Raw genomic sequence first — 72,089 nt, 5'->3', positions numbered from 1 at the left:
ATAGAGAGGTTTTTCCAGGGAAGAACTATAAAATCTTAGGTCAGAACAGACATGCTTTCAACTACAAGTAACAGAAAACTCAGCTTTCAATGAGTCAAACATACAGAAGAGGATATTTTTGTCATTTAATAAGGAATCTGATATTAAGGGATCAGAGACGTACTTAACATTGCAACACAGTATATGTGGATAATGTGTGTATATCTGTGTATACGCACATGAATGCGGTTATGTGTATTAATACGGAATTAAAAGTTTAATGGAACAAAACAGACTACACGTAATGTACTTTGATATTTCCTATTCTGTTTTATTTTGTTTCATTTTTAAAAGCTATCAGTGACAAATAACCTAATTCGAAAATGGGTAAAGTTTTTGAACAGACATTTCCCAACAGAAGACATACAAATGACCAATAAATACCTGAAAAGAGACTCATAAAAAGATTCTCATCAGAGTAAATAAAGATACTTATCAGGGAGATGCAAATAAAATCCATGACAAGATACTGCTAACACACACTAACATGGCTAAAATTTAAGACTGTCAGTGCTAAATGTTGCAGAGAAGGTGGAAAAATTGGGACTCATCATCATGTTACTTATGAAGACATAAGGCGGTACAGATACTTTGGAAAACAGTTTTGCATGTTTTTATTGGATTAAATATACACTTACCATAAGATCAGGTAATTCATAGCATACACTCAGGAGAAATAAAAACACATTTTCTCAAAGCCTTGTGTATGAATATTCATAGCAACTCTAGTCATTATTCCCCCAAAATGGAAACAACCATCACCAGTCCCCAACAAATGAATGGATAAACAAATTGTGATGTATCCCAACAGAGGAATATCACTCCAACAAAAAGGAACAGAGACACATAGTATCAATGAATCTCACAGATTACACTGAGCAAAAGAAGCCAGATGCAAAGAATACTTTTTGTATAGTTGCACTTGTATAAAATCCTGCATAAATTTGTTCTTAATATACATGTATATATATACATATATATATATATATATATATATGGAGGGGACAAATATATATATACATACTAGTGTATATATAGTGTGTGTATATATGTGTGTGTGTGTATATGTAATGACATATATATATCCACATATATGGAGGGGAAAATAAATATAATAACAAAAATATAATGACAAATATATATAAAAATGACAGATGACATATATATATATATATATATATAAAACGGAGGAGGGCACTTACTAAAAATAGGTACAAGAGAATTTTGGGGGGTAATGGAAATATTCTATATTATGATTACAACAGTGGTTACATGGCTGTCTACATTTGTCAAAATTCATGAAATTGTAAATTTAAAATGAGTGAATTAATTTTGGCTCTACTAACAGGTAATGACTTACCATTTGAAAAACACAACTTTATCACTCAAATTATTTACACTCAAATAATATCAAAAGGCTTCCTGGAATCAAAACGATTGGTATAAGAATCTAGTAGTCTGTCATGTTGCTCGTGATGAGATTAAACATGCTGGGACTATTAAACTTGATAGCCAATAACTCCAATCAGCATAGGCCTCCGCAAGTCTGTGTTCACCCTTATTTAGACTAGGACTAGTAAAATGCTTTAGTAAAAATCACTTTACTGTTTGCAGAGAACTGCCAGTTGCATTTTATCTGCCCTGAGCAACAGTCCAGTAAGGCACACATTTTTATTTTTCTTTTACAGCTGAGGAGCTGAGGTTTAGAGTCACAGAGCTGGTAAACACAAGAGGGACTGAAATCCACTCGCATCAGTCTACCGTTTTCCCATTACATCACAGATGGCTTGAAGAGCACTGAGTCATGGGTTCTTGACTTTCGGTTTTAATTTCCTTGTTATTAGGACACCCAAGCACCAGAAGACATATTTGGTACCTCTTATTTGCTTTCAAAAAATAGAGTTTAGTTCTATTGCTATCATTCCAACCCACAGATCTATACTTCACGGGTTCTAGAAGATCAAATGGAAGTCACCTAAAAGTGCAGCTTTAAAAAAAGATGTCCTTTACCTAAACATTTTCATTTTTCTTCTTCCAAAGAGTAGAATGCTCTTTCCTCAACGGATTTGGCTAGTTAATCAAAAAGAAGAACCAATCCAAAAAGGGGAATCTATGACCTCTTTGTCAAGGGAAGTAAAATAATTCAATGCCAAGAAGGGCTATTTTTACTTTCATCTGATGATCTGCAGGAATTTTTAAAGGTCAACCCCCATGGAAGGGAAAGGAGAAACTGTTTAAGAAGTGTTTCCGCAAATCCCTCTCCTCTTAATCACCTCAAGCCAGACCATGTGTTATCTGCTACCTGGGGTAGTTAGAGCACGATTATATAATGGGGACAAAGGACTAGTTCTATCCCTGGGAAGGTCACTGAAGTAACTTTGATGTACTCTGGAGCTACCTAAACCACCACTGAATCTGGCAGTTACAATAGAGTTCAGAAAGCGTGGGTTGGTCTTCCTTAACTCATGCTGCTACTAGAAACACTGGTCAGAAGCATCCTTTGGGCAGTTAATGGGAGGCAGGGTATTTAATTACTCACTTATCCTTAGAGCATGACGATGAGGACCCAGTCCCTGGAGATAAGAAGGATGGGTCACGTCTAGTCTACATAATACAATTGTCCGAAGTTGCAGCAAAGGAAATCTTGCAAAAGTCACTCATTAACTCTGTGATTCTAGGCACACTGTTTTGTTTCTCTGAGCCTTGGCTTCTTCTTCCACAAATGAGAACAGTCATTTCCTACCTCACCAAGTTGTTGTGAAGTTTAAATGAGCCAAATGTGGAAACGCTGAGGGAACTGTGAAAAGCAGTATAAGCATTCACAGTCACCCTATTCTTTATCAGAATCTACTTTTTCTTAGAGGATATTAATTTTTGCTCAAGGTCTTTGTTGACTCATTTAATAAAGGTTTGTTGAGTGCCTGTTACGTGTCAGACAATGGACTGTGTGTTGGAAACACAAAAGAAATATAATGAAATCCTGACCCTCAAACACTATCTAGTCTGTGGGATGAGGTATGAAGTATGGGGTTGGGAAGGGTGATAAGAAAGGGAAGTTAAGGGTAGTATATGCTATGATGTGGCACTGCGATATCCCCCTTTCGTGTCAAAAGACTTATTCCCCTTACTGCAGGAAATAGCATTAGCCCCTTAGAAGGAATACCTGGATGAGAAGAATCACCTTGCCCAAGGTCATGCCCACTTCCTGAGGAAGTCATATCCAATAACCAGTAAACTTAGTATACAAAGGCACAGTCCCCTTGCTCCAAACCAGGGCACCTGCGAAGGGTTATTCCTCTTGGGAACACCTCATAGGGCTGACTGACATTGACAATGCATTGCTGCTTACCTTCTTCCTCTGACAGATCCTGCTTCCTTTCCTTCCTTTCCACAAGTATTGATCCCAGAAAGCTCCTTAATAAAACTCCTGCACACTGATTCCTTCTCAGAGTCTACTTCTGTGGTAATCCATTGTATGTATCAATTTGTCTAGGCTACGATACCCAGTTTTTGGTCAAACACCAGCCTAGATGTTGCCATGAAGGTATGTCTTTACCATTTACCATATGGATGTCTTTACCATTTAAATCAGTACCCTTTGAGTAAGAAGATTATCTCCATAATGAGGGAGGGCCTCATCCAATCAGTTGAAGGCTTTAAGATAAAGGAAGGAATTCTGCCTCCAGACTAACTTTAAACTCACATTACAATACCAGCTTTTCCTTGAGTCCCCAGCAGATGATAGATAGATAGATAGATAGATAGATAAACAGACAGACAGACAGACACTGGTTCTGTTTCTCTGGAGAATCCTAATACAACTTCCCAGAACTGAACTACAGTCTCAGACATTTATGATATAGTGACTAATAACCTATGTTAGCACAAGGGCTGGCTTCCTGGGCATGCAACCCGTGCAGTCATATAGGGCCCCAAACTCAGTAGGACTGGGTTGGATGTTCCACTGTGTTGGTAATTTTAGCTTCAAGCTTGTATTTTGTAAGTGAAGTCTTATGGAACAATGGAGCATTTGTGAGCGGAAGAAGCTTCATGTAATATGCATGTTCCCTGCTCCTCACCACCCCATTCCTGGACAGCATTTGTGATGCTCTGTGACATACAAATTCCAGCAGACTGACAATGCATGGGAGTTCAGTGAGACTCGGAGTGAGTACAAAGTGAGACAAGATGGTTAGTGGTACAACTGAGTGAGTAGAGGAAGCGGGCCAGCTGACAACTCCAAGAAACCACACTTACGTACATTCTAAACAAAATTTGCATCAAACACAGAAAGAAGACAACGGCATTCTAATAAACATGTATGGCCATGAAACAGTTACATATTATTTTCTTCATGTTAACTCCCTGTATTAGCCAACCACTTATGCTAAAAATGATGATAGAGAAGGAAGGAAAATATCCAGCAACCTGCAGATCTTTTGGCTTTCAGTCCTTCCTTATTCATCACTAAGCTGAAGGTAGGAGTGTTGGTAGAATGTATGCTTATCAGGAAGGAAAGCTTGAAGCGTTGAGTTTTGTGAATATTTCTTCTGTCTGGTAAGAACAAACTACATCTGCCATGTACAATCTCTGAATTGTGAATTCTGTGATTTTGGTGACACTACATATGAAGTAGATGTTCTTATATAAAACTGGCCTTACACAATATAGAACCAAATGGCAAAATTCATGACAATTAATAATTCAAAATTTGAATTTTCTTTACTTAGAATGACATTAAATAGCACATAAATAACCAATAGCAAACAAATAGACAAGAAAGAGACTACGGAAGAAAAGAAAAACCTTTATATTATAGTACCTTTAATGGCAGTTTTTCTCCTAGTTTTTGAACAAAAGGCCCCACGTTTTTATTTTCCACAAGACTCTGAAAATTCTGTAAACCCTCCCCCTCCAACTCCCATCCCCCTACGCCTCCTCCACTCCCCCCACCACCACCAATTAGCAACTTGCTTTGCAGACATATAGAGTTGGGTTTGAGGAAAGTTCAAAAGCTGAGTCCCAAGAGGCTGTCAGAAATAGCTGGGAAAGGGGAATTGAGGGGAAATGGAGGAGGGGGTTCCGGGCAGAGGAAACAGGATGTACTAAGCCTTACAGTCTAGAGATAGCCTCCCACAGAAAATTAGAAAGCATTTGGTTTAGCTGGATCTTGAGTTGGAACAGTAGGATTGGGGGATTTGGCAAAGAGGATTCTGAACAATACAAGACAGGTCAGATCACGAAGGTGCTGGTAGGCACTTTGCAGGAAATGGGAAGACAGTGGAAGGTTTTAGAGTGTGATTAAGAGAAGACACACTGTAGAAAGATCTTCAGTACCAGATTTGATTTTAAGGGTCTCACATACAGACCTCTGTGCTGCTCTAGGGCCCTGGGAGCCCTACACGTCTAACCTCCTGAGCATTGACTTTCCTTTCACCCAGATATCATAGTCCTAGTTGCCACGCAGAGGATGCTGTGCCAGCTCAGCCCCAAGGGAGCAGAATGGCCGGGCACCGGTGGCCATTCTCAGGAGAGGACTCCAAACACCTCTGCCTACTGCACCTTGATATCCTAATTGCCAGAGAAAATACAATATAGTCAGCCCTGGACAGAAGAGCGCTGTACATACACAAAGAGACAGAGCAAGATCAGACTCAATAGCAGACATCCGTCCCCACGGCCAGTGGGTTTCTCCCAGCAGCCCATGCAGGGCAATTTGCCTATGTGTACCCCTCCTGTGCTCCAGGGGAAGGAAACCTACCTCTCTTTACAGAGGACAGACATAACCAAGGAGTTGGCCAAGTGCCATGGGAAGCACAGACTTTGAGCAGAGAGAATACTCATTGCGCTTGAAACAGGACAAATCTTCCCACCCAGGGTGATAAGCCCAGCACAGATGTGTGAGCTCTTTGTCTCTTGGTGAGGTCTGAGAGCCAATCTTCTGCAGGTGAGTGGGAGCTAGAAGACTGCTAGCACGAGGCTGCCTTTTCCAAAACCACTTATCCTTCAAAATCCAGGTCAGAGGCCATCACCTCCTTGACTCTCCCAGAATCATTCTAAGAAACCTAAAGGCAACTCACTGAAGAATGATCCATGAAAGAAATAATGGATAAATTAGATTTTACTAAAATTAAAAATGTTCATTCTTCAAAAGCCACTGTTAAAAGAATGAAAAGACAAGCCACAGACTGGGAGAAATATTTTCAAAGTACATATATGATAAAGAACTTGAATTCAAATATATTTTTTAAACTATAAAAAACAAAGATCAAGGGGAAAAAACCCAACTTGTAAAAAATGACAGAAGATCTGAATATACAATTCATCAAGGAAGACATAGGGTTGTCAAGTACACTCAAAGATGCTCAATGTAATTATACTTTCAATTATAAAATTGAAAATAAAACCTCAACTAGGTATCACTACTCCTCCAGTAGAATGGCTAAAACTTTAAAAACTGAACATATCAAATGCTGACAAGGATATGGAGGAAACAGAACACTCATAACCTACTGGTGGGAATGTCAAATGATACAGCTACCTTGGGAGACAGTTGGGCAGTTTCTTAACAAGTTAAACATACAACTAACATATGATCCAGTCATTCCACTCCAGACTTACCCAAGAAGAAGAAAAGTATACATCCCTACAAAAGCATGTACATAACTGTCCTTAGCAGCTTTATTTGTAATAGCCCAAAGCTGGAACCAAAGCTAGTGTTTGCCAGCAGGTGACTTGATAAACAAATTTTGTTACATCCATACAATGGGATACTACTCATCAATAAAAAGAGGGATGAATCATTGATACATACAACTACACAGATGACTCTCAAAATAATGAAGCTGAGTGAAAGAAATCAGACATCTGAGTAGTTATATCAGACATACAACTACACAGACGACTCTCAAAATAATGAAGCTGAGTGAAAGAAATCAGACATTAAAAGGACTCTGTTTATATAAACCTCTGGAAAATGTAAGCTACTTTATAGTGACAGAGTGCAGAGGGTGGTTGCCTGCAGACAGGGGCCAGGGAGGTGGAGGGGAGATCATGGGGAGTTGCCACAGGCGAGATTACAAAGAAGCAGGAGGAACCTGGGAAGATGTAAAAAATATGTTCATTATTGTGCTTATGTTGATAGATTCACAACTGATGTTGTGTTGTGCATGTGAAAACTTTGCAAATTGTATCTTCTAACTATATGCAAGTTATTGTACATCAATTATATCTCAGTAAAGTTTAAAAATATATATGTTGCCTTGGGATCCCTTTCTCTCTTCTGTCCCCTTTTATGTATTTAAAATAGTCCAGAATAAAAGGTTGAAAAGAAACACCTCTGTCTTTCTGGTACAACATAATTAGAGTCATGGAACTAGAGGTGGCCTTGAGGTGACATCATATCGATTCCCATCCTCCCCTGAGAAGGTCAACAAGTGCTCCCCATGCTTATGTACGTTATAACCTAAGTGTAGTTGCCAGACTTTGCAGGAGTATGCTGGGCTTACACAAATTTAATTTGACCCCCAAAGTGACCCTCATTTATTTTCCTCTACACCTACTGCTCCCCACGTTGGGACAATAACCAAATGTCTGTCACTGCCAGCACTAAAGATTTCTCTATAGCGTCTGATGCCCATGAGAGCAAACAGAGGGGGAGAGAAAAGCAATGCAGAATATATATGTGATTGCTCAATCAGCTGCTGTCTTTCTCCCAGATGGCTCCAGCTGATTTAAAGTCAAGCAGGGCTAAAATGACAATCAAACCTGATTCTTCATCCCACCTCCACTGTTAACTAATCTACAACCTTGGGCAAGTCACTTCCCCTCTCTGTTCTCAGTTCCCATCTCTATAATATGAGGTGCTGCTGTCTAGACTGCCTCCAAGGTCTCCTCAAGGACTGATATTCACCCCTTTTCTATGTCCTTGCAGAATAAAAACAAAACAAAAGAAAAACACTGCAGGGTGAGATGCATCAGGATGTTACAGTATAAGCACTAGTCGGTGACTGCTGAGAGCCAAGAGGAGGAGTATTCTGAGATGGATGGGTATCATCGGAGCTATCATGTCAACTTCATTACTCTGAAGCTGGAATATGCATCTTGGTCAGGCGTGGTAGTTATCGTGTCAAGTTCATTACTCTGAAGTTGGAATATGCATCCTGGTCAGGCGTAGTTTATTGAGAAGAATAGAATACAGTTTGTACTTCTCAAGCAAATGGGAAATTTTCTAGAAATGGCAGGGCTTTCTTAGAACAGAAATGGATGAAACACAGCTAGCTCTTATAAGAGGCTGAAATCAGGGACCATAAATCATGAACAGTGTTACTCACCCCCATTCCCTTGTTCTTGTGCTCTCACTCATCAATGTCCCTCCTCCCCCCACCTCTGGCTCTGTCTCCTCAAAAGCCTTACTCTGTGCTTCGGTGGCATATGGTGGGAAAGAGCTCAAACACTCAACATGACCTCCCACTCCAACACCCGGCACCACCTAGTTAGTCTTCCATTTGGAACTCCAGAGTCCCAAGAGAGGAACTCTAGTATTAGCAGCTTAGGTCAGGTGTTTCCCTAGTAGGAATAGCCATCCTGGAACCAAGTGGGGTTGTAGGTCATCTAATACATGGGGCTGCTCTCTCTCTGGGGCCAGCACAAAGGAGGTTCTTTTAGAAGGAGGCATGAGTGATTAGTACAGAGGCCACCTCTGATGATGTTTGGAAATCCAACTTAGTGCCCACAGAGAAAATCTCTTTCCCTAATAACTTAAGAACTAAGTTCTTAGCTTCTTAGACCTCTCAGACTTTATAGATGAGGGTCTGAGGACAAGCTAGTTGTTCCAGAGCTGGATCTGGAGTTCTGGCCACTTGATTTCTAGCCCAGGGTGCTCTTTTAGGATGAGTTCTGCCAGAGACTCTCCTTATGTCCAGGATGGAAGTGCAGAAAGAGTCTTGTGCCAGGAAGGTTGTCGGTTATGATGAATACCATTAAATCATAAAACAGGCATCAGCATTTGCAACAGATTGCATTTTTAAGATGGCAGCAACATCATTCCTATCCCACATGCTCTTCTTACACTGTACCTTGCTGTTCCTCCAGTGAGTGGGGAGCTCAAGGCCCCTCCACTTGAAACCCGACAGATCTTTGTGGGTTCCTCAACCAAAAGAATAGGAGTCATGCTACACAGTTTCTGAGGCTGAAACATTAAAATGCCATGTTCTCCTGGGACATTTGCTCTTGAAATCCAGCCACCATAGCAGAAGGAAACCCAAATTAGACCATACAGAGAGGCCACATGCAGGTGATCAAGCTGAGAGCCCAGCTGAGGTCCCAGCCAACAGCCAAATCAACTGATGTGCGAGTAAAGAAGCCTCCAGATGATTCCAGTCCCCCAAGCCATGGAGAAACTCCCTGAGTTTGAATCTGAGTCCCCAGATACCAAGAAGCCATCTTGCTGGGCCCTGCCTGGAATCCTGTGAGTATGCTAAGGTATATTATGCCACTATGAGTATGGTATCTGTGAGTGTGATAAGAATCTGTGAGTACAATAAGATAGTCACTTTACATCACTGATTTGGGGGTGGTTTGTTACAAACAATAAATGGACCTGCACTGGTAAATCAACCACTTGCAAACTTTGGGATCTTAGAGACAAATTTTTATCCTAACCCAACCGTCATTTCAAGACAGCCTTCAATTGCACTACTACTAGGTGGTTGACTTAAAAAAAAAAAAAAAAGACTTTTGCATTAAACCCAAACTCCTGTCACTGTGGGCTTATTTCATCACCTATTACAGTAACTGCTTAGTGCCCCATGTCTGTCATTTTGTGATAAGGCAGGATGCCTTCGTGACCCACAGAAGTCACCTGAAGACTGTCTCAATTCCCTGTACTTCATTCCATTCTTTTCCATTATTACTAACTACTCCCCCAAGTTGTGCCAAAGCTAGAAGACACCAGGTGTTTCCCTCTCTCAGTCCACGAGAAATGCTTTAGTATTTGATTCTAGCAACTCAGAGAACATCAGTATCCAATGCCACTGAGTGAAGAAAGCTGGTCTCCATTAGTTTTCCTCCTCACCCCATGCCTAGTAGCCATGGAACTTCTGGCTTTGGCCACCATTTGTATTTTCCCACGGCCCCCACCGTACCTCACTCCACATCACTTCAGTCATTAATTACATACTAATTACATGTTAACAGAGCCCTCATGTCATTCCTTGTGGGAAAATACATGATTATATCTCCAACGTGAATGTTCATCGTGTGTCAGGCACTGTGCTAAGCAGGGGGATACAAAGGTGAAAGACGCACAGTGGGTGTTCAAGAAGCTCACAACCATCATCACTGATCTTGGAGCACCTGCTCCATCGGCTCTATCAAGACCGCTGCTGATCCCACTCTGTTCCTCACCTTCCAGTCGCTGACCCTCAAGGATAAACACACAACAGCCAAGCTACGGCTAACTGTGAGATTTGGGCGCATTTCTTAGTATTGCTGAGCCTCCGTTTCCCCAGACGCACAGTGGGGCTGGAACTGCCTGGCGCACAGGTCAGGGGAGATGTGAGACACGGCAAAAGGTGTAGATGCAAAGCTTAGTGTCTCGGGGAAACTCAATAAATATAACTCTTTTCTGCCTGCTCTCCCTAACTCCATGCTGCTGTCCCCAACCTACTCTGTTTTATCATTTGCGTGCCTTTTCGACCCTATTCCTCTGGCTTCCCCCTTCTCGGATGGGAGAGGAATTTCTGTGAAAAGGGGAAATGGCAGAGTGAATCAAAAAGACACTAAATTTGAAGTTCAACATACACCATCCTGATGGTATCTGAAAGGCCACCCAGTCCCACCCCCTTAATCTCCTTCCTAACTTTTATTTATTTGTCCAACGGTCCTCCTTAGACACACAGTAAATTCAGCCCCTATGTCTCTTTTTTTGTCAAGTCAGAGAATCTGTCTTCTCCGAATCCTCTCCATGTTCTAAGCCTTCTTCGGCATGTGGATGGTTATTTTGCATTATTTATCTGTTTCTGACTATTTATCTGTTCCCAACTGGTAGAGGTGCACGGCGTGTGAAGGGAGGGAGGGGACAGGAGAAAGAGCAGTTCTAAATAGAGGGAGGAAGCAGATTTTTAATTTTATAACAAAAGACCATATTTTGAAAACAAATTTTTGAGGTATTTCTATTTTTTTTAAACCTTTGGTAAGGTTTTTTGCAAAAATAGCCACAGTTCTTCCTGTTTTCCTATATCTGCACCGATTGAAATGTGACTTTGCAGGGCCTTCCATCAAGGGGTGGGTTTTATTTTCTCACACCCTGGATCTGACTTGTTTGCAGGGTTCTCCACCCCAAGCCTAGATCTCAAATGGCTTGCACCCATCTGCTCATTCTCTTAGAACCCTGTCACCACCACATGAACAAGCCTGGACCAGTCTGCTGGAGCACAGGGGCCCACACAGAGCAGAGCTCAACTATCCTAGATAAGGTCAGCCTAGACCAGCCTACAACAGGTGACACTCAAATATGTGAGCAAAACCACCTGCCGTCACCCAGCCCACAGCTGAGACCAGAATACACCCCCATGGACTGGGGAGCAAGCCTATATGCTGAGTCAGGGGTTATTCATCTGTTTCCAACTGACACCAAAACTATAGAAAAATAAAACTGAACAGAATCTTCTTAATTGATGGAGGGTCTCAAAGCAGTGGATGAAGTAAGCGTCAGCATCACTGCAAGTTGGAAAAAGGTTTTGATATTCTTTATTTTCCCCCAAAGTAAACATCAATTGCTCTTACTGATAAAGCCTCAAGTGGCCCAAAAACTGTTTAAAGAGCCTGATTAAAACTGCTGTTGGAAACAATTAGAAAACAAAGCTGAGACCAGAGAAAAGGCAGGGAGATGGGGCAGTCCTTGCTTGAGATTAAAAAAAAAAAAAAAAAACTAGACTCAAGAGGAAATGTGTCCCTCTTGGCAGAAGCAGAATGGTGAGTGCAAGGCAGACACATTTTCCAGCACTCTCAAAAAAAACCCAACATACCAAGAGTAGAAATAAGGAGCAGTGACCATCTTCAGAGCATTTGAGTTTCTGGTGTCAGTCATTTCTGGCCTTCCCACAGTAGGAGCCCTAAAATCCCCTTTTCTCCTAAGCAGGTTCAAGCCACTTTTAAACACTTACAACCAAGGGTCTACTGACAGTATCAACAGGAGAGAACACCTTGCTCTTGCAAGGCAGCTTTGAAGAAAATTTGGAGGAGAAAAAACTGGACAAAGATAAGTTACATGCGGCAAACACAGAAAAGCACAACTCAGATCCTCCTTCAGGAAAGAACTCTGAAGAAAGACCAGCTGAAAGGAATGTGGTTGACTGAGCCGTCTCTACTTCCAGGCCAAGGGCATGCTCTTCCAGCAACCTGAAAGTCAAAGGCTGACTAAAGCAGTGTAGCTGAGGTCCTGCTCTCCTGGTGGCAGCCTCTAGCTAATAATTAAGCATAACCTGTGGTACAAGATTTACCCATTTCCACCCAGGGCAGGACTCCTCTAGTGGACCACCAGCCTCCCACCTCCAAATCCCCCACTGGACTAGTAGAGGCTTTGCTGGTTCAGCATCACAGTCCAGACTCCCTGCCCAATTCTGCTCCTTCCTTTTTCCTTTCAAAGGTGTTACTCCTCCATAAGCTTTCGAATTTCTAACTTCACATCCAACATTTTAGGAAGGCCTAAATTTAACGCTTAATGGCTTTCTTCCAGCAAATTTATGATCATACAAGATCATGAGTATTTTCTGTAGACCTCTTATCTAGGATAGGCAGAAGGGGGAAAAAAGGCCCTTTCTCAGAGCCATGAGTAGGTAGAAATGACCAATACCTTCTTCTGCCCCTTTTATCCCAAACTCTGGTTTCCCCTGGCTTTGGTTCTTACCTCTTCCGACCATTCCAGGGGCCACACAGCAATGTGTCGTGAAACCAAGGCCACGAATGAGAAAAATTGTCCTGATCCATCTGTTATACTTGTGGTATCAATGAACTTACCTCCGAGCCCCTGCCCTCCCCTTCCAACACAACCCCTTCACCTGCCTCACCTCCTACCCCATCTCCGGAGCAGGAGATTAATTGATGAACTATCACTTTGAATGATGCAGACCTTGTACACGTCTAAGACATTCATTTTTAATATTTCCCAAGATATCTACCCTTGAAGCACCCACATACATGATGGATAGCTAGAAATGAGCCTGAACTTGATTCTTCATCTGATTTTCTACTGGTATATTTAGGAAGTGTTAGAATGGGAAGAAATTACAGCTTGTTCACACCTTGACTTATATAGTCACTGGTAGGATGACTGACCTTCAAGCTCAGAGAATTCCTAGCAGAACTTCATGTTTCTCCAACTTGATGAGCACAGAGCACATTCCACTTCATAATCAAGAATCAAACACTCTTAGCAACACTTGCTTATTGGAAGTTACGCAAATACCATTTCTTCAACTTTGTTTAAACCCAAAGACACAAATGTTGTTCTGATAATACACAGTAACTGTGTAAATAGTCTCTAAAAATTGCTGCCAACAATTTTTAGGTCATTTGCCCTTGTACCTGGGCTGGCCTGTAAGTGCTTTGGCCAATATCAGGGAGAATGATGTTCTAGGACTTCAGAGCCCAGGCCTTAAAACAACTCAAGGGAGTTCCCCAGGAACCCAGCTGCTTTTCTTTTCTTTTCTTTTTTTTTTAAGATTTTATTTATTTAGGCAGAGATCATAAGTAGGCAGAGAGCAGATGGGGGTGGGGGGTGGCAAACAGGCTCCCTGCTGAGCAGAGAGCCTGATATGGGGCTTGATCCCAGGACCCTGGGATCATGATCTGAGCCGAAGGCAGAGGCTTTAACCCACTGAGCCACCCAGGTGTCCCCCAGCTGCTTTTCTATAGGAAGTCTACACCACACAGAGCGAACGCAGGGGCAGACACAAATATGAGCCATCTCAGACATTCCCATGCAGTTGAATCCCCCATATAATGGTCGACTTTGCCTCTATCACAAGCAGCAGAATTGCCTAACTAAGCCCAGTGAAGTTATAGAATCATGAGAAATGATAAAATGGTGGTTGTTTCAGGCCACTGCGTTTTCGGGTGGTTTGTTACACAGCAATAGGTAAATTAAACATTGGTTTTTAGATATTCTTACTTAAGTAATATGAAGATAATGAAGGTAATAGAGAAGGGGCACTCTCATATACTGCTAGTAGGAGTATAAATTCAATGTATACTGAATACAAAACATATGTGTGTGTGTATATATATATATATATAAAACATTTATTTGGATGGCAATTTGGCAATGTCTATTCACATTGATATTCATATGCCCTATAACTTAGCAATTCCATTGCTCAGTATCTGTTCTAAAAAATCACCCACCTGTATAGCAAGGAGCATGTAAAAATATGCTTATTTTATTATTGTTTGAAAGAGAAAAGGAAAGAGCAAGAAATGGAATATCTATCAGGAAAGAATGGCTGCATGCCTAACATGAATCCTTTACATCTGCAGAAAAAATAAGATAGATTTCTATGAACCAACATAAAACATGTCTCTGATATATTGAGTGAAAATAATAAACTACAGTACAATATATCCAGTAACAGGTCATTTATGGAAGACTGCACAAGGCAATACTATATATTTATAATTGTCTATGTATCTAAATGCACAGAAAGTCTAAAGGAGTTAACTGTATTCTTAGAATTGGAAAGGTATTCCTTGATAATAACTCCAAGCCTGCAAGAGCTTAACACAATAAAAATTCATTCTATCCTCACCAAAAGTGTGGCGTGGGACAGGGGGCCCTCCTCTATGGAGCAAATGACGACTTAGAGATCTGGGTTCTTCCACCATGTAGTCAGACAAGCTGGTGTGTGTGGCCTTCGTGGTCTCTGCATCAGGGGAGGGGAAGGTGGGAAGGCGCTTGTTGGCTTTAAGCTGTCACAGCCTGTCGTTGCAGCTACCAGGTCATTGGCTGGAACTAGTCCTATGGTCCCAACATTATGGCAGTCGTATCTTTGAAACACTTGGATTTATTTCAAGTATTTTTCACCATTATAGATAACACTCTATTGCATGTACACGTGATAATCTGACATCTCTTTGCATTAATCTATCCCTTTAGTTTCGAATACTTTTTATATCCATTATCTCATATAAAAACCTCATGTGGTAAGCAACCGATTTTAATTCTCTTCTTTTTTACAATAGGAAAATTGAGGCCTCAAAAATCTCCACCAAGGCCTTGTGGCTACATAAGGGCTGGGACTCAAAATGAACTCTGCGTTGCTCTGAATCCAGTTCTCTTCATTAGACGCATGCCAATCAGCTTCCTGCCCTACATCCTATCTGCCTTTTTTTTTTTTTTTTAAGATTTTATTTATTTATTTAACAGAGAGAGAGAGAGAGAGAGAGAGAGATCACAAATAGGCAGAGAGGCAGGCAGAGAGAGAGAGGGAAGCAGGCTCCCCGCTGAGCAAAGATCCCGATGTAGGCCTCGATCCCAGGACCCTGAGATCATGACCTGAGCTGAAGGCAGAGGCTTAACCCATTGAGCCACCCAGGCGCCCCTGCATCCTATCTTCTAATAGGGCCTCAGTATGTGAGAATAAAAGGAACTGAGGCAGAGAATAGATAAGGATTTTAAGGAAATGAAAGAAATCACTGTTTTAGGAATCTGGGTCGGAGTGATTTTGAAAAATGTTTGTTTCCATGTCTGTCTCCTTGATCAGAGCCTGACTTTCTAAGGGGGATTTGTCCATATTCACCTCTACAATCCCAGGCTTGACCCATGATGAGCCCTCAGTATTTATTGAATGAATAAATAAATGGATGGTGACAGAGATATACCTTCTATGTCCCCTACCATAACATCATAGCACTTTCAACCTTCGAGAAATCTAGAGCCTTGCTACTCAAATGTAGTCCCTCAAGCAGCAACATCGAGATCACTGGGAAGTTGTTAGAAATGAAGACTCTCAGACCTCATACCATCCATAACTGAATCAGAATCTTCATTTTCAAGATGAATCATAAGCACTTTATAGTCTGGTAAATTCGAAAAATAAATAGAAGTCGAGTGACTCCAATGCGCTGGCCTTGAGTAAACTGTTCTATTGTGTAGATAGAGAGCTCTACAGATAGATACAGCTCTACAGATACCTCAACCTCGTATATTCGCCAAGCTGAAAGCATGGTCCCTCCTCTGGGAATTTACTGATCCAATACTTCTTTTTTTTTCCCAGTATTTTATGTATTTATTTGAGAGAGAGTGACACCGAGAAAGTTCACAGAGGGAGAGGGAGAAGCCAACTTGCTGCTAAGCAGGGAGCCCAACATGGAACTGGATCCCAGGACCCTGAGATCATGCCCTGAGTCGAAGGCAGATGCTTAACTGACTGAGACACCGAGCTGTCCTGATCAGTTATTTGTTCACACTATACCTCCTTCTTAATATAAAAGAAATGCACAATAAGTGGACTTTGTTTAAATTCAATACATTTAGTGTCTGTGCCGGGTTGGAAGAGGTAAGGTGGGTTTTAATAATGTGTTATTGACACCTTCTGATATGTGGGTTTTTTTTATATCACACCACGCAATTCTCTGACACCAACTGGCTGTCTTAAAATTCAAGTCCATTTTGACACTATCTACCCAGAGATAGCCTCAGACACTACAGGCTAAAGTCTCAGTCCCACAAAACTGCCCCCACTTCCGATGCCAATCCCAAGCCCAGATTGCCCTGTGGTTCTGACCAACTGAGATTCCCACGACCTCCTGCTTGGGTTCAGTTAACTTGCTGGAGTGGCTCACAGAACTCAGAAATTAGTTTACTCATTAGATTACCAGTTTATGACAGAGGATATTAAAGGGTATGAATCAATATCCAGATGAAGAGATACAGTGCACACGAGGTCCCAAATAAAGTAGCTGCTCTCCTCCGAGGAGTTTGGGACCTGGTGCAGCAGCATGTGGGTGGGTATGGGATTCCAGGACCCGGAAGTTCTCTGAATCTCATTCTTTGGGGTTTCTGGGGAGGCTTCATTACATAGTTGTAATTGATTAAATCACTGGCTATTGATGACTGAACTCCACCTGTAGCTCCTCTCTCCTGGAGGTCAGGATTAGTGGAGGAAGACAGGACTAAAAGTTTAAACCCTCTGATCATACAACTGGCTCCCACGGCAACCAGCCCCCATCCTTGAGGAGCTTTCCAGACGTCACCTCATTAGCATAACAGAAGACACTTTGCCACCCTCCTGGCAGGAAATTCCAAGAGTGGAAGGCAGCTCTGTGCCAGTAATGGACAAAAACAAAATATAAAATATATATTTATTATAAATCATGATATCACAAATGATAGGACTAGTACACTATATCTGGAGAAAATTTATAAAACAGAGGAGATTTAGGGGAATTCAGGAAGCAGCACCCCAGCATGACGGGTGATGTTGCTTCTCTCACTAGCTCTAACATCCCTGTTCATTCTCCAGTCCTCCTTCCATAGCTCTCCTGCCTTACCATCATTGCATGCAGTCCTGGGGCAGAGTATACATACTAAGGACAGTCCAGGAGTGTACCCCACAGGAGAAGACACTGATACAGACTCTGCTAGACATTCTCACAAAACACGATCTCTGTGAATCCGTATACTACCCACTAAAGCTGATACTGCATGCATTTCACAAATAGGGAAAACTAAGCTCAAAGAAAATATGTAGCTTGCTTAAATCACTATATAAATGCAGACTCTTTGGCCACAAAGTCTCAGATGGCCTGAGAGCAACCCTGTAGGCTGTCTTGGGTAGGGGATAGTAAGTGAGGCCAGCAATCTCCATTCTCCAAATCTGGGATGATTCAGGTGGGGGCAAATGTACACTGGCTTTAGGATGACAGCGTCTGTGCTTCTTTGAAAATACTGAAAGGAATGATTGTCGAACTTCTCAATTCTAAGACTCCTGGCCATATTCCAGCCAAGTTCGGAGCCCTGGAGCCCCCAAAGTCTGCTCTGAACTCAAGGCTACAGATAGCCCTTTCCCTACATGGAGATGTGGCTGCTCTCCACAACGTCAGCTCAGATGACTATCCAAAGCATCAACACTGGTTCAACATTATCAACACAAGGTGGGAAGGTTGCTAGGAAGCTAGGAACCTCTATATATGCTCCATGATGCTAGCTGCATGCAGATCAAATGAGAGTTTCCAAACACTGGATTCCCAACACTTCTGCTCCTTTATCCACAAATCTGGAAAATGGTTTCAAGTGAGAACACATGAAGATCAAGGAGCTTTGTTCATCCATGTAGAAGTGACTCATGATTAGATAAGAAATAATGACTTAGTAACTAATCACTGGTTAAATCGGAGGCTAAAAAATCAGATTTTTAAGATTTCCAACATCAGGAAACAGAGGACCAAAGATGTAAACAGACCAACATTGCGAGGCTAGAATATGGATCTAATTCATACTTCTCCCATTCTGTGAGATTCTAGCACGCGCACACACACACACACACACACACACACACACCTATTCAGTAGCCCTCTCTTTTTTTCTATCAATATGATTATTTTCCTAGGTGATCTCTTCCACCCCTATGGCTATGAAAACTGCCTATATGCCATGGACACTAAAATTCATATTTCCATTTCTGCTATCACTCCAATCTTGATATCACATCAAAAGTACATGTCTAGGGGCGCCTGGATGGCTCAGTGGATTGGGCCTCTGCCTTCGGCTCAGGTCATGTTCTCAGGGTCCTGGGACTGAGTCCTACATTGGACTGCCAAGCAGAGAGCCCGCTTCCTCTTCTCTCTCTCTGCCTGTCTCTCTGCATACTTATGATCTCTCTCTGTCAAATAAATAAATAAAATCTTTATAAAAAAATTACATATCTAAAAGCTTTTCTGACATCTCTACTTGGATATCCAACAGGCAACTCAAACTTAATTTTCCCCAAACAAAATTCTTTATCCACATCTCTACCCAAATCTGTTCCACCCTCAGTCCAATCCACATAGATAAATACATCATGTGGTTACTCCATCCAAAACCTAAACTCACTCTCAATAATCTTTTTCCCTCACACCCCACATTCAGTCCATCAGCCTCTTCCATCGGCCACAACTCCAGAAGGTGTCCTGGATCTATTCACTTCTCGTCACCATAACTGGTTCCATCCTCTGTCACTTAGACTTCTCCTGATCAGTCTCCTTCTCTCACCCTTGCCCCACTCCAGTCCACTTCCTGACACCCAGAATGATCTGTGAAAGTGCATATCAGTTCATGTCACTACCCAGTGTGGGAGTCCTCCCAGTGTGGGAGGAAACAGTATAAAGCCCCATTGATCCAGCCTCTGACCACCTGTTTGACTTCATCTCTGTCATTCTTCCTCTTGCTGTGTCCACCCCAAAGTCACCAACCTTTCTCTGAAACTTTGCCATGCCAACCTAATTCCAGACTTGGCTGGTGGTCTTCCCTCGCCTCAAGGGCTCTTCCCCAGATCTCCTTAAGTATGCCCTCTCCCTATACTCAGATAGATCTGTTCACATGTAAGTCCTTCCAGAAGGCCTCCCCTCACCATACCATCTCAAATAACCCCTCTGTCCCCCCATCCACTCTGTAATATATCACTTGGCTGCTTTATTTGCTTTATAGCACTTAGCAATATACATATATATATGTACATATATATATGTATATATATATTTTTTAAACTTACTTATGGTAAGTAAGTTTATATATATATATTTTATATATATATTTATATATATATTTTTTAAACTTACTTATGGTCTCTTGCACGCTAGCATCACATCTCCTCCCAAAACTGTTAATTCATTAGGATCACAGACCACTGTATCATTACAGACAAAAAGTCTTTCTATAAAGGGCTTTGCAAGTCAAACAGTCTCTGCTGCAATACTCAGCCCCCGTCACTGTAGCATGAAAGCCGCCATAGATGATATGTAAATGTGTGAGCATGGCTGTGTTCTATTAAATCTTTATTAACAAAAATAAGTGGTGGGCTGGATTCCACCCATGAACAATAGTTTGTTGACCTGTTATCTAGATGAGGACTTGGCACGTAGGAGAAGCCTTGTAAATATTTACCAAATGTATAAATAAATGAGAGATCTAAACAGAGCATTCTCTGGGAGAAAATACTGAAAAATAAGAGAAGGGAAAAGGGAAAATAAATACTCAGCAAAATGACTCTTGTATATATCTGGCAATAAAAAGCCTTACTATCTCTTATGTGCATAACACTTAAATTTAATATTTCTACCCTGTTGAGACTTAGCAAAGAGCTAAGACTATACTTTGTACTAAGATCAGACTTATCAGCTGTACCCTAAGGTCTTAGGAGACCAAGACCCAACCTAAGGACCTTGTCACTGCTTAGACTAAACAGGGCCTGAATAGAGAATGAATGGTATGTCCCATCAGCTGGTGATAAAATGACCCACAGTTTCTAAAAGAAGATTTGGTGAATTACCTACCATCAAAGTTTTCCTCTGACTCTGCTATCCCCTGAACTGCATTTTCAGTCCTTTTGTACTTCAATGTTTCCCACTTATTCTTTATAATGTGTAAACACTGTGATTAAAATTCTGTTACTTATTGTGGGGCTCCCTCTGCCAAAGATGGGATTACTCAACTACTGAAAGAAGGTATAAACACAATTGGAGGCGAGACGTGATTTTGAGGGAAAGCATTTTCTGCTTTGAGAACAGCGGATTCCCAAAGCCCTGCACAGGGAGGAAGCTCAGGTCTGTGCCTGGATGGTAACTGCCCATTTAAGGATAACAGAGCATAAAGGCTCATGAACTTTCCAATTATTACACAGAATAATAATTGGCAAGTTACAGGTGCCAGGAAAACTATGTCAGACCCTGCAGCTCCACGGAGAGAAGAGGAGTTCAGAATTCATTTTCCATAGAAACAATGATATACACAATGCCTACACTTCATTGAAATAGTGTGGAGACTCTAAACTTCAAGCACAGCAAGAGCCGAGAAGGCATTAATGGGGACCTTACCACCATTTCTAAAAACACCTGTTTCAAGAAGAAGGTAAGTTTGAGTTCTAAGCAACTGACATCCAAATAAAACCCCCTGGGGGACAATGTGTTCAGAGAGGGGGGAGGGGTATATTCGGATCCTCTAAATGGGGGGGAAAAAAGCAAAATGGGGGCTAGATGGAGAAGAATCATTCTCTGACAGTTCTTTTTTTTCCCTCCTAGCTGGGTACTAAAGTTACCAAACTTCCAAAAACTAAAGAAAGTAACTTTATAAACTAAGGGAAAGCAACCTTCTTTCCTTCAAATTCTCATTTCTGAAAGAATGGACAGTGAATCAGAAATGAGCAAAAATGTATCTTTTACAAAACTCCAGTCTTCCAAAAGGCTATAATCTCAAAATCTTTTTGCAGTACTTTTGTAATCAGCTCAAAGCACGGCTTTTTCAGAAAGTTGCTGATGAGCGCCATCTACTGGGATTTACCCAAACTCTGTAAGGAAATTTCAAAGCACTTAACGATGAAATTCAGGACTCATTTTGCACAATGGCCTCTTGGCACAGAAAAGGAAACTCCTGGGAACCCAGGCAAAACCTGTTGGGTTCACCTGAAAAATCTTGCCTTGGTCCTTTGCATAAGTACTGGGATAGAATTAGGGTATTTCATTTCCAGGGGAAAAGATTTAAAATGAGCCGTCGGGAAATCAAGTTTCCAGAACATCTCTTTAAGAGGTCTAGGAGTAGAATCTAATGGGGAGGGGGTACTGTCCAAGCAACCTCTCCTCTCAGGGCCTTCAGGTAACTAGAAAGAAAGATTCAATCAACTGAATATCAGATTGTCTTCGAAATTCTTTTCTCCTCTGTGAACAAAACAAGTCATGAATATTTAGTCTGAATTAGATCCTCCACTTGACAATGATGGTCACAGTCTGGTTAATAAAATAAATACACATGCGTATGTGAAATTACAAGGACTGATCTCTCGAATTCTTAACAAATTGTATTCTAGTTGGATCCACTAACTAAAAATGCCACACAGCTCTGTGAGGTACACAAAATCTTCATCTCTGGATTTCCCCGCCTCAGAGCTACGACATCCTCTGTCCCTGTGGGACCCTGTTTTCCTCATAACTCCTTTTTAATGTCATTGGTCCCTGCAGAAATAGACTCACCCTACCATAAAGAGGGGATGATAGAGAATGAAGTTTCACTAAGAATGGACAATCCTATGGAAGCAAGAACATGGATTTGAATTCCAGCCCTGCCACTTACCAGCAGGATGATATTAAGTCTTAATGTCTTCATCATCATGTCTCACTCTGAAAATGGGTATTATTGCCTCATAGGGTTATTATGAGAATTAAAATGGGATCTTGTTTTCTAAGTCACCTGGCATATATTAAGTATCAAACCATTTTTCTTTCTCATTGTGTTTTTTATGGGGCTCTGATAGATCATAGATGAGCAAGCTCTTCCCAGGCTGTCTTATCAGAATTCAGAGCAGTTACCTTTCCGTTCATTCCAGGAATGTCTGCAGTGTATTTTTGCAGAGTCAGCTCGTAAAGTATGCACGAAGTCTCTCTAAAGTGGTGTTCTAAACCAAGAAATAAACCACTTCCTTGTAGATGCCTATAAATAAAAAGAGATTTCCAATCACATTTTTGTACGTGCCAAGAGTAAACATCTGAATCTCTCAAGGGAATTGCCGAAAGAGTATTAAGAGGAAAACTCACCTATGCAGATAAGTCAAAATTCCCCAAATGCTACCCTACTGAAATCGATTTATAATAAATTGGCAAAAGTTTAAGAAGAACTCTTCCCCCCCACACACAGCTTTCCTCTCCTTGATCCATGAACTGAAGCTCCAAAGAACTTTATCTCAAAATAGCAAACACACAAAAAATGTTGTGGTCATATAGATTGGTAGTTTGGTTAGATAAATGTTTGCAAATAACCTTAGCTTTTAATACCAACATGTTGAAACTGCAAAAGCCATGAAATACTTTCTGTGGTTCATTCATTTATTAATTGATAAAACATTTATTAAACACCAAGCTGGACCCAGGCAGTGTTCCAGGTGCTGGAAATAAAACAGTGAACCAGACAGGCAAAGCATTCTTGCATCTATGGAGTTTAACATTCTAGTGAGAGGAAACTGATAGTAAGCATGGTAACAAGTAATATTTAATTTCAGAGGATAATAAATACTATGAGAAAATATAATGCAGTACTCTAGGAGTCAGCACTCTTAGACTCTCTGAGGGAATATTGCTTGAGCCAAAATCTGAATGACAAAACAGAGCCATGAAAGAAATTGGGGGATAGAGCAGTCAGAAGAAGGGAACAACAGGTGCAAATGTCCTGAGGTAGGAGCCAGGTAATCGTGTTTATGTGGCTGGATGATAACAAAGAGGTTGTAGGCTAGCTTCTCAAACTTGAATGTGAATACAGATCGCCTGGGAATGTTGTTAAAATGCAGAGTCTGATTCAATGGTCTAGGTTGGGTCCTGTTTCTCATTAACTACCAGATGAGGCTGATAACTGTTGTTCCTTGAAGCCCACTGTGACTAGCAAGAATATAGGACCTTGTAAGCCATGGGACAATGTTTGGATTTCCTGCAATTCCAGTGGAAAGCCACATATCTCTAGAGCCTTTCTCAGTTTCACAAAGATTTCATACCTCTTTGTTATTTTCCCCCTAGCCAGCACAAAGCCCAGTACTTGGCAGAGGCACTGTAAATGTTTGTGTTAAATGATAAGGTTGATTATCTTGACCCTTCTTTGTGGTTTGCCTGGTGCTAGGAAAGAGTAACAAAAATAGGCTGACACAAAGTTAGATTATAGACAGACTTTGGAGCTTATAGGGACAGCTGAAAGATCTTGGGCAAAATGTTCTACCTCTAGAGCCTTGCTTTTCTCATAAATAATAATAGAAAAAATAATATAAAAAATGGAAATATTATCTCCTTCGTTAGAGACACATGAAAATTACATGCAATCATGAATTGTAAGTGCCTTGCATAGAAGGTGCTCAGTAAACATCCATTCTCTCTCTCCTCCTTCCCCAGCTCCACCTCACTGTCAGCCTCCTGGTATTTGTATCAAAAGCATCATCATCTGTAAATCTTTCAGAGTAAAGCTAATTTTCAAATTAAGAATTCAAGGCCATTTCCATGTAAAGTAACTGGTATGGCCCCTTAACGTTTGTTTATTGCTGCTTTAAAGACAAACATGTCAAGTTCCAGCCCTATCTCAATGGTGAACTTGCCTGACCATCTTTGATAAGTCCCCTGACCATCTGTGGGCCTTGAAAAATAGATGGTCATGCCCAACTCTGGGATTACCAAACTACTATTACCCTGGTTAAGAGTTCTGAGAGAGTGGACTCATCTCCCAGGAAACATGGCAGAAGCCCAGTAGCCATGATGGCTGGGTGATAAGATCCAAATTCATTAAGAACAAAGGTGAAACCCTTGTCCACTAACCTTGGCTGACAAGCAGCCTCATTCCTTCCTCTCTGATTCCATTATTCTAGGAACTAGAATGCCAGAAATATTATCTCATCCTCCTTGGATCTTCAATATTTTTAAAAGCAACTGGCATCAGAGAGAAAAACAGAGAACAAGGCGTAATGGAATCAATGTACCCGCTTCTCTGGGGTTTTTTTGTCACTTGGTTGTTGTTGTTGTCTATTTGTTGTCACACAAGGTTATAACCTTTTTCCAAAACTACCTTGGAGATGCAAAGAAATCTATAAAGCGCTAATGTTTCAAACACGTGAACGTATTTCAGGAGGATGTTTAAGGGTTGGTATCTTTTCTGGTCTTGACCACCTCCACCCTTCCTCACCCCAGCTTGAGATGTTTGCTGGATTTTATTTGTTTGCTTGTTTCTGTCATTGTTGCTGTGACAGTGAAAATAAAAAATGAAAACAAGGGGTCACCATCTTCCAGCCTCCCTCCCACTTCCTTAACCCTTGACTCTCCAGCCAAAAGGATGTATGCCTTGCAATGCCTTGGCCCGGCAAAAGACTGCCACCAACTCCCTCCCAGCACGACTTCCTCCACTCCCCCTTCCCAAGTTGTGGGACCTTGCAGGAGAGTGTGGACCTCCTCCTGGTGTGACTTTCCTGACTCCCCTTCTCCTGAACCCTGAAACTTCCCCGGAGAGCGCCTTTAATAAATCTTGCCTTGAGCCTACCTCGCTACCTTGCCTACCTCACCTGGTGTGTTTACCTCACCTGCAAAACTTTACACCTCTGACACTAAAGAATTACAAGGGTGGAGAGAGACAGGCCGAAAAGGGAACTTAGTCTTCTTGTCTGAAGATGTATATTTCAGGGAAATGGTTTTTCAGGGAAGACTCTTAAGGAGCAGAGGCTATTTCTGAAAAGGTCAGTTGCTTCATCCCAGCAAAATGTTTTCCCACTTCCTCCAGAGGAGACCGGTTATTTCCAGATACATAAACAAAGGTGCCTGGAAATTCAGGACCCAGCCAAAACAAAGACCCTCTTTGTAACCTCTTTAGCCTCTGCTTTAGGCCTTTTGTTGTTTGTCTTCTTGATCCTGCTGTTCTGAAGGCGGGAAATGTTGGAAAAAAAAAAAAATGGAACAAAGATCCAAGAACCAGGTAATGGTGACACCTGGTGTGACCTTAGAGAGCCCCTGGCAGTCACACACGGTCACACCGTGATTAAGAGATTCAATTCGTGTACTAAAGGTATGACACCCTAAATCCTCCGAATTACATGTGTTTCCCAGATCCACGGGCCTGTGAAGCAGGCAAAGGAGCAGGTGCTGCTTACCCAAAACATTGGCTTCCTTAATATCATCTCTGCTCTTTCCTGGCCAAGGGCACCCGTAATTACCTCCCGTAAACTGAACACGCAAGCCCACCACCCTCCACACGCACCCGCTGCTGAAAATTGTATTGGCAATTAATTTGTCAGGAAAATGCTAGGGGATGTGAACACTGGTAATTTTATACCATAGATATTCAAATTAAAGCTCGAGGCTGAGGGTTTGCAGTGTCAAATTTTAGAATAGTTGCAGAAGAAGAGAGAAACACCACCTCCTGCTAGCTCCTGACGAGGGGCAAAAAAGAATGTTCCAAGTGGTTGTAATAACCTTGGCTCCATCTGTAGACTTGACTTGGGAACATTAAGAACAAAAACACACTAATTATGGGTGATGCTCCTTGTGTTCCTCTCCAAATGGAAGGGGATGGGGCTGTTGTTTGTTCTGTACGATTCCTTGAGTGCCGAGAATCTTTTTAATGAAGAAAAATAATGTCAGACACTGGTAACTTTGCAGGAGCCCACTCTCATTCTGTGCCTTGTCTTAACTCAGCTTTGTGTCTTTTGTGGAATTCAAACTCAAGTCTTCCCAGACCCTTCCCTATTCCCAGTGATTCCAATTTCTACCCTTCGGGCAGGATGGGAAAGACATGGTTTGGCTGATGGAATTCCTTCCTAGGGTTTCCCAGTCAGTCCACTGTGCATAGATTAAATAAACAGTATTTTTCACACACATATACACCAATACTTTCGATTGCATTGATGCTATTGATGAACTATAAATGTATTTAAGGTGTTAATTAGCAAATAGTATTTTCTCATGATTGTGTATGTTTCCCAGCAGTAGATGCCGGAAGTTCAATATTAGCACATGGATATATGAATATTTTGTCATTAGGGGGTTTTCGAAAATCACTGCTATTCTCGATGTAGCTTCTTCAATTTATTCTTTAAAATGTGATAAAAACTGAATACCACAGAATTAAATTACAGCACCATGAGGTTCACTTATTTGAAAAATGGAAGCCATCGATGTCCAGTCTCAGGAAAGACTTCACTATACATTGATAACTATTTTACAGATTGTGATCTAAGGACCCTCCGGGACTTGATAACAAATATTTCTGAGTACTACCTCACATCTATTAAGACATACTCTCCAGAGACAAGGCCTAAGAAATTACATTTTTTTGGTAGGCTCCCTAGTATGTCCTATTACCCATAAAGTCTGAGAACCACTAGTGGAAACTAATAGCATAAAGTAAATTCTGGCCCAACTATACAATACTGAGTCTAACTAAGACTCAAGGGATTAACATAAAAGTCTATAGAATGTAAAAGCTTGAAGACATGGTTCTCATCTCTGGGGAACATAGATTATGGGCTATACTGTCCATCAGTTTACACCAAGGAAAGAAAAAGCCTTCAGTTTTCAAATCAGTAACACAGAATTGCTAACACATTATTAACAAAAGGAACTAGTCAAAGGGACTTTTCCCCCTATTCTGAGATGTGAGGATGCTTTGCCAAACTAGATTTGGAAACTTTTTTTTGAATTCTCTATCTCTCCTACTTAATATAGCACAAATCAAATGTCATTCCTTAATATTGATACAGCCTCTGTCTTTACTGCTGCTGATTTCATTTGTTTTCACTTCTAGACACCCTTTCTTCCATGTAGGCCACAAGTTGGGAATGGGAGTTTATCCTAGTGAGTCTGCTAAGATGCCTGTCATGATGAACAACTAACTAGCTTTAGGAGCTGCTAGGAAAATGGAAACTCAGTGCCATGAGAGATGTAGAACCTTGAACTCTCAGGCTGGGACAGCAAGAAGATTCTATCTTGAACCTTCCAGATTCTTAACTGGTAAGGGCCCTCTGGGACATTGTGTTGAAAAGGATTCTGAAACCACACTCGGGCTCAATAGGAAAGACTAGTGGGATTGTTTATGGGCAGTGTGGCAGCAGAGTGCCAGACATTTGGTATTCTTGCTTTTGGAGGTTCAATATTTGCATTGCAAATGCCTGCCAAGTTATATGGCACCCAAAATCAGAGAGTTCTAGAAACTTCCCCTCTTTCAAATCTTGCATTTTTAATGTAAGAAGAGCAGTATCCAAAAAGGATGTTTCCCAAAGCTACATAATTACTTGAAAATGCAGGATCAATGCTAGAACTCCGTTTTCTCCCAATCCAGTTCCATTAGGTATCCCCAGTGATGTCTCAGAATGAAAAATTTTCCTCTTAATCTTAGGCATATCTGTTACACTGTTTCTGGAAAGAAAGTTGAGCGTATCTTCACTGTGCCAGGTCAGTGAGCACTTTGATAGGTGGTGCATGGGGACCTCTTATCCTTGCTATCAAGTTGGCTCACAGACCACCAAGAAATAATCTGGAACATTTCAAGGCATAGTCCAACCTTAGAAGAACCAAACAAGAGAATGACTGGTTCTGCTCTCCTAAGCAGGAATATATTTTCAGGAAAATTGGAGGACAAGGGGACTCTGGGGGTGATCGGCTCTGAAACAAGACAGAACTGAGGGAATGCTGTTTGTTGTTACATGCTCTTCCTCAGGACCTACTGGCCTGAGGTGATGGAGTTTAGCCCTGTAGGGCTATGGTTATAGATTCTCCTTCCCAAATGTGGCTTGGAAATGTGGCATGATAAAGCCCATAATCAGAAGGTTGCCTTCCTCCTGATGGACTCACACATAGAGATGCTCACAGCTGTATAAATCACTCACAGTTAAATATGATTCCACCAGTCCAGACAATTAGAACTAAAAGGAAAATTAGTATCACAAGCATTTTAGCACCTTCCTTCTCTTGGAACCACTAAATAGTTCCTTTTTGTTTCTTTGTCCTTTCATTTTAATGGTCTGAAATGGCTTTCTCTTTAAATTAAAAAAAAAAAAAAAAATCCTGCATAAAATATTCTTCCAAGTCTCCAAGACCGTGGCTCCAATCTCCAGGGTCATGCTCTATTGGTGCCCATAAAGGAACTGGAGTGCCATGCAAGAACCTTAAGCAGACTCATGATATAGTATGGGTGTTACCTACAGACCAATTACAGAAAACAAGGGAATGAGAGCAGAGATCAAGGAATGAGGCAAAGCTTAACAGTCGTCCATGTGACAGCACCCCCTGATGCTGGCAACAGGACATAGTTATAGAGAAATGTGTCTCATCCCCCTAAGCATGAGGCTTTCTTATTTAGCATGGCTTCTCTATACATGGCCCAGTAAGACGAACTAGAAGGTTAAGGGTAAGAGGAGAGGAGCAAGAAACTACAACTAGACTCTCCTGCTAGATTTGCAGGCACACACTGCTGGCAGCTCAGATACTAGTGAATTGGGGGGGGTTTGTGCAAAACAGGAAAAGGCACCCCTTGCTCAAAACAATTAATAGCCATCTGTTGGAATGTTGTCAAAATAACTCTTCATATCTAGGGCGATTGCAAGTGGATGCTGCCCCCTAGAGGTGTCCCCTGTCCTTGTACAACCCAAACAACTAAACTGAGGTCAACTCAAGAGGAAATCTAGTCTGGTAGGCAGAAGAAGAAATCCTAAGACTATGCAAGCACGGTGGTAGACTGAAAACAGTCTACACCAGGAGACCACAACCATGTAAAAGTCAAAGTAAAGCATTATCCAAGATGAAGCATTCCAGAGGGAGGCCGGACTCAGAAAGCCAGTGGGGCCATTGCCTCTAGTCATCCAGCCAGTTATTGAGGAAGGCAGAGGGAGCCTGAGAAGCCCAAGACAAGCCCAGCACCAGCCAGACTGAGGGCGGAGGGCAGACTCCAGCTCAGAAAATCTGACACAGGCCTTCAGAAGGTGACTCTAAGTTTCAAAGAGTGAGGGACAAGCTGAGGCTGCCTATAACACCAGCCATCTTCAGCTCTAAGGGCATAATGGCTGCAAAGCCTGGGGTTGTGGTGGGGGTCCATAGTCACTCAACAAACACTTATGAAGTGCCTGAGCATTATGTTAAGTGAAGAGGGTACAGAGATGGACAAGTCATGATTCCTACCCTCAAGGAACTCTTATTCTGATAAATGCTCCCAAAACAACAATTTTGGTGAGTTTTATAATTCATGAAAGAAAGCAGTACATATTTAAAATGCTACAATATGCCTGGCCCTTTACTAAGCACAGGACATATGACATATGACTATGAACTAGAAGCAGTCCTCACCTGTAAGGAACCTATGGATAGGTAAACAAGTAATTGCAATATGGGGTGTTCACGTACCACTGGATGAGTCAGCCCAGAGGACTATAGGAGCCCGTAAAAGGGTCCGTAAGCCAGGACTGGGGAATGTGAGAAGGGTTCCAGGAAGAAGCAATAACTAAGGGGAGAACTGCAGAGAACACAGCTCCTTCCCGCAAGGGCTTGAGAGCATTGGCCTGAGCTATCCAAGAGAGTAGTCACATAAGGCAACTGAGCACTTGAAATGTGGCCAGTTCAATAAATTAATTTTAATTCATTTAAATTTTCCAAGTAAGCAATGCCAAATTTTTTTTCCATTAAACACACTTTATTGTTTTGGGAGAATAACATTTCACTCTAACCACTGCATGGCATAAGATATTATTGTTAATGTTTTAATAAGCATGTACTTTTTCTTTTTAGAAGATTTGAAATTACGTCTGAAGCTCTCATTATATTTCTGCTGGATAGCTCTGGTCTAGACCAAAGAGACAGTTATACAATCAAAACAATAAAGCAAAGTATTCATTATAATTGCCACGATAGGAGTTGGTTCACCTACTACCTACTGTTGCCTGGAAATATTAAGACAAATGCTGAGAAGAACTTAGACGGCAGAGAAAAGAACACAGATTAAATGCAAATTAATGCAAGCTGAATTTACAAAGAAATGGGTAGCTCATGCATTACCAGAGGAAAAAAAATCAATATTATTTCTGAGTGGTAGCTCATAATCTGGGCATAGACGGGTCTGGGCACTGGGTAGAGTCCTGACTGCTAGAGTGGTAGACAGACCACTCTCCCTGTGCTAGATCCATCCCTGTCAACAAAGGACTACAGTGATAACAAATCTAATGGACAGCGGCTCAAACTTTAAGGACATTTCTGGTTTACTTAACAAACCAAGAGGTAGGATTCTATGGCTGGTTTAGCAGCTCAAATATGTCCTCAAGTATCTAGCAATTGCTATCTTTCCCTCCATGGCTCTTTTACCTTAGCCTTGTCATCTCAATGCTCTAACGCAAGAAGCAAGGGGAATAGGATTAGTCAAGTTAGAGAACCTACCCTTGGATCACTGACACTCAAAGTTCTACCCCTAGCTTCCAGAGAGGCAGAAAAGGAATTAGCCAGCAAAGGAGAGCCAAAAAGCCATGATATAGTTAAACTCATCGTTAAATGTACTGTTAAGGCTGGATATATGATTGCTGGGAATTCATTTGGGGTTCTCTTGGCAAGGACGAAGAGGAAGATCTCGTGATGTCTACCACAAATACCGACGCTGATACTCGCTTCATGATTTAAGTCTAATTCTTAGCAGGTAGTTGTCTAAAAGATACTCCCTTCATTGAAAACAAAGGAAATGTTTCTAACTATAGATGAAGGAAGAGAAATCAGAAAACTCCAGCCAAAACAAAGCACAGAAACCCAATGGCAACTTGCCCATAATTCTCTTATTGTCATTTAGGAAAAGTAGTATCATCCCCGACCATTATCTTCAATGAGAAGGACAAAGTGTGGGATTCACAATGACAGAGAAATTGTTTTTCCTGAGAAAATAAATTGTCTTTAGCGTTGTTATAAAGAGATGAGAAAACTGCACAGTGTCCAGCATTCTCGAGCCAAAAACAAGTCATTTTTCAAATTTCTCCAAGTGTTAAGGGCTGTAAATGGGACCCTGTACACAGTAATTGTTAAGACAAATTTTACAGAAAAACATGCTAATAGGAGCTATCAACCAAAAACTAAAGAGTGGGAAGCAACAATAAATACCAAGAATCTTGGCCATTGAAGAGGAGGACTCTCATTCTGACAATTAAAATGTGCCTTCGTGATCTATTGGAATGCTGTTCTATCTCACACGGAATGCCTCACCACATGGAGAGGCCAGACAGCTCATTCTCTGCAAGGATGTGTCAGTCCTCAGAAAGGAATGACACATTCATAAATCAAATGAAATTGAATTATGTTTAACCATTAGAAGTACACGTGGGCCTTTCACTTCAAAAGGCATTTAATAGGTTTCTGCCTGCTTCTGGACACTGACGTGGGTCCTGGAAAAACGGAAGCAAAGAGCACCAGGCCCTGCCTTTAATCTGTTCACACCATGGTAGAGAATGTCAGACAGGAAAATAGATAACTGCTTTTCACAAGACCGAAAGGTCTTTTCTAATAAAGAAGAGAGGCTCCAAGAAAATCTCACAGAGGAGGTAACCTGGGTCCAGGGAGGCAAAGAACTAAGGGAGATTCCTGAATGAAACAAAAAGCAGAAACTGAGAAAACAGAATGGTGTTTGGAGAAGAGCAAACTGTTCAACAGGAATGTCACGGGGCAGATGGGGATGGCTCGGGAAGACTAGCAAGAGAAAAGGCTGGAAAAATACGCAGGGGCTTGTGTTGTGATATAGCAGGGCAGCAAGCACAGAGAGCTTGGAGGTTGAAGACACCCAGTTTGGAGTCCCAGCCTCTTCACTACCGGCTACGTGATTTTAAAGAAGACATTTACATTTCCTGAGACTCCATGCTCCTCTTCATCTGGAAAATAGGGACATTAAGTATTTCCCAGGCTTGGTGTGTGGATGCAACATGGTAATGATTATAGCTGCAAAGCGTTATTATTCTTGTCATCATATACATATTATCGTTAAGCAGCTGGAATAGGACAATCTGCATTTATGTTGCCATTGGGGGGCGGGGGTGCAACTGTTTCCCAGCAACGTGGTGGAGGCAGAGGTGTGAAAACTCACCTGATAGCCAAAGCAAGGCTCCTTAGTTTAACTGCACTGTGACTACAGCAGCAGAGAGATGTTAAAGACAGAGGGCTTAATCAAAGGGTGCTCCCAATGCTTAGTAGATGGGCCTACAATGTCATTCAGTGGTGAGTTTACAGGAACCTTTACTGGAACTGTTTCATTTCCCTTGAAACCCGTCAGCTCCTTTCCCCAGGGAACAGTAAGACAGCCGTGTTCCTGGAAGTAGTGGTGAAGCATGCTGACTACAGCCGGCCACACTGCCACCAGCACAGTTGTGTCGAGTTACCTTGGAACCTGGTCACCATGGCACCTGTTTACCAGCTCTCCAAAAGGACCTTTCTAAGGCATTCTCCTCAGGGATATAAGGTGGTGACCAAAGCCAGGGCTGGCTCAGATATCTATATTTGAGCTCTAGCTTCAGTGATATCATCAAACACTCAATATTCCTAAATATTGAAAAGTGACCTCAGCTTAGGAGGCTCTGATTGCTCCTTACATGGAGAAAGTAGGTTAGTCCGCTCTATCTCACCCTTGTAAAGCTGTGGAAGCTTTCTCCATTTAATTTTCTCCATATTAAATTGAATATAGTTCAATTTTTTAAAAACTTGTATCTTTGTGAATAGATGGCAATATCTTTGTAACATTTCTCAAAGAAGGAACCTGGCTTTCAAAGTTGTCTCATAGACTTTCCAGGGAACTCTGGTGCAGGAACTCATGCAACCAAGGCCCCAGGGGGCTAATACGTCAATATCCATGAAGACCACATCATGTATGGGTGTACCTAAGTGGGGAAAAGATGAAGTCTGCATAGGAAGGTCTAGTTTTAAAGTTCCAGTTCTTTCATTTATCACATGTATAACCTTGGATAAATCACTTAATTTCTTATCTATTATCACAATACATGAAAATATGAAGACTTTCTCTCAAGGCTGTTGTGAAACTCAAATAAGATACAATATATGTAAAAATTATTTTTTTTTAAAGAGCTGTATGTTGTTATTTTCTCATTTACCAACACTTCCTCCAATTCTGGAATGGTAGCACAACCAATACCAAGCTGACATGTGAGGAACAGGACTCATTAGGTAGCCAGAACCAGAGAAGAAGTAGAAGGAAATAAAAGTGACCACTCTGGAAAAAAGAAAAAAAGAATTATGATTGGTATTTGGGCCAGGGAAAGGGGGAATGCTGTCTTCAAACTCCTGAAAGCAGGAACAGACTGTAGAATATAGAATTAACTGATTGCAAAACAGTATAGCAACATGGCTTGTAGCTTGGGCTTTGGAATTAGACTGAATTTGAGTCTGAGCCCAGCTCTGCCATTCTTTCTGGATGACCTTTGACAGGTAACTTAACTTCTCTAAGCCTTAGCTCTTTCATCTTATGATGGAGTTAGTACTACCTGCCTCACAGGGTAGTTGTGAGAGTAAAATAGGATGAGTGGTGAGGCGCTTTGGAGGCTCAGTTGTTAAGCATCTGCCTTCAGCATTATCACAGGTCATGATCCCAGGGTCCTGGGATTGAGCCCCACATGGGGCTCCCTGCTTGGCGGGCGGGAAGCCTGCTTCTCCCTCTCCCACTCCCCTGCTTGTGTTCCCTCTCTTGCTGTTTCTCTCTCTGTCAAATAAATAAATAAAAATTTTATTAATAGATAAATAAGATAAGCGGTGTGAAAGGCTTAACAGAGACAATGGCTCCTGGAATTTTTCTATAAATATTAGCTATTTCTACTAAATGATGAAGAGAAGGAGGAAGAGGTAAAGGAAGATGGACTAATTGGTGAAAGTTTCCAGGGGACAGATTCAGTTGCATAAGAGGGAAGCTTTCCCACAGATGGATGCCATCTGACAATGAGAGGGTACACGACTCCCATCCCAGGTCCCCTGCCAGGGCAGGACGAGCTCTGAGTAACATCTCAAACCAACGGTCTTTACCCACAAAGCCTGGTCTGAGGGTGAGGCTATGCCCTTCTCTTATCTGGGAGTTGGGATATGTGAAGCTGAGGGAGCCACTAAGTGGGCAGTAGTGCTTTGGGAGAGAACGAATACAAAATCCCAAGAGACCATGCAAATACATCACCAAACCAATGGAAGCTAGACAAAGAGGAAGATCCCAGGAGGAGACCAAGAGCAGAAGAGCCAAGAGGGAAGAGGGAGAGACCTAGAACCTGGAGTTATTCCTCACCTCAAAGACACAGCTGCTGGGATATGTGGACACACATGTGCACAGGCGCCCAAGTATGCAGTAAGGATTGGTGGAGCAAAGGAAGGCCCAGCCAGGGGCAGATGCCCTTTTGAGGCACGTGTTTCCGATCACTAAACACTTTCCTACAGAGGCAGGATGCCACAGGTCGGGACAAATAAAGATGGCATTCCATCACTGGCAGACTACTTGGTCTACACGCAGGACTTCTACAATCCCTTCCGACTCTCTAATGGTTATACACCTCTATCCATTACAAGACCCCATGTAACTATTCCCTATATAGCTACATCTTCTTCCATACATTCAGTCTGCACATGTTTACTGAAGTACATGGCAGAGAAAGCAAATTGTTTAGAAATATCTATATAGACTGACAGAAGAAAGCAGCCCTGCCTTGAAGGTATAGCAATGGTATACTGGTTATTCAATAACTGATTAAGGAGGGGTAGATAATATTTGATAATTTCCATGATGAGTTAATTGAAATTTTGGGCCAAATAGAAATGACATCTTCTTCTGGTACCATGAAATTGTTCTGCAAGTGCTAGTGAAATGAACTTCCCTCTCCTAGGAAGGTGACCACAAAAGATCAGAGCCATCAAAGAGAATGTGGCCTAATGGTCAGGACCCGAATTCTAATCCTAGAAGTTTAACTACCTCAAGAAAGTCCCAACACTTTTGTTCTTCTGTGAAATGGAGGTTTCAGTGATCACTGTGAATCCACAAAAGGATAAAATGTGCAAAGAAGTCTTCCAAGGACCCCTACAAATTTAAAGTTTTATTACTGATTTTTTCTAGCTTCAGTCAATGAGTTTTTATTTCTAATTCTAGCTTCCCTACTAAGTCAGGAGAGACTCTTACTAAGGAAAGGAAGGCAGATGGCCACTTAAGGGCCCTAAGGAAGATCCAGACTGTCATGTTCCTACTGGAAAGATGAGGATTGACAGTCACCGCTGAGGTGGCCCAGTCTCCAAAACAGGCTCCAGCTGCCCAGGAAAAATCATCTCCTGGAGAGATCAGTGAGATTTGGTATCTACATCAATTTCTACATGTCTCTACAGCTTTGATTATTAATGAAAAGGGGGGAGGGGATGGTTTACTCACGGTTCTATAATTATCACAAAGTAATGCAGCTTCCCAAATAAATATCGTCCACTAATTGCCATCAGTCCTACTTCCCAGAAGCCCCAGCTGTGATTAATGGGCATTTCCATCAAGTCTTCTCACCCAGTGGACCTGGAACAGATGGTTCCAAGTGATCGGCAGAGCCAGGTGAAATGGGGACAAATATTAATAAGTACCGCTATTTATCAAGTGTTTCCTTGGGCTGCCTTCAGCCACAAAGCCTGGTCTATTCTGAGCTGCCTTTCGTAGTGCCTTTCAGCACCAAGGATGATGGTGATGCTCGAGACCTGAGCCAGGCAGAAGTCCTCCAGCCAGCATCTCCTCACAAGCCAAATGGAGCGGCCTCCTGAGAACCCATACCCCAGAGTTGAGTTCTAGGAGATTTTGCTTTTCCTTGTCATGATGTAAGAACTCTGTAATTCAGGAGTATTGTTGATTTTCTGACATGGATGTGTCAACCACCAACCAACATGGACAGACAACCACCAAGATTGTCTGGTAAAATGTCCAAAGCAGAAAGCCACATGGTGCCAGGATCTCCAAAGAAGAGGTAGAAGGGATAGGATGGCCTGATAAAATGTAAGATGCCCACGCAACATGCGGGAATACTTACGTTAACAAAGTATTGGTTGTTTCTCGGCAATGTAAATTTAACTCGGTGTCCTGTATTTTTCTTTGCTTCATCTGGCCACCCTAAGAGTGCCTCCAAGAGAGAAGGCGCAACAGTTAGTTAATGTGACCCACCTCAACTAGTGATGCTCTCCTCCCATCCTTTGCACTAGGGAAAGAGATGCCTTATAATCAATATTCATTTCAAGCCAAAATTTTACACTTTGAGGCAGGCTTGAGATATGTCAATTTCTGTCTTTCCTTTGACCTCACAAAAATAATAAAAACTCTCCCTTGTTACTATAGGCCAGAAGGGTCTTTGTCTTCTTTCAAAGTTATTTGAAGACCCCAAGGGCCATTATCACTGAAGCTTGGTATTGACACTATAGTGTCCAATATGGGTCATATTCTTTCTTAAACACTTTACATATACCAGTGCTCACTACCAGCTCATAAAAAAAAATTATCTTTTATCTCCATTATATAGATGAACAAATCAAATTTCATAGAACTCAAGCACCTTGCCCAGGTCACACAGCTACTTAAATGGCAGAGATAGGATTCAAACCCAGGTGTGACTCCAGAACCTATGCTGGGATACATCTGGTATAAAATCAACCCAGGCGGGGGGCACCTGGGTGGCTCAGTGGGTTAAAGCCTCTGCCTTCGGCTCGGGTCATGATCCCAGGGTCCTGGGATCGAGCCCCAAATCTGGCTCTCTGCTCCACGGAGAGCCTGCTTCCTCCTCTCTCTCTGCCTGCCTCTCTGCCTACTTGTGATCTCTGTCTGTCAGATAAAAAATAAAATCTTTAAAAAAAAAAAATCAACCCCGGGGGGCACTTTGAGAGGCTTTCTATGAGGGAATCGTAAAGATCTTCTGGAAATAGGAATTACATCACCTCCTTTGTAAGGTACTTCCTTTTTCAAAAAGAATAATAGATCTGCTTTATTTTAAAAATTAATTGCCAATTGGACTTCATTAATAATAACAGGAGTCTGGGAATGGCCCCCAGTTGCGCTGGCCTGGGGCTGTGGGCTGCTAGGCCAAGTCTAAGGCTGCTAGGACGCAGGAAAGTGAGGCCAGGATGAGGAGGCATCAGGCTCAAGGGCAGGGACCCAGGCTCTGGGGGTGGAGGTATCTGTGAGAAGGACATGTCATTTCCCCTCAGAGTGTTCCCTAGCCTCTGTAGACTCAAGTCGGAATCATGGGGAAATAGGGCTGCAATAAGCAAGTGGGTAATTATAGGTGGTTTAATATGATCTTCTTGGACCATTAAGGGGGCATTAGTAGCAGCAGGTTCTGTGGTGATGGTACACACTGGGTTAGTGTCAGTGGCTTTGGACAAGGACTGACACTACTGAGACAGCAACAGTGCCATTGGGAGTGGCAGGACAGGTCTAGGAGGAAGTCACTAGAGCAGATCAGTGTGTGAGAGGAAAAGATGAAAAGCAGACTGGGTAACAGCTCATGTGAGACCTGCTCCAGGAACTTCCAGAACCCTGAAGAGGAAACCAAGGACCCACCAGTCAGGAGGGGGGTAGATATAAGAGAGAACAAACTGATTTGAGGTTATTTTTATAAAATATTCTTAGCCCCTGACTGACTCTTTCTGGAGTAATTAGGGTACATTAAAAACAATGGGAACCTCACTCTTTTTACATAGAAGCTTTCAAGTTCAAAAATAGTCTTCTCCTTCAATTCTAACAAGATAATGAGAAAGAAAATGTAAGGAATAATTAGTGTGAATTGTCTCAAAATGTACATCCTAGAATTCTATCAAATATAATAAATCTATGCTTAGTTTTAAGTCAAAAGATTAGGTTTAGGCATAAGAAAAACACGTTAAGTTTTTCTTATGTCATTAAAAATTAGTAATTCTATAGCAGATCAAATGATAGGTTTGCTAAAGGAACTTATTATTTAACCCTGCTAAGCATTTCATAACCTTTTGTAGGGATCAATTAGTCAAAAACTTTTAGGGGCACCTGGGTGGCTCAGTGGGTTAAAGCCTCTGCCTTCGGCTAAGGTCATGATCCCAGGGTCCGGGGACTGGGCCACACATCAGGCTCTCTGCTCAGCGGGGAGCCTGCTTCCCCCTCTATCTCTCTGCCTACTTGTGATCCATCTGTCAAATAAATAAATAAAATATTTAAAAAAAAAAAACTTTTATACATGACTACTATCTTTTTTTCTCATGCTTCTTTGAAAATCATGGATGCTGCTATTACCAGGAAACTCTTCTGCTGCCTTTGTTTTGTGCCTTGTAGATTACCCAGAGCCCAAAGGATTATTTCTCTCTTGATTTCATATAAACTCTGTGGAATACACAGGATAGCATGAGTTGGCAGGAATGATAAATTATCATTTATTGAGTCTCCATTAAGAGTCAGACACCATGAAAGTGGTGAACCGTAAATGGTTAACATTTGCTAAAGGTTGTTTATATCCCAGGCACTGTTATAAGCCATTCCTATGAATCAATTTATTCTAAGAAGCTTCTGATATAGACCATAAAGCCAGACATAGCCATCGAATTGTCCTGCTTATTGGAGTCAAAAGCCTCTTAAAGATGGTTCATTTTCCTAGAAAAAAACCCTCTCTTGAACTGTTGCTACCAGACAGATCCTGACTGGAAGCTGATCCAGATTCAGTTGGCATGTGCTCTGAGGGAGTCTATATGTCTGTTCATTGGCTTAAATACAACCAGATGCATAATGAGTAGTGTCTAGCCTTCGTGTCTTGTGGGTGGCTAAACCATTTCTTAGCCAAGGGAAGTAACAGAGATAACATCTCAGCTGTACAGGGTCTGGTCCTCTCAGGCCCAAGCCAAGAGACAGGAATAGACCCAGTATCTTGGGCTTCATGTCATCAGGATTTTCCAAAGGGCCAGTTCACACTTAGGGATCACACACAGGGATGCCAAGGCCAAACTGAAGAGGTAAGTAGTAAACTCAGCTCATGCAAGCGATGAGTTGTAAACCATGAACTGAAATCGTAGAGTTGGGACCCAAAGAAGCAAACTGTATTAATCATGTTCCCTCCTCTTCTATTTTTTGGAAGAGTTTGTGGAAAGCTGGTATTAATTCTTATGTAAATATTTCATAGAATTCACCAATAAAGCCATGTGGGCCTGACATTTTCTTTGTGGGTATTTTTTCTATTAATTCAATCTCTTTACTTATTATAGGCCTATTCAGACATTCTACTTCTCAATTTCATTTTGGTAGTTTGTCTCTTTCTAGAAATTTGGTCATTTTATCTAAGCTATCTAATTTATTGGCATATAGCTGTTCATAATATTCCTTTGATATTTTTTTTTAAATTCTGTAAGGTTACTGTTAAAGAATGAATGTTTGAGTCCCCACCAAATTCATATGTTGAAATCCAATCCCCAAGGTGATACTATTCGGAGGTAGGAGCTTTGGTAATTAGATGATGGGAGTAGAGCCCTCATGAATGGTATTAGTGCACTTAAAAGAAGAGGCCAGAGAGCTAACTAGAACCCACTCTTTCTGCCATGTGAGACTACAATAAGTCAGCCATCTACCAGTTGGAAGAAAGAGCTCACTGGAACCCAACCATGCTGGCACTCTGAGATCAGACTTCCCAGCCTCTAAACTTTGGTTTTTAATAAGCTCCCCAGTGTATGGTATTTTGTTAGAGCAGCCCCAGCTGCCTAGGCCAATAATATTGTCCCTTCTTCATTGCTAAGACTAATAATTTGACTCTTCCCTTTTTGTTCTTGGTCAATCTAGTGAAAAATTTGTCAATTTTGTTGATCTTTTAAAAAAAACACACAACTTTTAAGTTTTATTGATTTTCTCTATTGTTTCTCATTTCTCCACTTCTTTTTTTTTTTTAAAGACTTTATTTATTTATTTGATAGAGAGAGATCACAGGTAGGCAGAGAGGCAGGCAGAGAGAGAGGGGGAAGCAGGCTCCCTGCTGAGCAGAGAGCCCGATGTGGGACTCGATCCCAGGACCCTGAGATCATGACCTGAGCCGAAGGCAGCGGCTTAACCCACTGAGCCACCCAGGCGCCCCTCCACTTCTTTAATTTCGATCCTCATCCTTATTATTCCCTTTCTTCTGCTTAAGTTTGGTTTTTTCTTTTTCTTTTCTAGTGCCTTAAAGTGAAAGATTAAGTTATGGATTTTAGATCTTTATTCTTTTCTAGTGGGCATTTTATAGCTAAAAATTTACCTCCAAGCATTACTTTAGCAGCATCCCATAATTTTTGGTATATCTTCATTTTCATTCACCTCAAAGTACTTTTTAGTGTCCCTTACGATTTCCTCTTTGACCCATTGATTACTTAAGAGCATTATTCAATTTCCACATGTTGGTGAGTTTCCCAAACTACTTTCTTTCTATTATTAATTTCTAACTTAATTCTATTGCAATCAAAACATACTTTACACAAAATTAATTTAAAAAATACTTTTCAAAAGTCAACAATGAACAATTGGAATTTGAAATTAAAAACACAATATTATTTACATTGACATTTCAAAAATTAGACATAAATCTAACAAGACATGTGCAAGCTCTATTTGAGAAAAACTATAAAATGGATAAACTAAATCAAAGAAAAACTAAATAAATGAAGACATTTTGTGTTCATGGACAGAAAGACTCAATATGGTCAAGATGTCAGTTCTTCCCACCTTGATCTATAGATTCAATGCAGTTCTGATCAAAATCCCAGCAAGTGATTTTTATGGACACAGACATAATGATTCTAAAATCTATATGGAGACAAAAGACCTCAAATAGCAAAACAATATTAAAGAACAAAATTGGAGAACTGACACTACCCAACTTAAAAACTTACTATAAGTCTGTAGTAATCAAGAGAGGGCAGTACTGGCAAAAAAAACACACAAATAGATCGATGGAACAAAAGAGAGAGCCCAGAAATAGACTCCCATAAGTATAGTCAACTGATCTTTCACAAAGGAACAAAAAGAATACAAAAGAGCAAAGACAGTCCCTTTAACAAATGGTGCTGGAACAACTGGACATCCACATACAAAAAATGAATCTAGAGGGCACCAGTGTGGCTTAGTGGGTTAAGCCTCTGCCTTTGGCTCAGGTCATGATCTCAAGGTCCTGGGATCGAGCCCCACATCAGGCTCTCTGCTCAGCAGGGAGCCTGCTTCCTCCTCCTCTCTCTCCCTCTCTCTCTCTCTCTGCCTGCCTCTCTGCCTACCTGTGATCTCTCTCTATCAAATAAATAAATAAATTCTTTTTTTAAAAAGATGAATATAGACCCAAATCTTATACCTTCCATAAAAATTAACTCAAACTGGATCTTATACCTAAATGTAAAATGCAAAACTATAAAACTTCCAGAAGATCATAACAAGATGACCTTGGGCATGGTGATGTCCTTTTAGATATCACACCAAAGACACAGTCCATGAAAGAAATAATTGATAAGCTGGACTTGATTAAAGTAAAAAAAAAACTTCTGCCCTGTGAAAGATAATATCAAAAGAATTGGAAGACAAACCACAGATTGAGGGAAAATATTGCAAAGAACACATCTGATAGTGGACTTACCTAAAATATCCAAAGAATTCTTAAAATCAGCAATAAGAAAACAAACAATCTGACTTAAAAATGAAAGATGCTCCCTTTCAAATGTCATCTAGGGAAATGCAAATTCAAGGAACAACTAAATACCTCTATACTATTAGAATGGCCAAAATCCAGATGAACAGCTGGAGCTCAGAGGACTTTTAGGACAGTGAAAATATTCTATATGATATTATAATGATAGATGTACATCATTATACATTTGTCCAAACCCATACAATATACAACACCGAGAGTAATTTAAGGTAACCTACAGACTCTGCGTGATTATGATGTGTCAATGTAGGTTCATCCTTGGTATAAAATATACCACTCCAGTGAGGGATGTTGATAATGGGGGAGGCTAGACATGTGTGGGGGTAGGGGTATTTAAGAAATCTCTGTACCTCCCTCTCAATTTTGTTGCAAATCTTAAACTTCACTAAACAAAGTATTAAAATTAATATCTTCACTGAAATTGGTAGAACATAAAATAGATTTTTAGGGCTTTTAAAAAAATTGTAATTATTTATGAAGAGAGAGATAGCGAGAGAGGGAACACAAGCACTTGGGAGCTTGAGAGGGAGAAGCAGGCTCCCTGATGAGCAGGGAGTCTGACATGGGACTCCATGCCAGGACACTGAGAACACAACCTGAGCTGAAGGCATATGCTTAAAGATGGAGCATGAAATCTTGCCATTTGCGACAACATGGATGGAACTAGAGCGTATCATGCTTAGTGAAATAAGTCAAGCAGAGAAAGACAACTATCATATGATCTCCCTGATATGAGGAAGTGGTGATGCAACATGGGGGCTTAAGTGGGTAGGAGAAGAATCAATGAAACAAGATGGGATTGGGAGGGAGACAAACCATAAGTGACTCTTAATCTCACAAAACAAACTGAGGGTTGCTGGGGGGAGGGGGTTTGGGAGAAGGGGGTGGGATTATGGACATTGGGGAGGGTATGTGCTTTGGTGAGTGCTGTGAAGTGTGTAAACCTGGTGATTCACAGACCTGTACCCCTGGGGATAAAAATATATGTTTATAAAAAATAAAAAATTTAAAAAAATAAAAATAAATAAAATTAAAAAAAAAAAAATGGAGCCACCAGGTGCCCCTAGATTTTTAGTTTTAAAATAAAACCCAAAATGTATCAAAATGGCTCTGTACTTTGGAAAGGGGGAATTTTTTTTTTTTTTTTTTTTTTTTTTTTTACTTGAAACAGGACCATTTCCATAAGTCTTTCCCTGAGTTGTACTACAGGTAACAATCTGGACTTGTGATTAGCTTCTGAACTGGTGAGAGGATCTGCTATTAGATACTAACTTGTGGGATCTGATACTAACTCCAGGTAGACAGCATTAGAATTGAACTGAATTCCTGGACACCCAGCTTGTGTCCAGGAGTTGGTGGGTGTGGAAAGAGCCCACATATCTTGTGCTAGAAGTGTTGCGAGTGTGGGGGCTGCTGGCTGGCTCAGTCAGTGGAGCATGCAACTTTTTGATCTTGGGGTTGTATGTTTGAGATCCATGTTGAGGAAAACGTTACTTAAAAATAAAATCTTTTTAAAACAAAACTGTGGTGAGAGAAATAGCATAAGAATTTTTTCTGATACATGTGTCTAATTACTTTGAAGTACATTGCTGTCTATGGAGGCTTCCTCCATACTCTCTAAGACATTTTAAGGGGAAATTATCTTACAACAGGGTCTGACCCCATAATCAAATCTCAACATACAGACAGAATTACATCTGCTTCCTTGAATGGGTGTGTTTGCCTGTTTACTTTGTGCTGTCATAACTCAACTACCAAACTTCATAAAGAGCAACGCTGGGTTGTATCAAACAGAAGAGAAAGATAAAGTGGGGAACCTCAAAATTGTCCAAACCACTTATCCAGCTGAACCCCCATCCTTTCCATAATGCCGTAGGAGGAAGCACATGGAATTTTAGAATCATACCGAGCCTGGCCACAGACCCCAGTCATCTTTTCCTCAGTCATACAACACTGAATCCCATCAACTCCTTGGCTTTCATGACCCTCAGCTGTGAAACTGAGATACAAACAGCTTCCTTACAGGCTTGTTGTAAGTACTAAGTGAGATATGGGTATAAAGAAGCTGACTATAGTGCGCTAAGTGAATGTCAGTAGATGCTGTCTTATGCCTCAGAGAGCCACTACCTTGACCTGAGCCAACAAGGAGAGGATGCACTCCATAAGACCCAGGAGAACTAAACAATAATTCACAAAAGGTGAGATGCAAGGAGTTTCCAATGAACTCTACTTCTACAGTGGTTGGGGGGTTGCGGGGGAGATACATCAAACCTGTCCTGAGCTTCCAGCCTTTTATTAGGCCTAGAAAATGAGAAGTATGCTTCAAAGCACACCCTTCCCATTTCAGAGTGAATCATGTTGCTAATCACCAATAGTAAAATCAAGCTCAAAGGGAGGAATGCTTGGTTGTTGTGGGTTTTTTTTCCCCACATTTCAAAGATGAAGCACTTAATTATGCATTCTGTAATTAGTTTGTAATTCTCACAAAAGGCGTGAGAGGAATGTTAATGGCGGTTGCATGCCCTGTGGAGAAGGAGCAGCATATCTGATATTCAAGGACCATCCCTTGGAAGGGGTTCACTGAGTGCTTTGGGATCAGCACCAGCTTTGTTCAGCTACAGAGCAGTCCAAAAGGCAGCTCCTTGTAGCACAGTGATGGTGAAGAAGGAAGGCGACAGTCTTTACATACTTAAGTTAGCCAACATAATCACATAGGGAGTTTACTACTTAATGACATCAAGTTCATGGTGCTATTGGTTATCTCCTGAGAAGACCAGGGAGTGTGTCAAAATGACATTTTTGTGTTGGATGTTCCCGGAAGTCACGTGACTCAACTGCCTCTTTGTATTGTTCATTTCTGCTACCATTATACATTCCTCCCAGAACTGGGTCCCTGGGTCCCTTGGCAAGCCATTACTAAAAACATTTCAAGGTCAAAGGACTACAGAGCATGTTGGAAGTAATCAGGACCAAGAAGCCTATTCTCTGGGCCTAAGACAAGACAGTGGAGATGTAGTAACTGTTTCGCCATCAATTCATTCAGTGGGTACCTGGGCAGACCTCACCCCTGGGAAACAGGAGTTGATTTTCTATGCAGACAATGAAGTATGACTTACATGCCAATATGGTGGGCTTCTCCTGCTCATGGAAGCAGGATGATTGCAGAAGGATATAGACTATTTGCAAAAGTGGCCCCAATTATTCCTGTTTGCAGTGTGATTTTTCAGTTTTCCCATTAAACATCCATTTCCTAATCCTTTGAGTCTCAGCTGACCTCATCACTTGTTTTGGCCAAACATACATCAGAGCTGGCTCTGTAGTCCCAGCCGCTGTAACAAGATGTGGCCCACCTGAGTGAGTTTAAACACTGGCCTCTGGTGTTGCTCTACACCTCTGGAAAGAGCCCCAACTCCATTCTAATCCACTGCTCCCTATGCTCAATTTCCCTGTTTCTTCAGCCAAGTTTTCTCCCTGCCTCAGGTGCCACTATTTATCTGATGCCATTTATCTTGATCATCTAATTGACTTCAGCTCCTCCCTCAACTCCTCTTCACTCTCCTGCCTTCTGGCTTCTGTCCAGACTGCTGGACAGGACTGCTCACCCTTGGGGTCACGAATGGCCTCTGAGGTCCCACGTTCAATGGCTGTGTCTCCATTTTCCTTTTATTCAACATCTCTGCGGTACTTAATCTTGTTCTCCACGACCTCCTTGTAGGGAAGCTTCCTTAGAAGAGTTTCAAAAAAACTCTTAAAGAATCCTTTCTCTCCAGAAAGTCTCGCGGCTTGAATGTGATTACAGTGAGAGACTTGCATAGTTAGAATCATTTCCAAATGATAGCAGGATTTCTGACTCCAAAGAGACGGCTAGGGCATTAAAATAAAGATGGTAAAAATATGTTGAGTGTCATTCTTCATGTTCCAAGCCAAGTCTACTTTCTTAAAGAAAGGGCATCATTCCATTTAAAAAGACAGAAGGTGGGCTCAAAAGAGCCCTGGACTAGGAGATTCAGGAGTTCAAAATGGAGTCCCGGTTCTGCCACTTGGTGGCAGCCCACCCCTGAAAGCTGCCTGACATCTGAACCATGGTATGTCATCGGCAAAATGGCCGCAATTGACAGACTGTGCATTCCTTGAGGGTAGACATTCTTTTTATACTTCCTGGTACCCTCCGAGCCTAGCACAATGCCTGCAACATAGCAGATGGTCAATCAATATTTAAATGTTTGTTGACTGAATTTAGCAAGAATGAATGACAAATCTGCAGTTTGTACACATAAAATCGTAAACCCTAATGGCATCACCACCACACCCCTAAATGCCAAACCCATCAAAATACAAGTCCCTCACTGGAATTTTATCCCCCCAACAAATATGTTCTTGCTAATCATATAAATACATTTCTGCTGGCTATTGTAGACATATAGCAAGGGAGGAAAAGGTGAGCCAAGATGTTCTTCGAACTTGTGTGCATCAGAATCACCTGAAGACCTTGTTTTTAGAAAGTCCAGTTCCTGGGGTTCCACGCTCATAGAATCTGATTTGGAAAGATCAAGTTGGGGTTCAGGAGTCTTTTTGTAAGATCAAGCTCTCCAAGTGATCCTGCCGTAGATGGTCTTCTGCCATGACTTACAAAACCCTGTCCTCACCCTTCAAAAATGTCTTTTCATCCTGGGGCGCCTCCTCCTGCCCAGCTGAAGGGATCGTGGGTATAATCCACACTCTGAGTGTCTTGCATTTTTATCTGTCTCTGCCCAGACTCAAAACTTCAAATGCATCTCACCTCACTGTTGCAGAGACAAATGGGTTTCTGGTTTCCACAGGCACCTGGGTTCTGCCCCAAAATAGTAATGCAGAGCTCACAGAGACAACGTAGTGAGACAGGCTCAGTCCCCTATGAAGTTATGAGTCAGAACATCTTTTTCAGACTTGAAAGTGATTAGCAAAGCTGAACAGTCTTTGAAACATTGTTTTCCTCCATAACAAAGAGATGGCATGCATCTATTTAAGTTAGGACCGTTGTTATAGAAACTACCTATTTTAAGTGAATGATAGAGAAGCACCACATTGAAATGAACACTGAACATGGAAATGAACAAGCTCTTCCTAAAGCTTGGGCAGTCTCATTTGTTCTAAACGTACATCTTGGCCAACGGACATTCCAATGTGTTTGTCTCCAACCATGCAATCTTTGAGCAATGGCTCTTTTGGAGCTCTCCCTTTCCCTCTACATGGGCCTAAGAGCTCCTGAATATGCCAGACCTTTTTAAATCCCAGACCCTGTTTAAACACAAGACTGAGTTGGCCACCCTCTCTCGCTATAGCAAATGAATTTAAAAACATGAGGATCTCGTGAATTACATTGTTTGTAAAAACAATCATGGACCTCCTTCTTTGACCCAAACCTATAAAAGGAGAAAACCCTGAGTCAGGCTACAGAAGAGCTCGTTGAGACCTGTAGAAGTTACCTTCTTGTACCTAAATGGTTCAAGGCAAATTTTTTAATGAGGCCTCCTGCCTGAGCCAGAATGTTCCTCCCTAAGCTCACCTTCCCCTCCTTCCACCTGCTTCCTGCTACCCTAGTATTTGGAAAGTGTCACAAGATACTTGGAGAAGACACTTTGGATTGCTCTACTCCTTCCTCAGGTGTCTACAGCAAACTTTTTCTTTGAGGGCCAGATAGCAAATATCTAGACACAAGCAGTCAGCTCCGCCATTGTGGAAGGAAAGCAGCCACAGATGGGGTAGAAGTGAATGACCGTGACCGTGTTCCGATAAAATCTTATTTACTCAAACATGTGGCAGATTGCATTGGGTTCTTGGGCCCCAGTTTACCAAACCTCACTGTAGTAGCTGCTGTTGAGAGCCCCTGCATTGCCTCTCCAGGACTAACGTACTCGCACTTCCAGGTGCTGGGAGCTATGGAGGCTGAAAGCTCTCAGCTGAAACCCCCTGCTCTCAGTCAAAGAGAACCCTCCCCAACCTAGAGTGTACTGTCTTCTCGGGAGCAGTCCACATCCAGAGATTGGGGTGGAAAATATAAAGGCCGACTCTACTTGGCCCGATCCAGGGCAACTCTGAAAGGCCATCCCAGCTGCAAAACACCTTGTAGACTGACTGATGGAGGCCTTTCCTTGTTCAAATTCACTCTCTTCCCAGTCTTGTTTCCTTCACTCCCTCTCACCCCAGGGCCTGATCCTGAGAGCAAAGCCCAACAAACTTCCCGCATCCCAATTTCCAATGCAGAGAGAACCCAGCCGGAAACAAGCACTGTCCCTCTCCCTCCACCCCCAGTCTCCTTTAACCCTGGCCCACACTCATGGGCCTACCTCACTCCTGGCTGGCCGGCCCCATGATGCTGTGGGGGCTGTTGTACACATGGCAGTCAATAGGGAATGCCGGGGACTGTGGCACATTCTCTCCAAGAAGACACGAAAATCACATCCAACAGTTGTAAAATGTGAAAACGGGGAACCACTGTTGCCGGATCATCTCATTTTCTAAATAGTAGTCTAAAACTAGATACTTGTGACATAATATCCACAGGTTTTTAAAATATTTTATTTATTTATTTATTTGACAGATCACAAGTAAGCAGAGAGACAAGCAGAGAGAGAGGTGGAAGCAGGCTCCCTGCTAAGCAAAGAGCCCGATGCGGGGCTCAATCCCAGGACTCTGGGATCATGACCTGAGCCGAAGGCAGAGGCTTTAACCCACTGAGCCACCCAGGCACCCCCCACAGGTTTTTTAAATATTGGCTCATATTTTTTCTTAAGTCTGTAAATTCAATTAGGCCCTCAGTATTAGCTAAAGTCTTCTGGGAGTAGCAAATAGGGTAATTGCTCTATTTGTGAAAAAGACAAACATTCTGGATTTCCCAAGGAGCATTGTCGGTGGAGTCCCAAGGGCCATCTGAGCAAGAAAACACCACACGTATCCTTTGAGGAGGCAGAAAGGACCGGCAATACAGGTTTATAAGGAGAACCAGAGTTCAAACTGTATATAGAGTCCTAGCAAGAGAGTTCATTGAGGTGGGCAGGGAAGTGTGAGTGGAGGTAAGATTATATCAGCAGCTCTGGGGAGGGTCAAAGACACTAGCCAACATAGAGAAGGTACCTGAGCAGAGACTGACGCCAGGAGAGAAAAGATGGGGGCTCAGTTCTCAAGTCTAGGAACTTGGTCTCGTGAGTGGGAGTGAAGTCAAGTTACCTGACGCCAGAGGGTAGGTGGCACCCACTTTTGAGGTAACAAAGGCCAGAGCAGGCCTATCATATAGCCATAGAGGATGTCACAGTTTCAACTCAGACTGACACGTCAAAGGCCTGTTACAGGAACTCTTATTTTTGTTTTTTGGTTTGTTTGTTTAGTTGGCAAGCCAGTTGTGACTTTATTTTAGAAGACAGAAATAAGAATGGACATCAAAGCTGGCATATTTGAATGAGAATAAATAGAAAAGATTAAGCAACTTTCTGGAATGCGTCCCATCTCTGAAGGATAGATATAGTTCTTAATCTAATGGCAGGAAAGAGACCCAGATGCTACACATACTTCGACCCCTAGCAGACAATGTAACCCGGTACCAAGTCAGTGTCCCACCTCCCTGATTTATTCACTCTAAAGGTGTTGGAGTGGATCATCCCTCAGGATTCTTCCAGCATGAACAGTGGTGATCTGGATCTGAATACTTACCCCTCATTTGCTTATAAATAACAAAATACAAGCCAAAAGGGCTGAAGCAAGAAAAGAATGTATTAACTTGTCTCATTGGAAAATCCATGGGGAAATTAGATGTGAACTGATTAGAGACCCAAAGCCTTTCTTCCTCTTTATTTCTTTGCTCTTCCCTGTAGAAGTTGAACCCATGCCTTGCACTTATATGACAGCAACATGGCTAAAGCTACACAAAGAGCTACAGTGTGTTTTATTCAAATCCAGCAGAAAGAGCACTTGTTTCTATCCTGTATGTCTCAGGGATAGTCTGAAATATCATACTGGCTTAACAATGAACCTATGACCCAATTAAAACTCATGTTGATGGCCAGAAGGTAGGCAATGATTTGACTGGCTTAGGTGACATGGAGTTGGGTGAGTCTGGTTTTGGAAAGTAGAATTTTGAACAACAAAAGGGGGAAAGTGGGTCCTCCAAATCATTGATAGGAAAAGTGAGATGGACAGACACTGGTTGCCAAAACAAAGGCAAACAAAATCTGACCTTAATCAGACATGATATGTGATATTCACGTACTGTGTTTTAAAACATATCTGTTCTAATAGGCCCATTAGGTTGCACAAGGTAGTAAATACAATAAAATAAATGCAATAAAATAAATGTGATAGAAAAAGCAATTATACAGTCTACTTTGTGCTGGTGTTTGGGTTCCTTCCAAAGCCTCAAACACACTGGACATAATACACCTTGATTTTTCAGGACAAGGGTGGGGAGTGTTGTTTTATTTTAACAGAAAACCTCCCCGCTTAGGAATTGAAAGCAAGAATGAATCTAAAGCAAATGTTACCCAGGCTACTCCTTTGGGTTCTATTAGAAGAAAGTTACACACATTCTGCACATTGGAACTATTGCCTGTGATTTTTTTTTTCACTCTGGAAATGGTTCCACAGATCTCAGGAAGACCATCCAATAAGCATGAACCCAGTCCCACTCATTAGGCATCAAATGAGAATATACAAAACACACACAAGGCTTGGGGAAAAAATCAGACAGAATTGTCTAATTAGATTTCACGGAGTTCAGGAGAACCAATAGGATAGAATTTAAGATAGAGATTTATAAATTAGCTGCCAGAATTCTCTGCTTGCCTTCTTTGTACTCCCACCGTGTCTAGAGAAACTGCTCGCTGTGGAACGAAGGCATGGAGGTGCCTAAGACCTTGGCAAGCCAGAAAATGAATCCACTGGTATCCAAAGGCAGAAAAATGCAGCCACATGCTGGCACCATCAAATCTGTCCCCTTGATTGTAGCTGTGTCTCTTTAGAAAAGTTTTTGGGTTACTGAAGGGTGATCTAGCAAAGCTGGTAATTAAAGTGGATCACGAACAGCAGGAATGACTTCTTGTGTCACTCATTTCAGCTTGCTTAAATGCACGACCTGCCGTTATCTTATGAGAAATAGTGGTGGCATGAAACTTAGGAGATTCATAAAAGGGAAGAAATCTGGGCCATGTTTTGAAGTAATGTCATTAAAGTCTCAAATGCGCAGAAAGGCAGGAAGGCTATTGTGCAGATGGTGTGGGTCTCATTACTGTGAAATTGAATTCAGAGTTATGCCTACTCACCTACACTAAATAGGTTGCCTGCCCATCTACTGCCCAAGCGATACACCAGGGTCTAATGTCTCACGATGGTTATTGCAAAGTTAACCTACCTTTTCACAATTAAACGAACTGTAGTATTTCATTTCCTACAATTTATTTTGCTATTAGAATTTTCCCCCATATGTCTTTTATGGAAGATTCGAAAGTAAATGTCAAGCACCTGCAAAAGAGAAGCAAAATGATAATGGATACAGCTCACCTCACCAGAATATTACAAATTATGCTTTTGTCCTCTCTGTGAAAAAAGAAAGAGGAAAAATGACATAGACCCAGGATATAGACATAGACCCAACCTAACACTTCATGCCACAGGTTCATGAGCAAGATGTGCAGGAAGAAACCTCAGGAAAATGTCTTTTCTGGACAACGGGCTTTGGTTGACTTAAAGCACAGTGATGCGTTTGCTGTTAAGAAATCACTTCTTGGGGCCCCAGGGTGGCTCAATGGATTAAGCCTCTGCCTTCAGCTCAGGTCATGATCTCAGGGTCCTGGGATCAAGCCCCCCATCAGGCTCTCTGCTCAGCAGGGAGCCTGTTTCCCCCTCTCTTTGTCTGCCGCTCTGACTACTTATGATCTCTCTGTCAAATAAATAAATAAAATCTTTAAAAAAAAAAAAAGAAGAAGAAAAAAAAAATCATTTCTCGAAGGGGAATGCTCCTACACTGTTGGTGGGAACGCAAACTGGTGCAGCCATTCTTGAAAACAGTATGGAGATTCCTCATAAAATGAAAATAGAGCTACCCTAAGACCCAGCAATTGCACTACTGGGTATTTACCTTAAAGATACAAATGTAGTGATCCAAAGGGGCACAAGCACCTGAATACTTATAGCAACATCCACAATAGCCTAACTATGGAAAGAGCCTAGAGATGACCATGGACAGATGAATGGATAAAGAAGATGTGGTATATATATACAATGGAGTATTATGCAGCCATCAAAAAAATCTGAAATCTTGCCATTTGCAATGACATGGATGGAACTAGAGGGTATTATGCTAAGCAAAATAAATCAATCAGAGAAAGACAATTATCACAAGATCTCACTGATATGAGGAATTTGAGAAACAAGACAGAGGATCATAGGGGAAGGGAGGGAAAAATGAAACAAGATGAAACCAGAGAGGGAGACAAACCATAAGAAACTCTTAATCTCCGGAAACAAACTGAGGGTTGCTGGAGGGGAGTGGGGTGGAAGGGTTGAGGTGGCTGGGTGATGAACACTGCAGAGGGTATGTGCTAAAGGTAAGTGCTGTAAATTGTGTAAGACTGATGAATCACAGACCTGTACCCTTAAAACAAATAATACATTATAGGTTAATTTTTAAAATAAATAAATAAATAAGAAATCACTTCTCAAAGCAGAGATCAGCCAACCATGGCCACAGGCCAAATTCATCCTGCCACCTATCTTTGCAAGTAAGCTTTCTTGGACTCCAACCACGTTCCTTCAGTGATAGACTATCTGTGGCTGCCTTCATGCTATAACCACAGAGATGAGTGGTTGTGATGGAGATTGCGTGGCCTGCGAAGTCTAAAATATTTACCTTGTGGCTCTTGACAAACAGAGTTTTTCCAACCCCTATCTCAAAGGGTAGAAGTAAATGGCCTCCTTGGTGTCCTTGCCTTAGCTTTGGGTTTTATCACTCCAGTGGCGAGAGCAGGCAAGGAAAGTACATGCCTATCCAGGAGAAACATGGCACGTTTCTCCTGAAGACTGACCTCTAGCAGAGTGTTTTGGAGCCCTCCCATCCCGACCCAAGGCTTGCTCCATGTGGGGGTCTCCTGCCATGAGGGTGCAGCTCCAGTCAGTTCTCATAAGAGAAAAGAATGCACAAGGAAAACTTAGGAAGGAAGCATATCCCCAGTGAACCAGCAGCTGTGGTAATTAGCTGGATTACCTTACTGCCACCCTTCCTAGTTCCAATCTTAATTCCTCACAGGTGGGTAGCTCCCTTACCTCAGACAGTATGTATTTTCTTCATTTTATGCTGGTTTTTTTTGTAGCCATTTACCAGAGAATGAATATTTGCTATAGATAGACTAACAGCTATGTGCGTAAAAATAATGAACAGAACAATCTCCAAAATGTCACCTTTCCCCTCTCCCCATCCAAAACTACTCCTCCTAATGCCATGACCCCTTAACCATGGAGTTGTAGCTTATCATATCAGCTATCTTTCTTATTGGGGTGAACTTCTGTGTGTATGTATTGCATTAGGGGCTAGGGGAAAAAGGGAGGGTTAATTAACCTCTTCCTAAAAGCCAACTCTTTTTTTTTTTTAATTTTAATTTGTTTTTTATTTATTTATTTTTTTTTTAATTTTTTATTTTTTATAAACATATATTTTTATCCCCAGGGGTACAGGTCTGTGAATCACCAGGTTTACACACTTCACAGCCCTCACCAAAGCACATACCCTCCCCAATGTCTATAATCCCACCCCCTTCTCCCAAACCCCCTCCCCCCAGCAACCCTCAGTTTGTTTTGTGAGATTAAGAGTCACTTATGGTTTGTCTCCCTCCCAATCCCATCTTGTTTCATTGATTCTTCTCCTACCCACTTAAGCCCCCATGTTGCATCACCTAAAAGCCAACTCTTGTTATATCTCTACCTGCCTTGATATTGTAAATTATTCTGAAAAACAGAGGTCTAATGAGAGTTGCCACAAACTCTATGGCCATCTTAAAGATGTGCCACGCACACAGACTAAAGTCTCTAAGAAACAACACAATGCAAAAACCTGTCTAACTTTGTTTAATCTGGTATATTAGGCAGCTATTGCCACAATAGTTTTGCTTAACAAACAACCCCAAAACTTCGTGGCTTACAACATGGGATGATTCTGACACTTACAAGTCTGCAGGTTGATAATAATTTGGCTGATCTAGGCTGGCCTCAGTTGAGCACCTCTGCTTCAGGCTGAGGATTGGCTGAGTTTATCTTTCAGGCTCAGGTCAGCCTTTGGAGTCGTCATTCTGAGGCCCAGACCTAGGAGCAGCAGCCACCCAGGAGAAGCTCTTGCACAAGCATATTTCAAGCCTCTGCTCATGTCAGGTCTGCTAATATCCTACTGGCCAAAGCAAGACACATACCTAAACCCTAGTCAAGGGACAGGGAAGTATATCCCACCTACTATGAGACCATGTCTTGAGCAGTGATGTGTGATTCAACTAACTTTTGACCGTCCATTAGCTTTCTGACACTCCTTCCAACCCTCTCTGACTCCACCAATATTCCAGCTCTCATCCCACGAGTTCCCCCACATTTTTCAACCACAGGACTCTCTTCTGTAGAAGAGAGTCTATTTTGTAGATAACAAAATCAGTTCTATGGAATTATCCTTCATGCTAACGTACACATAGTGGATTATATGTGTAACTGTAGCATGAGACTTGGTTTTCAAACACAGTGGACACCAGATTCTTTCTGCCGGAGAGAAAAAGACGAGAGAATCTCTGAGACCTCATCCTCTCTAAACACGTATGTACTTCATCTACGCAATGTTACCAGAAAGAATCTGAAATTGCAAGACTAGCCTCACACAACATATGAACAATTTTCCTAGACTATACCAAGAAACAACACAGACACCCGTACAGATGATGTGTCCTCTTTGGGGGTTTGCAAAGCCATGTCTTGTCTCTTGCAGCTGTTGTCAAGGGGTCCACGCTGACTCATCAGAGTTGGTTTACTTCAGTCATTGTGCGGCTCTCCTCTGGAGCAGCAAGAGTCTCAGGAACCTGGCCTGGGAGCCGAGCTAGGGTTGTGAGAAGGAGAGGAGAGCTTTTCTATCATCTCTCTTTTCAGTGCTCAATTCCAAGATCTCAGAGATGACATCTGAAGTGAAAGTGAATTGAGAGGCAAGTCAACAGTTGATGGTGTCAACCGAACTGGCTGATTATGGAGGCAGAAAACAAGGTCTAGATGTAAAAAGACATTTCAGCAGCAGCCAGGCTCCCTTCCCACAGCACAAGGGAAGAAGAGGGAGGGAGCCCTGTGGATCCTTGACCTTGATGGTGAGTGAAAGGAATCTGGGTCAGTCTAGACCATTTATGAAGCTACCAGGTTGCACTTGGGAACACCACAATTTAGACTTGGCAATCATTGCTTAGTTAATATAAGGGGGTTATTTTAGATTGGAATATTCTTTCTTGGGACACCTGGGGGGCTCAGTCGGTTAAGCATCTGCCTTCGTCTCATGATCCCAGGACCGTTTCTGGGATTGAGCCCCACATCAGGCTCCCTGCTCAGCAGAGAGCCTGCTTCTCCCTCTTCCTCTGTTGCTTCCTCCTACTTGTGTTCTCTCTCTCTCTCTGATAAATGAACAAATAAAATCTTTTTTTTTTTAAGGAATATTCTTAATTTTTTTAAGATTTTATTTATTTGAGCAAGAGAGAGCATGGGGGGAGAGGGGCAAAGGGAGAGGAAGAAGCAGGCTCCCCACTGAGCAGGGAGTCCATGCAGGGCTAATGCCAGGACCCTGAGACCATGACCTAAGCCAAACTGAACCAACTGAGCCACCCAGGCGCCCCAGATTAGAATATTCTAAAGGATGTTCTAGAAGACACAGGTTTTGGGGTTTTCTATGGATTACATGAAACAGTGTTCCACAGACAAATGAGTTGTAGAAAACCCTGTTAGATGAGGTTAGAGGGATTTCCTGCTAGGACTTTGCAGCACCTTTATAATAATAATGTTTATTATAAGTCTCCAAGAGTGAGATATAGTTTATAGCATTTTGCAAACTGATTATGAAACCCACCGTTTTTTGTTTTTGTTTTTGTTTTTGTTTTTTTTAAAGTAGGCTCCACACCCAGCATAGAGCCCAACGCTGGGCTCAAACTCACAGTGGTGAGATCAAGACTTGAGCTGAGATCAAAAGTTGGACACCTAACTAAGCTATCCAGACGCCCCTGAAACCCACTTTTTCGGGCATTTTGGCAAAACACACTTTTAGGAAGCATGGATATAGTGACACAAAAGTGTCAAAAGTGACAAAAGCTTTCTACTTTTAAATTGTCTAGTACCTGAGTCTTTACAAAAGGATTTAAGTATAACAAATTATATTGTCACTCACTGAACTGTTTTACTTACTTCATCTCTCATTATTTTCTTCTCTTTTTTCCAAATTCTTTAAGGGATAATATTTTAATAAGATTTAGTTGCTTTTTTTTTCTGTATTTTCTCATATGGAACATCCCACAGTCTCTCAGAAACATCTATTTCCCCTTAGAAGGTTAATGATTTATTAAAGCAAGAGTGCAAAAAGAAAAACTGTTAATATTCAGCAACTTAATGGTTTATAAGAGCAAGGTTTTTCAAGAGAAAAAGAATTTCCTAAATCTATTTAATTCCCATTAACTTGCTCAGGGCTAAGCCTAAGTGAGCAAGATCATACATACAGTTTCTTCTACAACTGTGCTTCTCAAACCTGAATGTGCACATAAGTCACCAAGGGAACTGGTTGAAAATGCAGCTTCTGGTCCACCGGGTCCACACAGGACCTGAGATTCTGCATTTTAATAAGCTCCCAGGCGATGCTGATGCTGCAGGTCCTTGGGCCACATGTAGGGTGGGGCTGCACTGGAGAGAGGTCACTCCATGCACATTTGATGACTCACTAGGATGCCTGCGGCCCTAGGGTAGAAAGAAGGTAATATGGAGAGCAAATGGGAAGCCCGAAGTTTTTCCTTTCCAACTTGAGGGATGGCGGAAGGAAGAAAGGAAGCAGAGGAAGGTAAGATGTACCTCAGTCTCCCTTATTTGGACTTGAGTCTCAAGAGAACAGAGACATATTAGGAAGGGGTTGAGGGAATTTACAAAAAGGAAAAGACTTCTGTCCGGCTCGTGGTTTCCGGCACTGGAATGAAAAACACTGGTGTGAGCATCCCTGAGGAAAGGTCTCGGTTAACTCTCCAAAGCTGCCTTCTGGTCCCGTAGTTGGTACCCAAAACTCCAAAACCCCTGAAAGTCAGCCTGGGGAGTTTCACAGAAGCAATCACAACAGGGAGTCCCTGCCAACCTTCAGGGGTACCCACAGCACAGTAAAAACCAAGGCAGGGCTAAGGTAACAAGGAAACCCAGCTTGATGAGAGAGGCCAAATCACTGGGGTTCAGCAGGGGATATCAGCTGCACACCCCTCTGGAGGACCTAGTTGACCTTGGAGTTCTCCAAGCCAGGGAGCAGCCCTGCCCAGCCCCTCTACCACAGAGATGGAAGCAGTTCCAGAAAACAGTACAGTCCAAGAATTCCATCCCCACCCACCCCCACCAACCAAGGTCATATACACACCAATACCTAATGGACCCTCCATCACTTTAAAGAGGCACAATGGGTGTGGACACAAAGAGAGTGTTTATGCAAAGAAAATAAGCATAAACTTAGATCATTTAAATTCCTGATTTGGACTAAGATTATTCCATTGGACTAAATATTAGGATCTGGCAGTGTGGATCAGATAGTTAATGAGGAAATAAACTACCTATTCTCTGATGTAAAACATAGTCTTGTCTGCAGACATAAGCAGCCCTCATCTAGTGGAATATGGCCTGGACTTCTTAACGCAGCACACAACTGTGATTTCAGATTTGTCAATTACTTCCTACAACTCTCAGCCATTTAGATGTAGGAAATACCTCCAATGGTTAATTTCCTCTCATCTAACTTATCCTTCCTACGTGGAGCCTCGAACCACTGACCCTAACCTTAGCTCTTTTCTCTTCCTCAAATAATTGTTTGTGGGTGCCCTGATACCCTGAGGAATGTCCTCAAGGGAACTGCTTTCTTGAAAGAATGCATGTCCCAATAGTGGGCATTAAATGGTTAAATAGGACTATCCAGGAGCTCCCTCCAAACTGACCTGCCAGGAAGAAATGCAGAGGTGTTCTCCAAGAAGGGCTTTTGCTACTTCCCATGAGGAACATGCCCTCTCTTGGATTCCAAACTGGAAGTGATTGTGAATTGTAAAAGGGATTCACCAAAAGGAGAATCAACAGCAGATAGAGAACACTGATTCCTGCGTGCACATGCACACACACACACACACACACACACACACACACATACACTGGATCCTGAAGAGATAGCAATGCCTCTTAGCTAAAAGCATTGCAGGGCTTAGAGGGGATTTCTTGGGATCTCTGATGTTTCCCCTGGTGATTGGGGATATGTCCTACTTCACCCTCAGCCCCTTTTCCGTTCCCATGAGAATCACTGCCACCAGGAGCCACTGTTACTGATGGGAAGTGTTTTTTCTTTCAAGTTGTTCAGACTCAAAAATAAATGCACAAATTAATGAATGAATACATGAATAAATAAATACAGAAATAAATAACATTCAGAGACACTGTATCAGAGAAACAAGAGCTGCTGTGTCAAGAACCAAATACAGGCTAACACTTTCCACAATGTATGGGGGAACGTGAGACACTCTATAAAGATTAAACAGAAGATAGTGTTATCTCCTCCTTAAATCTCCTCCTTAAAGAGGAGATAGTGTTTTTAACTAGTGTATACGCAAAGACAAAAAGACCTAGGGGTGATTAGTAATAAAAAGCACGAAGCTAACATCCCAGGAGAGATGGAATATACAAAGTCTGCCCAGATACATCGTAATTACTCTCTGGACAACAGCTGCAAGGACTGATCACCAGCCCATTCGTGGGTGAAGACGGTGTCTCGTGAGATGGATCTCTGTGTAAGTGCATAGTTAACCTGGTTAACCTGATTTCAGGAATTTCAATAAAACTTTTTATCATCTTCAGAATATTTGGGTATCATCTTTATAGATCCAGACATGCACTGAGCAGAAGCTGTCTACTGGCAAAAGAGTCAAGATTATGGTGCCCTAAGTGGAAGGAATCAGACAGCCTCTCCCCGCCCACAGATTCGCCTGCTGCGAGCTCTCTGCATCAGGGGCAATTGGCATCAATGTGGATTTCCTCAGTGAATGATGCACTCCTATTGCATAAGAAGCTGAGCCCTCTTCCTTCAAAATGGGTCAGAAACCATCAAACAAAGGTCGAACAAGTGTCTTTATGCCCCAGCCCACAGACACTCTAGGTCCCCTTGAGACACACAGGCGGTCTCCCCACAGGCCTGCAAACAGACGGAAATCTTTCTTCCTTGACTCATTGAGTGTCCTCCTTTGCCTTTCTAAATCATTCTCGCTGGCTAAGGCTAGATCATATTTCACTTCCTTGAAAAAAAAAACCTTCCTTGGCCACTCAAGCCTTCATTGATCTCCCCCTTTGCTGAAGCTTCTTGAGCAAGTATTGATTGTACCTTAATTGCAGTATTTAATCACGCACTGCCTTGTTTTCCTCAAGGTTTTGTTGTTTTTTTTTTTTTTTAATACTAGGGCATTTTCCAAAAAAGAATTTGAAGATGGCTCTATGAAAGGGCTTGTCAAATAAAGGATTAAGTTCCAGGTTTCTTAATAATCTAGTTATGAAATGTTCTCCATGAGGAACCCCACTGTTGCCTGATCTCATCAGGAAAGTGCCCCTAAAAGGCTATAAATCAGGGTAAGCTCCTCAGAAGAAGCTGGTGCTCCCTGACAGCCCCTTAGCTTCCTGATGCGTCCACCACCCCACTGTGGCACACCCACCACTTAACCCTTGCTCCTGACTCACTCAGTTTGCCATTCTGACTCAGGCTCTTCTCTTCCACTCACTAGTCTAGGCATTGCCTTTTTTCACTAAGAAAAGCCTCAGCTTTAGACCCAGATCTCTTCTTTTAGGGTTAAGCTTCAGACTGCCCAGGTTAGACGTGTCTGGAGCAGACACTACTGGGATACCCAGCTTTTGGCTGCTGTTCTAACATCCTTCTAATTGATAACCTTGGTTCAGCGAGCTTCTATGGGGCGTTCGGCAGCTCTCTGCTGCCCCCTCCTGGCAATTTGTGGCATCATGTCAGCTCGTTCCGGGAACACCGCTGGTTGCCTTAACTCTTTAAATTCTAGTAAAATCTTCTGGATTTGGCATGCCTGACGACAAATGGTCACTTAGTATCTATCACATGAGAGAATTTTTGCATTGCACTACTGTTTCTTTTGCATTTACTTGCCTATCTCACATGTAGCCACACAATCAGCTAGCACTGCCTTTATTAGATGCTCTTAGATCCAAAAAAAAAAAAAGAGAGAGAGAGAGAGAGAGATGCTGATAAATCCAAAAGGCTCTCCGAAAAAGCCAACGATCTGTATGAGACTTTTCTTTATATATGTAATATCAAAGAAAGCTGGAAATGTTACTCTATGTGGGGCACTGAAATTTTAGGCAAGTCATTATAACTGCTCTCTTTTTCTGATTCATCATCCACTCCAATAACAGAGTTAAATCTGAGGTATACAACGGTAATTCTCAAAGATTCACTTGTGTAAGAATCTGCAGGTAAGCCAGTTAAAAATTAAAATTTCTGGACCTTGCCCTTCACTCTTTATTTTCCAGGTGGGGCCCAAAGATCTATACATTTAACCGGCACCAAGCAATTCTAATGCAAATGACCCATGAGAAGCACTGGTCTACTAGCCCGATTCTATTTCTATTTATTCTATTCCTTGATTCAGCCAAAACCACGCACTCTAAGGCTTAGAAATAGAATACCAGCCTAACAAGGACCTAGGGTAAAAGCAAACTTCTGTGAGTAGGCATCTTTTATAAGCACAGTAATCACGATTCTCTACTTGCTGTGTGATGATTGCAGTGCCCAAAATATGCCTAACACCAGCATCTGATGTAAGAGAGACTGTTGTAATTTAATAACTCTCTTCCATAATTTATCACCCTGGACCCTGCAGCACACAGAGATGATGAATAACCGAGTCAGCAAACATTTCTCGCCCAGGAGACAAGCAAGTGCTATTTAGAGGGCATTGTGATGTACTTCCTTAGGCCTGGAGACATGAACTCAAGAGGGTTGTTGCTGTTGTTGTTGTTGTTTTAATTATTGTTATTTACTTATGCAGATGAAGACATCCTAGGATAACTGGGCTTCCTAGTATTATTAAAGCAAACACCAAAGAGCAAGGTGGCTTCCTCAGCTGCTAGAAAGATCCTTTCAGGGCATTTCCCAAGGAAGGCTTGGGGGCAGGGATTCTCTAAGAGATTCCTGCATTAGAATCAAGGGGGCTCCTGTGAAAATGCAGAATCTGACTCAGCAAGTTGAGGGCAAAGCCGGAGAGTCTGCGTTTTTGCGGAGATTGAGAGATTGAGTTCGTGAGTGATTCCAGCGCTGCTAGTCTACATACTGAGTAGGAAGGCTTTCTGTGGGGCTCTGCTCTGGGGACAGGTTGCCTTCCGTGGCCTCCTGGTGCTACCACTTCACCAAGTGAATCTGGAAAGCTGATGAGCCTTAGTTTTGTCACGTGTAACAGCACCTCCCTGAAAGGGTAATTGTGAGAACGGAAAAGCACTGGTCCGTGGAGACCTTCCAGTCCACATTGCTTATCACTGCTGCGTGACCGCATGGCTTTGTGGAGCCCCGGCGGCCACTGTCAGCACAGTTCCCAGACATTGTTCCCATCCTTTCTGGGTCACCTTCCACCCTGCCTCTACATTCTTCACTGCCCCATACTGTCTTGCACTTCTGGGGCAACAGAAGGTGAGGTGAGGGAATGGAAGGAAGATTTGAAGATGGAGGAAGGCACCAGGAACCCAAGAATGCAGCTCGAGAAGCCAAAATAGGTAAGAGACAGATTCTCCCCCAAAAGCCTCCAGAGATGGGGCGCCTGGGTGGCTCAGTGGGTTAAGCCGCTGCCTTTGGCTCAGGTCATGATCTCAGGGTCCTGGGATCGAGTCCCGCATCGGGCTCTCTGCTCAGCAGGGAGCCTGCTTCCTTCTCTCTCTCTGCCTGCCTCTCAGTGTACTTGTAATTTCTCTCTGTCAAATAAATAAATAAAGTCTTTAAAAAAAAAAAAAGCCTCCAGAGAGAATGCAGTCCCGCCAGCACCATGCCGTTAGCCCAGCGAAGCTGACTTTGGACTTCCAGCCTCCAGAACTGTGAGGGAATACTACAAGTTATTATTTAGCTGGCTCCTCTCTGTATTTTTCCTAGTTCCTCAGGGCCCCACCAGGAATGTTCCCTTCTTTCTTATCCTACTAGAATGCAATTTCCCTAAAGATGGTGATCCTGTCTAACTGTATCTCCAGCAGCTGAACAGTGCCTGGCACACAGTAGGTGTTCAATACACACTGAGTGAATGAATGACCTCTAGCTCTCTCCTCATCCTTCCCTCTCTTCAGGAGCCAGAGTACACGCCCCTGAGTTCAACAGCACTTTTGTTGACCCAAAACTCCACACTACATACGCCACTGACAAAGCATTACCCAGGAAGGGTGAGCTGCTGCTTTTGTGGAAATGGCTAACATTTCTGGACATGAGAAACTCCATTGGAAGCTCTGTTCTCCTTTCTAACCCAAACTCCTGAACTGGGCCAAAAGTGGCAAGTGGTTTACAAGCAGTTGCTCATGGAATTTCAACAGAGTGACTGGCTCATTTGGAACATACATGGGCAGGAAAGGTAACTAGTGCATAACAGGGACAGTTTTGTTTGATAGCACCAATAAAATAATCAATAGGATAGTAATCAGAAGCTTCTCAACCGGTCAGCACCAGATTAGTAGGGGTTGTTCTTCTTCTTTTTTTTTTTTTTTTTCCTCTTCTCCTCTTTATCTAAATTGTGGAATTACACCTTCCCTCTTTTCATAAACACCTCTTGATTTCCTCACATGAGCAGGACACATTTCTGGTTACTCCGGAATCTGCGTGCCCCAAATTACAGTTCTGAGGCCCCAAATAAAGGTCTTTGTTTCTTTTCAGTTTTGCCTCTTCTTCTCCACTGACATTATTTATTTTATTTTTTAAGATTTTATTTATTTATTTGACAGAGAGAGATCACAAGCAGGCAGAGAGGCAGGCAGAGAGAGAGGAGGAAGCAGGCTCCTTGCCAAGCAGAGAGCCCGATGCGGGGCTCAATCCTAGGACTCTGGGACCATGACCTGAGCCGAAGGCAGTGGCTTAACCCACTGAGCCACCCAGGCTCCCCTCCATTGACATTCTTAAAAACAGCACGTCATCGTTGGAAAGGGAGAAGGAATGACCATCTGTTAATCACAGATGAGGAGACTAAATCTGAGAGGTTAAGTAACCTGCCCACAGTCCCAGAACAAGGTTTCTTCTTCAGGGTTGCATAAGCAGAAAATTGTTACTATCCCCACGTTCTAAGGTTGTGCCCCCCAGATGGCCAGACTCCACTCCAGTCCTATAGGAACAGAACCTCTAGGGCTGGGCTCCAGGTCTGTGTTTTTTTGTTTGTTTGTTTGTTTTTAAAGATTTTATTTATTTATTTATTTGACAGACAAAGATCACAAGCAGGTAGAGAAGCAGGCAGAGACCAACACGGGGCTCAATTCCAGGACCCTGGAAGGCAGAGGCTTTAACCCACTGAGCCACCCAGGCGCCCCCTCCCCCTCATCTGTGTTTTAACAAGCCCTCAGGGGGCCCTGTGTGCCCCAAAGTGTGAGAGCCCCAGTCCTCTGTTCGTCATGCTGCTCGAAGTGTCTTCAAACCTACTCCTGGGAATATTTAAAGGTTCAATCAGAGGATCCCCTAGTTACTCTAAAAAGTATAGATTTGCATGATGCATAAAGCTAGGAATAAAGAGAGAAAAGATGAGTACTTGTCACAGGAAGGAAGTTTGAGAGGAAGTAAAAAAATGATAATTCCCACCCCTTCTCCCACCCACCGTGGTCCATGGAGCCCTCAGCACAATGGAGACCATATCCCTGAGGCCTGAACAGGCCACAAGAGTGAGGCAAAGTCTTGAATGATAGTGATACTCTGAGGAGGAAAGTGAAGCAAGATCATCTCATGAAGGAAGAGAGACATTATTTTATATTAACTATTTTATATGAAAGGAAACAAAGGTGAAAGTAGAATCTTGGCAATATTAAACAGATCAGATATATACTTGAGGACAGGAGAGGGAACATCAAATTTTAAAAGAGGGTGATGTGAAGTTTAGGAATTTCTTTAAAATACTACTACAAGGGGCGCCTGGGTGGCTCAGTGGGTTAAGCTGCTGCCTTCGGCTCATGATCTCGGGGTCCTGGGATCGAGTCCCGCATCGGGCTCTCTGCTCGGCGGGGAGCCTGCTTCCTCCTCTCTCTCTCTCTCTCTGCCTACTTGTGATCTCTGTGTGTCAAATAAATAAATAAAATCTTTAATAAATAAATAAATTAATTAATTAATTAAAATAAAATACTACTACAAAATAAAAGGGGGTGGCGGGAAGCAGGCCAAGGTCAGCAAAATGTTGACAACTCTTCAAATAGAATAATTGAAGTTCACTGAAATTCTCTGCTCTTTTGTGTGTATTTTAAAATTTCCCACAATAAAACATATTTTTTTTAACAAAGAGAATACATTCACAGTGCTCAGACAGAAAGAGTATGGGAACATTTCAGCCCGCTAAAGGCATCTGCTGAAACAGGCAGGAGGCTAGAAGTTTCAGGAGCTTACAGGACAACTACTCCATGGTTTTGAGCTCAAGATAGGAGCTGGAGTCAGTCTCACTCATAGGTTCTGGAATGTTAGCAAGGAAACCCATTGACCTTCCAAAAGAAAATCCCCATATTCTTATATTTAAAGATGGCCTGACCATCTTTAAATGGGACATATTTATACTAAAAAATTATTTATTATTTATATAAAATCCAAATTCAGCTTGGTGTCTTGTATTTCTATTTGTTAACTCTGACAACCCTACCAGTATTCTATTATCTAACCAAGTTAGACACTATCATCTAAGTTTCATTCAAGTACGTTATCTCTCAATTCACGTCGCCTTCCTCTCTTTATTGCTCTTCTTCTCTCTATTCTCCCTTCCTTTCCAATACACTTTGATGCATTCTTTTCTTTCCTGGTGTCCTTATCGGATGGTTAATTTCCTCCATAGTCAAGCTGTTTTACTCCCACAAATCAAGGGAACATTTTCTCCAAATGATACCAATTGCGAATAAACCCAGATTCAAAACAAAGTCAACATCTCAACGGTGTTGGCATTGTCTGAATAATTGCATTTCTTTCCAGGACTAGAAACCCCAAAGTCAAGAATTTAGGAACATCCAGGGAGAAAAGTGAGACACCAGAAAAGAGAAAGACTTATTATCATACATTTACAAAGAGAGAAACAGACTCAGAAGGGTGAGGAGAGGCTAACTGGGATTCTGGAGATAAGCTTGGAGATGTGAGAAGCCAGGCTTTGGGTCTGAAGAGGAACATGCAGGCCCTAGTGGACCTCTGTAATCACTGGAGCAGCATGGTGTCAGGAGGCATTGCTGAGGAATCTTTTGTTTGTGGGTGACAGAAAACAAGACAGACAGTGAATTTTCTGGATCTCAAGACTGAAATGCCCAGGAGTGGTCTAGCAAGTCAGGCATGACTTCTCCAGGGTCTAAAACTACCTTATCAGGTCTTGGCCTTTTTCTATCCCATTTTTAGCTTTCACTTTGTCTATACTAGCAGCTCCTCAGAGCTGATAATGCCTTAAGGTTTCAAGCAGGCAAAAAAAATCTTAAGCTTTTGCATACTTCCATATTCAAGGCCTGCAAGAAGTAAACAAACAGAAAAGGAGCCCTTTCCTAAGAACCAGAAATGTTCCCTTTGAGAAGCATTGGCTGTTCTTGGGTTGTGACTCCATTTCTTAACCAATTTCTGTAGACCAAGAAATGCAAATGATGGACTAGCCTAGAACACTAGCCAAGAATGGGCCACCCTGAAACACCTGGCCCCAGATAGGATAAATTCCTCAAGTGACTGTTTCCTGTCTTGTGATCAAATCTCTGGATTCTGACAGGCAGCACAACCAACTAGCAATTCTTAGACCATCCTCTCCTAGACCTTTCTCAGGTAGGTCCACCTGCCTCCTATGAATGAGAAGAAGGCTCTCTGGGATCCCTTCAGAAGAGTCTGTGCTCATGGACATCAGCTCCTGCTCCTCAGAAAAAGACTCGGAAGTGAGACAGCATGAGAACAAGAAAGGAAAAGTCAGTGACACTACGGACTGATACATCCAAAACAGACCATGAGTATTCTTCAAACCCAGGCTACAGTGTATACCACAGGGAGCCCTGAGCAAGAGCTAAATGGAAAACAGAATAGAATGAGAGAAAATCCATAGGCAACTGTGAACCCAGTGAATAGATGTAATAGCTATGTATTGTTTTTAATCCATCCAAGATCTATTTCTACTTTTTCTTTCTGGAAAAATCATCTTTTTTTTTTTTCTTTTTTAATAGACAACCTTCCACTCTTAACCTTAGGGTGGTTTGAATGGGGGTAGAACCAACTCCCCACCTCTAGAGACAGTCAAATCAGAGAATTTCATGCCATTGCCACATGGATGGTTCAAAAGAGGTCCATAAGACTTAACCACAGGACTGGAAATACTAGAAAACTTCCTCTTGACCTGCAGTGGCTAAGAGAGGAAGTAAATCAGGTCAACTTGCCACCATTTAGAGAATTTTTCTGAGAATAATGTTAACATCAAGAAAGGCAGATCCAAGAAAAGGAGAGAAACAGATTCCTGGTTACATGTCTTGGGTACTTGGATCCAGCCATGTTTGAAAACAACTATGAAAGCTAGATTTTTTTTTTCATTTAAATTCCTGTTTTGCTAAAAACCAGTTTGAGTTGGTTTCTGTTGTGCACAAAAAGAAGACATCCAACCAGGGCCACTGCCAGCTCGCACACACGGATGTGAAAATTAGCCCTGAGGGCTTCATGCTGAGCCAACCAATGGCACACCTGTGCACCTGGAAAAAGTCTCCCTTTCCTCTAGGCACATAGAGTCCAAATTAACTCAACTGGTGGAGTGTGGGCCAGATTTCAGCCACTTCTCACCCACTCAGCTGAATAGCTTCACATTCTGTTCTAACTGCATATATTCATATGGCAGTTCTGGTTAACCTACAAAAAGTTGGAACTTACAGACTCAGTTTAATCTCTTAGTGACAAAGGCTTTGGTTGGTTGTGTTAGGACATGTGACTTACCAAGTAAGACACAGGCAATTAGGGCATAACCAATGTACCAGTTACCAATTCACCAGTTACCAGTTCACACAGTAAGTGCTCAATAAACAACTGAACCTCATCATTATAAAGAGATTAGATCCCTTGGATATCGATATCAACCTGGTTTGAGTATTGGAAATAGACAGAAAGGGCTCTCTTTCTAGTGGCTGGTTTAGGACCCCTGGTCAAAGATAAAAGTGAGCATCTAGAATCTGCCAGAATGGGCCAGCAGAGCAGCTCATCTTAAGAACTGGTTGGTATGAGGGCACCTGGGTAGTTCAGTGGTTCAGCATCCTTCTCTTGATTTTGGCTCAGGTCGTGATCTCAGGGTTGTGAGATTGTCCCCTGAGTTGGGATCCATGCTGGGCATGGAGTCTGCTTAAGATTTTCTCTCTCTTTCCATTTCTCTCTTTCTCTGCTCTTCTTACTCCCTCCCCTGTGCTTGCATGCTCTCTCCCTCTCTAAAAACAAAAAGAAGAAAAAGAAGACGACGGAGGAGGAGGAGGAGCGGAGGAAGAAGAAGAAGAAAAAAAGATTTGAGTGGTATGTGGAAAGAAGCTTTCCCCAAAGACTGACTTTGTGGTTATAAATCATGCCTTCACCTCCCTTCAGAAAGTAAAGCCTAATTCCCCTCCCCTTGAATATGAATTACTCTTAGTGATTTGTTTCTAACAAATAAAATGTGACAAATGATGGTTTATGACTTCAGGGACTTGATCTTAAAAAGCATGCCTGACTGTCTCTTGGAGCCTGGGGCAGCACTGAGCCTGAAAGTTGGACTAGTAAAGGGCCAATTCTCCTATAGGAGCCAAAACCTGCTAGAAATATCAGCTCCTCATTACACCCCAGGGAGACTGAGGTCCAGGGGCTAAACTGCACCAGGGTGAGTGGTATGGAGCTGCCTGACACAGGGACAAAGGGAGGGGTGGAAATCACACCCAATGGCAGATCTAAGGTCTTAGTATAATCCAAAAGATGAGAGATGAAAATCATAGCTGGAAAGGCGTGTATAATTGACACAAAGCAAGCAATAATATTTCAGGGTGAAGGCTTGAAGGGGAGGAAGCTGAAGCAGGCAGCACCCCCTCAGCTGGCCATGGGAGGAGGAGACAATGGCCAGGTCTAATCTGGACAAGACAGATTAGAAGCTCAAAGTAGACTGGGGATTTTCAAACCTGGATGCACAAGAGAAGCTTTCTAAAACATAAATTTACCAGGGTGCCTGGGTGGCTCAGCTGGCTAGGTGTCTGCCTTTGGTCATGGTCAGGTAATAATCCCAAGGGGTCCTGGGTTCCAGCCCACATTGGTCTCCTTGCTCAGTGGGGAGCCTGCTTCTCCCTCTTCCTGCTGCTCCCCCAGCTTGTGCTCTCTCTGGCAAAGAAATTATTTTTTTTAAGAATAAAGATTTTTTAAAAATGTAAATTACCGGGCCCCACCTCCAGAGATCCTGATTCTAATGTCCAAAGAGGAACCTGACAATCTGCATTTCTACCTAGTTCCTTAGGTATTTCAGACCCTCCTGGTGTCCTTTGAAAAGGGCTATGCCAGGCAGATGGGCTGGAATTATGCAGGGCTTTGAGTCCAACTCTGGCACAGCAGGAAGAACATGTAGAGGAGATGCCTTTGAGCAGACAGGCATTCGTGTTCCCTGAATCTAGATATCTGCCTATCCCACTGCTATGTCCCTTGGATAATTTCTTAAGCCCCATCCTCTGTTCTATGCCACCCCTTTCACCGCAAAAAAAAAAAAAAAAAAAAAAAAAAAAAAAAAAAAAAAAAAGAAAGAAAGAAATGCAATGACTGTGAAGTGGCTGCTATCATTTACTGAGCAGCCACTACAGATTCATCGACAGCATACAATTCTGACATCAAACTCAGTAAGGGGAGCACTCTTATTACCTCCAATGTACAAATGAGAACCCAGAACTGACAGAGTTTGGTTAACTGGCCCCAAATCACTTAGGGGATTGGAATAAAACTTTAGCCATCATCCTAACTGTCTAACAGTGAGAGAGGTCTGTCCCTTAGGAAGCAGAAAGCCCATTTTGCCCCCACAGTAAAACAAAATCCATCATGCAGCAAAATACCACATAATGAGCTTTCGCAGTCATTATTTTTCAAAGAGAAATGAGATGAGATGATACCTTGTTTAATGAAAGCTTGGATGCAATTCATTTCCTTTTAAAGCAGAACATAATCGAGATGTTTTTGATATTTCTCTAAGAACCCCTGCTACAGGGCAACCTTCAAAAAACATCAAATAGAAGTCAGGGGAAATCTCTGTGTTGGCTATTTCTTTCCCATCATGTGCACAAATGACTGATCTGTAGCTTATTTATTTGCAATTCTGACCCCCAGAGACAAAGCCTATTCAGCTCTGTTTGGTGCTGGGTTTCTTACAGCTGGATAGGAAAGTTGGAAACTGAAATGTCCAACACATTCTTTCTACAACCTATATGATAAATATCAGGCAGCATTTAAACTCTTCTATTTTAAATAAATTTTAGAATATTGAACATCAGGTATGGGATATGTTAATAAATGAAAAAGATCAGTTTACAACAATCTTTTAAATTATGTCTTAGGCTGATGTCTTGGCTTGGGTTCCCATAGCAGCAGACTCTAAGTCCAGAACCCAAATTCAAGGAGCGTCTTCTGGAGGTGACCACAGGATACACTGATGGAGGAGAGGGGAAGTGAGACAGGAGAAGGAAGCAGCCAACAAAGGACACTCTGTCATGCAAGTTAACACCGTGGGCAGCCGCCCCCCCCACCAATGCCATTGGGAACTCTGGAACCTGGTTGGATGGCATCTTGGCTGAGTTAGTCCACGGGGCTGGAGGTAAGGAATCTGAGTTATTTAAATAGCAATCTCTGTCAGTTGTTCTTTGAAGGCTGCTCCCAGGGGCCATGAATTCTCTGGCACACCCAGCTTGCCACAGACAGTTGTAGAAGGGGCTCTGGCTGCCAAAACAGGAGGGGGAAAAAAACGAAAATGAAAAAAGTTGAGGGAAGAGATGCAGATCCTGGCAATTGGATCCAGGCAGGGATGATACCTTGTTTAATGAGTGTTTGGATGCAATTCATTTCTATTGCATGGTGGTGAAGTCCAAGGGAGAATTGGCAAGAGTATCCTGACTGTCTGCAGCTCCTAGGTACCCCAGAGTCTAGAGCTCAAGGCAAAAGCATAGGTGTTACTAGATTTTCACCAAGTGTGATCCCAGGGAGGAGTGAGGTAAAAGGGAGTAAGGCATAGAAAGGCTAAGTCAGTGCAAGGAGACATTTCCAAGCTCGCTGTCACTTGTTAACAAGTGCATGTGATTGCTCCATCTCATAAAGCTATCTCTTCAGAGGGTGTACGACCTACTGCATTGCAGGACAGTCTGTCCTGAGGAAGGGAGGAGGAGACTTAGCCCTCAGCTTCTGTATCTTGCTGGTGAAAGGTTTTCCCCATGACGCATTAACTCCTGAACACCCCCAAATTCTGCATGTGAGGACATCAAGTGGGTCTCTTTACCCTTCATAACTCAAAAGCAAGAAGAAAGCCAAGAGTAGGAGGTGAGAGGCACCCAGCAGAGGCAGGAAAGGTACTGCAGAGTGGACCTGGGGGATGTGGGTAGGGTCCATACATCCCCAGCTAATGCAGTGGCAGTCAGGGAAGAAAAGCTGGTCTAAAGACCTCAGAAACAGGGAAGGACAAAAGGATCTGAGATGTTGCCCGAGATATGCCTGATGCATTTTTGTTATGTTTATGTGGACATGCATAAAACATGCACTCACATGTACAAACACCATCACATTTAACAGACAATAGTTACCAAAAGATGGTGGTAAAGATCCAGCCAAATTTTATTCCATCCTATGTTCTTTAATACATGCTGCAAGTTTTGTATAAGAAAGGTATTTTGACTTTTTTAATGGGTAAGGGTCATGTGGATAATTTTAGAAAGGGAGACAGAGTAGCAACTGTTTATTTCTTAAAGAAAAACAAAGCAGCAAAAAAAAAAAAATCAGTATTCTATGTTTTACTTGATAGGCACAGCCCAAGCTGTCTTCTTCAACAAAAGTCTGAATCTTTTAAGAGACTGTTTAGAAAGCAGTAATAAGTCATTTTTTTCAGTGTGAGAGTTATAATTCTTGTCTTATGATAAAATCAGTTTTCAAATAATTTAAGAATATACCTTGTTTATATATCTTGCTTCATTAGCCAATAGGTATTATTGACCAAATACTTTCTAAGCCCTGACAATGGGCAAGGTACC

This window comes from Mustela putorius, unplaced genomic scaffold (assembly GCF_011764305.1).
Source record: "Mustela putorius furo isolate JIRA1106 unplaced genomic scaffold, ASM1176430v1.1 tig00003834_pilon_pilon_pilon, whole genome shotgun sequence".
In the NCBI taxonomy this organism is placed as follows: domain Eukaryota; kingdom Metazoa; phylum Chordata; class Mammalia; order Carnivora; family Mustelidae; genus Mustela; species Mustela putorius.
Note: the sequence above shows the minus strand (reverse complement) of the source record.